The sequence below is a fragment of the Helianthus annuus genome, chromosome 14, assembly GCF_002127325.2.
Source record: "Helianthus annuus cultivar XRQ/B chromosome 14, HanXRQr2.0-SUNRISE, whole genome shotgun sequence".
Classification (NCBI taxonomy): Eukaryota; Viridiplantae; Streptophyta; class Magnoliopsida; order Asterales; family Asteraceae; genus Helianthus; species Helianthus annuus.
Window position 1 is genome coordinate 162,428,935 of NC_035446.2, and position 72,089 is coordinate 162,501,023.

Sequence of the window (72,089 nt, forward strand, 5' to 3'; positions counted from 1 at the left end):
GGTAGCATTGCCTCCAAAAGAGGGACATGCCACTATAACCAGCGGTGGATCTTTCCCGTTGAACGTGCCGGGACCGAAAGACACGGGCACTAAAAAAACCCGGGCAAGCCTGGGCCAAACATAGTAATATAAAAAAATTTGATCGAAATGCGGAAAATTAGCACTACAGCCAAAAAACTTGCCCGGGTCGTGGCCCTGCTAGTGGCCTTCTAAGAACCGCCCCTGATTATAACTAAAATAATCTCTTAAAAACCACAAAGTGCGGAATCAAATGATACATAAAAGATGAGTCGGAAACAAGTGATTCTATCTTGTCTATTTGTTTCTTTTATTTCTTTAGTTTCTTTCTTTATTTCACTTATTAAAAATCTTTTCTCAAAATTTGGTTAGATTAGACGTTAACGATATTTCAGTATTAAAAGCTCTTGTGTCTTTGGATGACCTCAGTATCTTACCATCACTATACTACACCAACGATGGGTGCACTTCCCCTAAGCGTATTGTATAGAGTGATAGTGTTATATCGTATTTTATAAATTTAAAGCTTTATAAACGAGTAAAAGTACTTAAAAATATATCAAAAAATATACATACCCTCGCTCACGTCATAGATCCATGGATAGTTGTGGAACCTCTGAAAGATAAGTATGCACTATTGTTTATATTGGAGACAAACAAAAGGTGCAAGGTTAAAGAAAGAATAAAGGGGCCAGGTTTAGGACAGACGACACAATGGCAGTGGAAAAGAAACCCAGCTTTAAACGGAGAGCTGGACGAGTTGGGTCATTTGAACTATTTGGTGGGTCGGGAGTGTGTCAATGATTTTGCGGATAAATGGGAATGGAGGAGGGCAACAGGGGATTTCAGTGGTGGAGTTTTTAAAAAGCTCCTTAATTCAGGAGTCAATTACAGTAGCCGGTACGTTTTAGATTGGTGTAAGTGGCTCCCGCTTAAATGCAATATTTTCGCGTGGAGGGTGGAGAAGGGAATACTTCCCACGACGACCGCATTAAGAAACATAAACATTGCGGTGGAGGATGCTAAGTGCCTTTTTGTGACTTTGGAGATGAAACGGTCGACCACATCTTCATGTCATGTTTGACAACGTCGGTTTTGTGGCAACACGTGGCTGCTTGGGGCCGGGTTCAAAATATTTATGCCTTCACATTTAGGGATCTATGGGAAATCAATAATTATTTGGGGTTATCGAATCGGGCCAAAGAACTTTTCCATGGGATAGTGATTATCAAATGTTGAATGGGTTGAAGTTCCATAACAAGATAGTGTTAGTTATTTAAAAGATGTTATTCTATTTGTATATTGTGATATCACAATGTAATGTAATTCTCTAGTGGCTTAGGCCATTGGGTGTAACAATCAGAAGGAAGGAGAATCCCCTGACGGGGATTCAGTGTAATTGTGGAGTTGCTTCCGACCTCCCCCAACTTCTCTCTATCAAATGTGGGTGGTTTGAAGAGGGGGAAGGGGATGACACAATACCTCTTATTGAGGATGGAGGTAAAGGGTGGAATAATATGATGACGTAGCACTATTGTTAAGGAATTGAGTGATGATGAGATGTTTATGTCATTTAAATTGAAATTCCTTAAATTAGATAAAATTTAAGATGTTCACACTTTTTTTTACTCTACTTGATTCTTTATAATAAAGAATGAATTTCTTGAAGTAGAGAATGAATAGTGGGAGTGTATAGTGATTCACTGTAGAGAGAATTACTATTAACTTCATCATTTTATTCTTTTTATGAGTGAAAGATAAATAAAAAAATAATAAAAAGGAATATAAATATAAAAATATAATTCAACTCAATATAGATAGATATTTTAAGAGGGCGTTTGGTGTTGCGTTTTCAAAATAGATTATGCGTTTTCAAAATAGATTTTGCGTTTTCAAAACTGCATTTTGAAAAAGCATGTAGGTATATGCTTCTCCAAAACTGCGTTTTGGAGACAGATAATCACTTTTTCATCAAAACACTTTTTAGATTATTTATGTTTTACAAACGTAATAATCAAATAATCACTTTAAAACGTAATCCCAAACACTCTCTAAATAGGATGTGTTTGCACTTTGCAGGATTAAAGGATAAACAAACTTTGGCGGATAAAGATGTTTTTTAGCTAAATTACAGGTATAAGGGTGACTCTCTTATGCACACCCAATCAGGGTATGCCACGTCAACTCCCATCTTAAACTCTCCTCACACCCCAATTTGATGACGGCACTCCCCTCTTAGGTGTGTACAAGTATGTAAGCCCAAGGTACATGTTGCCCAACCTTTTAAACATGAAATCTTGTGCGGTGAACACACACCGCTCCCCCTCCCCGAATACCCTCCCCGAAGTGACGGCGGCAGTGTTCCCGCTCGGAAACTAGACTCCCCGCACCCATCCCCGCTGAGTGCCCCGTTCCCCCTAAGAATGATATAGGTAAATAGATTATGTAAATAATAAATGTAATGAATGCTATAATCTCCTTAAATTCATCATAGATAAAATTGAAAATTTTTATAGGTATCAAACTGACTATTGACTTTTACACTTTCTAGATGTTTTATAAAATTTAGCTATAGAGAAAAATCTTAAAAGCAAAAAATTAAAGTTGTATATGTTTGAGAATAAGCTTCATCAACCTTTATATAGAATTTGTTTGTGTTGTCGGCCCAATTTGGGTCGGCCGTTTCGTTAATGAAGTATACGTTTCAAAAAAAACCTTTATATAGAATTGCAAGTATATAAATAACAATGTAATGTTGGTGTAATACATTATTATTGTAAATTGTAGTCATATGCATGAACTCAACATGTTCAGATACTTGCATTCACTCAAGTTATGGTATATTATTAGTAATGCAACACAAAATATAAGAAAAACTTTTTAAAATTGGAATACATGAAATAGTAGGGGGTATTAGCACGTAGTTTGTACTAATGAAAGAATGCCACGCGTGAAAAGATACAGAAAAGAAAGGGGTGGGATTGCGACTAGAAAGGAGGGAATAATATGACTATATGAGTGGTTGGAGGATGTTGCAATTAGGACAGCTCAGCGTGGTGTACGTGGAAATAGTTTGACGGTTAGGTAAGTACCGTTGGCTCGTGTTCAACGAGGATGACTACCATACTACATATATTTTATCTTTGTGAAGAATCTCACTTGTAAATATAGGGCTGTTCAAACTGCTTGACGATCACTTGAAAAATGCTTGAAAAATGTTCGTTCGATTCTTGTTCGGTTTGTAAATGAGTCGCTCGGATCGGTTCGATTCAAAGTCAATCCAAGTATGAGCCAAGGTCCGCTCGCTCGTCGATCGCTCGGTTTCGCCTGAATTATTTTTATTAATAATATATATACATATATATATATATATATATATATATAGGTAGAGGATCCTGTAAAAAGTGCTCAAAGTGTGAGAAGTGTAAGAAGTGTATTATAACACTATATATAATACTATATAACACCATATAAACACCGTATAACAATATGTAACAACATATAATACCATATAACACTATGTTACACTATATATCATTATATAACAAATATAACACTATACATCTATCATAGACATGCTATCAGACAACCTATAGTGTTATATTTGTTATATAATGATATATAGTGTTACATAGTGTTATATGGTATTATATGGTGTTACATATTGTTATACGGTGTTTATATGGTGTTATATAGTATTATATATAGTGTTATAATACACTTCTTACACTTCTCACACTTTAGGCCCTTTTTACACTATCCTTACCCTATATATATATATATATATATATATATATTGTAGCTTTTAAAGATTAAAAACCCAAAAAATATACTAGCCCAAAAAATATTCAGCCCAAATTAATAGTTAATATCAAAATCTAACCCTAAATCCCTATTCCTAAAACAATATTCACATAGTCATAATTTGATTGTGTGAAGATCTGCATATTGCCGCTCCACAAACACACAAAAATCTAACCCTAAATTCCTAATCATGATTTTAGTTATGTATTGCTTTTGTTAGTAAAGTGTTGGACATGTTTTTATTAAGTTAGGATTTGTTTTTCTTGAACGCAGTCTTATAATTCAATCGAGCGAAAACGATTCGCTCAATTTTTTTAGGATTTGATAAAAACCGAGCGAAAACGATCCGATCGATTCAAATTTAATCCGAGCATGAGCATCACTATCCGATCGGATCGGTTGTAATTCAATCCGAACATTAGCAGACCCTCGATCGGATCAGATCGGTTCATGAACACCCCTACCTGTAAACTTATCATGTTTGGCGCTATGTCTAAAGTCGACTTCTTGACCACCATGAGACCATGCCCCCTGATGCGTGAGAACTGAATGGAATTCGTAAACCCTAGTCCCTAGTTAGGTTTAAAGCCCCAATTCATCCTTCCCTCAATTGTCCTCGAAAATAGTTAAACGGGAATCAAACTTAAGTCTCCACTAAGAAGGGCAAACTATTTACTCACAGGACCAACATCTCAAGATACAATAAAATTTTTATCTTAACTAAAAAGGATAAATTGTAAGATAGTTTGGACTATCTGTAGTGATTTTTTTTTTGAAAGGAGAATTTCATTAACCACCGCCACCCACCTCAAGACGAGGGGGCACGAAAACAAAAAAACCACCCTATTACATATTTACAAAAGAACGCCAATCTTCCCATCTAACTACACTACCTTTCGATCTAGAATTAAACCAAAAGAAACCAAGAGTTTTTATATCCCTCATAATCCCCTCCACTTTAATTTCCTTGTTGTTAAATTTATAATCATTCCTTGCCTTCCAAATGCACCAACACCCGATCCTGATTATGCCTTGAATCAACTCCTTTTTCCTTCCAGTAATGCCAATATCTTCATGAATTTCAAGCAGGTCCTTGATCGTAAAAGCGAAAATATTCTGAATTTTGCACCACAAGCTGACTAGAGCCCAAATCGAAGACGAAAAACCACAATATAAGAAAATATGATCCACTGTCTCGTCCATATCTCCGCACAGCACACAAGGGCAATCATCCGTCACAATATTTCTTTTTCTAAGCGCATCCATAGTCGCCAACTTGTTCATCCCGAGTCTCCAAATAAACACGTTACACCTCCAAGGGATCCACTTACACTTCGACGGCCAATACTCCACTGTAGTATCAATTTTTCGGATCAAAGCTGACTTCACCGACCCCACGCTAAACTGAGAATCCGCCGAACCTGCCCATTTCCATTTATCTTTGCCGTTCTTTAATTCCAAACTGAGAAGAATTCTGCACAACTCTATCAACTCGTCGATTTCCTGACCGACCTCCAGCGGCCTCTTCCATTTCCAAGAAAAACGAGAGACACTACTACCTGTAACAATTCTTTCATATATAAAGCAATCTTTCTTTTCCTCCAGATCAAATAAGGCTGGAAATCGCATCCGTAAGGGGCCGAGACTCGGCCAAGGATCTATCCAGAACTGAAATGACCGCCCGTTCCCCACCTCCCCCGAAAAAAGGCTTCTTAAAGGTTTATTATCCACCACCGTATTCTCAACCAGCTTGATAATGTTACACCACACCCCTCCCAAAGCTTTTCTGACCGGGAAGCAATCCCATCTATTCTTCGTTTTATGCACCGCTTCGATAACTTTAACCCATAATTTCTGCTTATCTTCTAAAAATCTCCAGCCCCACTTAGAAAGAAGCGCCGTATTTATCGTCTTGAGCTTGCATAACCCCAAGCCACCTCTATCCAAAGGGAGCGCCACCCGATCCCAAGCCGCCCAATGAACCTTGTTGCTCGAGGGATCACCGCCCCACAAAAAATTCCTAATCTTAGCTTCCAATTCTTTGATCACTTGAACCGGGGCTTTGTACAACGAAAAGTAATAATTTGGTAACGATTCAAGGACCGACTTTATTAACGTAATTCTCCCTCCCATCGAAAGCATTCCGGCCTTCCATTTCGCAAGCCTTGCATCAAATACTTCATACACCGGTTTCCAGTTTACTACCCTATTCATGTTGGCTCTGACGGACAAACCAAGATAACGAAACGGGAACTCCTCCGCTTGGCACCCGATAATGTTCGCCATATCAATCAACTCCCCATTGTTAACTCCAATCCCAAACAAATTTGACTTTGATAAATTAATCTTCAAACCTGAACAGAGATGGAAAACCCGCAAAATGCGAACCACATTGGAAATATTTGATCTAGACCATTCCCCCATGATTATAGCATCGTCCGCGTAAAATAAATGGGTCACCGATGGGCCGTTCAGAGGAGTTTGAATTCCCACCATAAGACCTTCATTTTTCGCCTTATCAAACATATACGAAAGAGCTTCCATTACTAATATGAATAAAAACGGGGAGATCGGATCACCCTGTCTAATCCCTTTAGAGCACTTGAATTCAAAAGTTGGCGATCCATTCACAAGAACGGACGACCTAGCCGATTCCACACACCCTTTTATCCAATTGCACCACCTCGATGGAAAACCCATTTGCTCCATAATAGATATCAAGAACTTCCAATTTACGTTATCATACGCCTTTTCAAAGTCAATCTTTAGGAAGAACACTTTTTTCTTACATTTTTTGCACCAATTATACAATTCATTAGTTAAAACTTAAAAGTGACACCTCAATAAATGCAGGTAAGAAACCTTTAATTAAACCACATTTTCATAATAGTGTGGTGGTTTTAAGTTTTTAACCACACCCCGATAATAAATTTATTGTTTGTATTTAAAAGAAAGGACAATGTGTGATTTTTTTTTTGAACGGCCAACGAATCCTCCAAATGGGCTACTGGCGAAATTCACCACATCGGGATACACTCGCCTTCCGAACCGGGGAAAACCCTCACCTAGGGCCGAAGCCCGTGAACACTCGCCCGAAGGCACGACAGTGCGGTGAGGTAAAACCCGCTCAGTTCAAGGATCGAACTAGCGATCGCCGCCTACTCGCCTAGTCTCCCATCATCACCAGGTGCCGCAGAAACTAAATGCTAGGGGTAGGAATTGAACTTGGTTCACTTGGGACACAAGGTCTCTCCCTAACCACTCCACCACTAGCTCATTGGCAGGACAATGTGTGATTGGTTGAAAAAAAGATGAAACTCACTCATCTCATTAGGTACATGGGGAAATTGGAGTTCTTTTAATTTCTAAGCATTTTCACTTGTCTATGTAGTTCATGTAGTTGTTCTCTTTTTTCTGTTTGTATTGTTTCTTGAGCGCCTTGCTTAAGTTTTATAAAATTTCCGCCCTTTTTCAAAAAAAAGGTACATCTGTTAGCAGGCTAACGAAACTACCTTTAACGCCCCATTTAAATCACGTGTAATGGTATTTGAGGCGTGAAAGGGGTGATGTGGCTTCCACTTCACACCCCACTACAAATGCTCTTTATATCTAGAGGTGCACAAATAAACGGTTACCATAACCGTAACGAATTATTAATCGTATCCGTAATTGGTATATTAGGAACCGGTTTAGATTAAAAAAGCCGTAGCTTAGAAACCGGTTTGGAGATTTTAGAATAAGAATCGGTTCAGTTTGTTTAACTAGCGTTTTTAATCTACAATAACCGGTTATTACCTTTTTCCGAGTTTTTTTTGGAATTATCTTGCCCTGAAATTATAAAAAAATAAGAGTAAAGTTATTTTTTCTTTTATGTGGTTTGATCAAATTTAATTTGTAAAATTAAAAAGTTAAGTGAAATACACTTTTAGCTATGTGAATTTGACATAAATAACCATTTTGATTCAAAAGTTTAAATTGACTTTTTAGTCAAATAGTTCGACTTTCATATCAATTAAAAACTCAGCTCGTTAGCTATATCGAAGCTTTTTGTAAACCTTTTTGGAAAAACAAAAGTGCCCTTAATATAATAAGAATAAAAGGAAATATATAAGGCCCATTTATTGTCCACAACAAAACTCACTCACAAATTCTCTATTTCTCTCTCTACCGAACCGACCACCAATCAAACGGCCGCTCATTATCTTCTCCACACAATCTTCCTGAAAAGTATAAAGCAGACTTACCTAATATATCACACAAATAAAAAAACTATTGGTAGGATTAAGGGATGGTGGAATATAGGCAAACCTAATCTTTATTTGTGAGGATAAAGAGTAAACTAATAGGATAGCTTTTTTTTTAAAGGCGGCGATTCATTAAAAACGAAAAACAAGCTTAAGCAAGATGCTCAAGCAGTAAGGTACATTACAAGGAATGGAGAAAGACCAGAAACATAGTACAATTTATGCACCCAAACTGAATTCACGCCATATTGGCCACTCTAATTTTATTGTAGCCGCCCTTGAAGTAATCCATAGGTACGATAGAACTTTAATATCCCCGTTTACTTTGAAGACCTGGTACACTTTGTTCTTAAAGATCGTTTCGTTGCGAGCCAGCCATAAAGACCAAGATACTGTCGCCACCACCAAGTAAATTGTCTTCCTTTTGATGCCTTTCAACCCAATATTCTTGACGAATTCAAGTAACTCTACTACGCTTAAAAGGTAACGCGGCAGAGGAACTTTTATCCATAGTGAAACTGCCGTCCACACTTGTTGAGCGAATTCGCATGTAATTAGAAGATGGTCTGCAGATTCGATCCCGTTATTACACATCATACAACGATCCGAAGGAATTGGGACCCTGCGCATTATTAATGCCACTCTGGTTGGAATTCGATCCAGCACTACCCTCCACAAGAAGCAGTTAATTTTTTTTTGGAACCCAGTTGATCCACATCAGGTTTTTTGTTTCTGGAATATTACGGATGCTATCAAGTTCGCGTCGTACATCGCACACCTGAAAATCCGACTTCTGGCCACCCGAAACCCATTTCCATGCGTCTGGTCATCAGTAATCTGATGATTTTCCAGCAGCTGTGCGAGTATTACGCGCTCAGCAGTTGCAACATGATTAATCCCCTCGGTGCTTCCACAGTCCCACGAGATTGAGCCCGTATGATTCGAATATTTCTGTTGCACGATACTATATTTATTCTGTTCCAAAGAGAAGAGATTTGGAAATGTCTCTTTTAAGGAGTTATCACCAGTCCATTTATCCAACCAGAAGTATGTTTTATCACCTTTACCAATCTGGACTTTCAGCCTATTATCAACATCGATCGCATTGTTTCTCGGCGTTCTACCCACATTTGCTATAGGATAGAAACAGAGAAGACTATAATCTCATAAAACATATAGACATAAGTACATGAGGAAAAACACCTACAAAGCCCACCTTAAATGTAAAAAGAAAACTAGGCCCTAAAAACACAGCCAAGCTATCTAAGTATCACCCTTAAAATTCATTGACCTTAATCTTATCTCTTCACAAACTCTTATCTTAGACCATGTCTTCACAGAGTTGAAACTCTAGCAAATCATGTCTAATCTGCTCATCCCAAGTTAATTTGGGCCTGCGTTTACTCCTCCCATCCATAATGACAGTTTTAACTTCTTTAACAGCCGCCATCGTCTGTCTACTTTCCAAAAAAGAGAAAAAGTTAGATTTCTATACGACCCATTTAAAAAGGAGAAAGAATACAAAAACCAATCATTCACTAGACTTCTATATGACTCGTATATCTTTATACGAGTCGTATAGAGCTGACGTATCATCACATCCATCACCTTTCTGTCACTGTTGAAATACATCGTACTACCTCGTACCTAATACGAATCGTATAGCTTTATATGACCCGTACAGGTTAACATGTGACAAATGTGGCTGGCTTTGTCTGACTTTAGGAACCTATACGAGTCGTATAGAGTTATACGAGTCATATAAAGTTAAACGACTCATATTCAGGGTGTCAAAATAAGAATTTTGTGTGTCCAAATAACGTGATCCTATGTATATATCCATCTATTTGTACTATATAATAAAAGAAAACAATGAAGGGCACGTGTCATTCATTGGAGCTGTCTACGTTTTGGTTTTCCCGCATTTCTCTCCTACTTAATCATGGATGCTTATTTTTTAATTAAAATAGTTATTATATTATTAACTAAATGAATTTAATATGAAAATAATTATTAATTCTATATATAAGCTTATATTGTTTTACTTAAAAGTTCAAAATTATATTTATTAAAATATTAAAAAATAAAGAATAATGATGATAACATTTTTTATAAGTGATTTCTAAAAAAAATCAAGTATTTAATGAGGTTGGATGGTAAAAATACAATATGTTAAATAATATAAAAATATATGTGAGATTAAAAAGTCAAAGTTAATACCTAGTTGAAAGAAACAATGTACAAAAAATCAACTTACCAAAACGTATAACTGTCACGTCAATGTTTATTTTGTTAAATACATATATTGACGATTGTATATGTTAACTAGTAACATTATGTATCATTCTATTAATATGATGCACGAGTTAATTCAACCGTGCAATGTATATATTTTTTTAAAACATACCTTTTTTATTACTAATTAAATAACATTGCATTTATCAACCCGTGTAATTAACGAGATTGTAACCTATCATACATATATGAGACAGCAGCCTTCCAGGTTGCAGCCAGTCCAGCATTCCTGCATATCATTCTATTCATTTTTCCATACATATTTACATGTGTATTTGTATATAAATAATTAGGCATCAGCATCCATCAAAAGTAGACCACTTGGAGAAATGCATACATTTATACATATGGATTCAACAAAAGAGGATAAGTATGCACAAATCACCATCAAGGAAAGGGTTAACAAAATTCATAATTGGACACATTAATGGAAAAATTTGTGTTTCCTACAATTCAAAGTCCTCTCCATGACCAATAGGAAGCAAGAATAATGCGATTACAAACATTAACATCACATCTACAAATAATAAATTCAATAATTTAACCAAATACACATAATTAGGTTGATTAATAAAATATTCACATCCAAATAAACTGAATATTTGGACACAGTGGCAAAGCTTGACCAAAAGTTCTGCAGGGATAGAAAGTAATGGGATTTTTAGGAAAAAATAATTGGTGGGGACGGACCTATATAATTAAAATTTTCAGAAGATAAATCGGAAATATTACACTTCTAATCGAAACATTGAGGGAGGGGGGATCCCTCGTCCCTTCAAAGATGTGCCCTTGATTGGATAGGGATGCTTTTGGTTGAAAGAAAAACTGTTGCATTTGATATGAGATCATAAAACAAAACCTTTGAATCGTACTGCACACCATCAGGATACGTGTTCTTGGTTGTCTTTCATTACAAAAAGCTTTGCATGTTAAATTTATTTATGCGAGAAAAATCAAACTAATCGACTAAGAGGCCGCGTTTATCTTTGAAAATTCTTGGTGATTTGATCATATAACATGAGAATTCCAAAAATGTGGGTAAATAATAAAAGTCTCTAAGTTATGCACAGAAAGTTATAGTCCCAGTAGACGTTTCAATTTTCTTTGTTTGACAAGAAATAAAGATGATGTGAAAGGTTTATATACTCTAAATATAACATGTAACATATGAGACAGCAGCCTTCCAGGTTGCAGCCTGTACCCAACATTCCTGGCATTCTATCTACTACACGGTTTCTCAAACATATTTTATATTTTTTTAATCAAACAACAACACAAGAAAAGGTTAATTATAAAGACTAAATTATTTCGAGGAAAAAAAAACCTAAATTTGGTTCATATTAACTATTCACATACAAATGTCTATGTATGTATATGTAAAACCATTAAACTAATTAATTCATATGGCTTTAAGGCTTTTTATTCATTCTTAGACGTTTTCCTACACATGTGTAATAATAATAATAAGAATGGTAGTATTAATAGTGTTTTTTATAATAAGATTGGTGGTATTAGTTTTGTTTCTTTTCTCTAAGGCCATACGGAGTAGAGATGTGAAAGTGACATGGAAGCCACAACCACGCCATAACACCACCCCCGAGGCGGCATTATGGCTGGCGTGGGAGGGGCGGGAAGAAACGGGCGTTGTGTTGTTGATGATGAGGATGTAGGCGTTGGCGATTGGGTGTGGCTTATAGATTTGTTTTTTATATAATACATTTGTTTTATTTTTTGAATATAAAATAAATAAATAAAGTGTATGCCAGGTGTCACCTCACGCCACCCTTCAACTCCTCATCTTATCCCACGCTTTTTGGTACCACACCACTTTTCTGACAGATGCTGACGTGACTGACATATGACGCTTCACACCCTCTTTTCATGCCCTCCCACTTCGTATAGCTTAACAAACAACAATTTATCATATATATATAGGTTTTAATAATCTAAAACATATGAAACTGGTCAGAAAGAAGCGAGCCGGCCTTGGGTGGGCCGTGGTCATGACTTGGGCTCAACTAGTCTTGTGGGTCCTTATTCTTCTTAAATGGTCAAGAGCCAACTTGTGAGGGTGACATTCCTATTCTATTGGTACTTACAATATGAACTCTTTAATATTTGGATTGAAACCGTAACAGATAGCTAATTAGTTGCATATAATCTTTAGGTTTTATTTGTTTATACAATTTTCATCCACTCTTTGGTCTTGATCTACTTCTAGGTTTCATACTCATTAGTAACCAAAGAGTATTTTTATCTATTAATCATTATATAAACAGGACCCACAAGATGTGACCCAAAATTTTTATTGAAAGAAGTTTGGAGTTCGAATAGTTGACATTGGATAGAAATACAAAGACATTAGGTATCATTGGTTTTGACTACTTCCACATTCCCTTGGTTAAGATAAGACTACTATACGTTCTCCCAACCAATAGATTTTTTCCTCTATTTTTCTACATACATTGTATTATAAAAAGTCAAGTTAACAAATAGTATAATTGAAAGTACTTCAACTATTAAGACATATTTTTTATGTCAAATAATTAGTATAATTGAAAGTATTTCAACTATTAAGACATATTTTTTATGTCAATTTGTGCATACTTTCATCACTTACCTTTTAAATTAGAATCAAGAGGTTAAACAAAGATGAAAAGGCTATATAGTCGATTAGTCATCACTGACTGAGGGAAAACATATTTTATTTACCGTTAAATTGAACCAGTGGCGGATTTAGCCATATTTTGTAGGTTCCTAGGAACTCAGTCAGTTTGAAAAAAAAAATAGTGAGAATTAATGAAAACCTTCTATGATTTGGAAAAAATCAAGTGAGAATCTATGAAAAGGAAGTCACTAAAAAATTTCTGAATTCACCACTAGATCAAATACACTTGGGTGTCAATGCATCAACCACATCTTTGTTCTTGAGACCAACACGATCCATTGGCAGTTACAATGATGCACATTTGATTATCATCTTGTCGTATTATCTTTGTGTCAGAAAAAAAAAAAATCTAACATGATGCCACTTGTTGGTAATACACCTTTATGTTACCACTTCATCCTGCTATAAATTTGGTGAAAAGTACAATATGCCACTTTGCTGGTTTAGATTCACATGTATTTATCCATATATCAACCGTACGTTGTTTCTCTGACGTCATCCATCATCATCCTTTCTCCATATTTACATATCTATTAGACTATGTGTAATGGGGCTGTATATAGCGCCCTTTTCCTTCATAACTCCCCCATAGCGCCCTGAACACCACTACGGGGGGCGTTATGGGGTAAAAATTTTCTCCTCCCGTTATATATTTCGCGGCGCCATGCTTGTTGTTTGTTTTCCCTCCACTCACACAGACATATATATATACATATATATGTATAGTTTAAGGGTTTATTAATTAATTGGGTAATGACTAGGCGGGGGCTTTATGACTACGGGCTTAAATGCATAAGGCCCCATAACGCCCACACGCTGACGTGGCGCGCCACGTGTCGCATAACGCCCACAAAGGGGCGTTATGACTACGGATGACCTTAGGCGGATGCAAGATTTTATTTTAGTAGGTTCTTTTTGATAAATTTAGTTAAATAAAAAACAAAAATAAACTAAGATGCATTACACTAAAATTTAGTTTTAACTTAACATAGCCAAAACGAGTCAAACTGAACTAAACCAAGATTGAGGTTGAACTTGGACCAAATTAAGCCAGGTTGAGTCGGCTCCTTTACAACAGACTCAATTCTGAGAATTTTTCAAGTGAGCTTTGTGTTTTTTCAACAACCATATACATAACAATTATAAATAGAAAATTACAAGAACAGAATAATACGGTTATACATAGTGTTTTGTTAAACAACCTTTGTCGTGCTACTTAGAGAGGAGGGAGTCGTCCCGTTTTCCCCAGATTCCCCATGTGCCAAATCAGTGTTTTCCCACTTTCCCCATTTTCCCACAGAATGCTTGGTGTCATCATCGATTTCCTCAAAACTGAACATTGGTTCCCCATTCGAGATGGTTTCTCAGAATTTGTCACGCCGAAACGTGACTAAAAATCTAGGTCCCATAGTGTCTTTGGTACTCGCAATGGGCCGCCTCAATTGCCTCCGCCTCCGTTGGGTCGCAACCGCCATTCATGTCCATCTCCTCATTGAAGACTTGGTTAAATCTAAGAGCCCTTTCATTAATTTCCCAAAACTTTGAATTAATCTGATCTAACTTGCAATCGGTATCACCCAAACGTTGACGGAATCGTGGAAATATTGTGTTTCAAAATGACACAATTGCGAGCGGCGGTGTGTCCTTGACGACATTCACCTAAGCCTTAGCCAAAGCTATTTCTTCTTCTTCTTTTTTGTTACCAATTGTAATTTACAATCTTCCACATCTTTGTTTCCATCTTTGAGTTTAAATTCATCTTTTCCGATATCCTGATTTTAAATTAATAGCTTTAGTTAATATGAATTCATTTGGTTTTTTATTGAAATTTCCTAGTTATCACTAACTGTATAATTGTAGCAGTTATTGTTTGCATTGGTGATTTGAAAGTTTAGCATCAAGGATATTACAACAAAATCGTTTAATCCATGTAAAAAGTTATTTTATAAATTGAAAAGGGTGACTCTTTAATTCTTTTTTCTTTCACCCTTACTTTTTATTGGCAGCTGACTATTTATATACTAGGTTAGAATCTCATGTATTACGTAGAAAGTAAAAGAATACTTGAATTAGTGAAACTTGATTAATTTTTTTGTAATATTAAATTTGTGTGATCATAAAAGGTAAAAGAGAAAAATGGGAATCACAACCCTGAAATTTTAAAAAACATAAACAAAATAATGGTTAGTTAAAATTTTATTATAAAAATGTTAAAGTTTAAATAATGAAAACGTGAGAGGTTGATAAAAACGAAATAAGGAATGTATTAAGTGTAATATTGAAAAGGAAATAGGGTAAATTTGAAACGGGTAAGGATCCGTGCATAAGTTAAATGCTAATGTTGCCTAGAATTGTACCATGTGTCTCCTAAGATTTTTATTTATTAGACCCCCTCTAGTGGGGCATGATGTTTGTTTTTTTCTCTCCCATAACGCCCCATAATGCCCCGAACACCACGACGGGCGACGTTATGGGGGCTTTTTTTGGTGGATGGCGCCATGCATATAGCGGCCCTATGTGTGTTTGGTTTTCAAACTTTGACCAATCAAAAATAGTTAAGGGCTTTTATAATTAATTAAAAAAATTGAAAATTAATAATTAGGCAATGATGGGTTGGGGCTTTATGACTACGGCCTTAAGTGACATAACGCCTCATAAAGCCCCTGTGTGACGTGGCACGACCCGTGTCGCATAACGCCCACAAAGGGGCTTTATGACTACGGATGGCCTTAGAGATAGAGAAGAGAAGAGATACGAATAGAGATAGAGATTATATAAAGATCCTATTTGTTGTTGTTTAATGTAAGGATTATATTATTATATCGGCTGGAAATTTGATTGAAAATCTGAAAACAATTTCTCTTGTTTCAACTCCTATGCCAAATTTGAGTGACAATGATGCACTTCAAACAGAAGTTGTAAGCTCAAATTCTTAAACGTTAACAATGATTAATTTTTGTATTCTGTCAGATTCTATCTCATGCAAATTCAAGACCAGGCCCTTAAGTTTTCTGGAATAACTCATCATGCAAGTGTTACCCAATGACTTGGGGCAATTGGTACTGATATTGTTTGGTATATTGGAGTTTCAAAGCCGTCTATTGTGGATCCAAATCTAGAACACAAGGGTGATAATGTTTGAAAGCACGCGGTGGTCACTTTTTCGTGCCTCCTGCTGTTGACAATGTTCAAGTCTTTTGAAGCTGCACAGGGGAACTTGGCATGCTGAGCCATTGTTTAAATCACACATGATGGATTTCTACAATTTTGAACTCAATAATACTAATGTAAGTACTTGTGCTCGCCCCTTGACTAACATATCTTGTGTGATCCTCTGATATATCCCTTTAAAGGTCTTGGTTTCTCTTTTTTCGCTCATTTGATCGCAACAAGATATGATTTTAGACCATGGTTATGATGACTGCTGCCTTTATTATCTGCATACCTGCGTTATATTTTGTTTTATTTCCAAAGTAAACAATATACTTGCAACCCACATTGTATTCATTTGCTACTAGGAATTTTGTTTGATTGTACTTCTTGTTTTTGTTGTTTGTACAGGTGGTAGACTATACAACCTACAATTTCAACAAGGGAAATTGTAAAATTTAATGAAACAACTACAAACAAAATACAACACAAGGTATAGCGACAAAACGGTGACAAAATCTTATTTATCCAACCCAAAGAGATTTGCCCCCCCCCCCCCCAAATACCCAGAAGATCTTACAATAGTAAGATCAAACAATACAAGATACAAACTGTACAAAGATGATCATCCACTGATGATCATCTGCTCAAAAAGTACAAAGAAACAACAACAGAATAATCTCTCAGATACAGATGAGAGATATTTACTACAAATCTCTGAACATGAAACCCTAACTGAGACGGATGACAAGAGAGAGAAAGTAACAACTCAACTACAACTCAATAATGAAGGTAAAGAGCTTATATAATCTGAAACTTAACAAGTTTCAGATTAGTCCAGATCTTCACGCAAAAGGCAATCGCAGTCCCCATAATTACAGAAAGCACCCTTGAGATATTTTGTATTTGTTGGACCTGTTACAACAACTAACCAACAAGTAACAAATGGATAAGCCCAATAAAACTATAAAGAATAGCCCAACAAATATAAACCAAGTGAATGAAAGTAAACCGTATAAGCCCAATATTTTAACATCCCCCCTTCATTCAATTGGTTTAAACAGATCAACTAATCCCAACTTTCTACAAAAAACTTCATGTTGATCAACACTTAGCCCTTTTGTAAAAATGTCAGCAAGTTGACTTTCTGGGTCAACTTTTGTAGGATTAATAACACCATTTGCAACCTTTTCTCTCAAAAAATGCAGGTCTAATTCAAAATGCTTAGTTCTTTCGTGCCATGGAACACTGGATTAGCTGCTATTGACAAAGCAGCTTGACTATCACAACTTAACATCATAGGTAACTTGCAATCAACATTCAACTCAAATAACAAAATTTTTAACCACATAAGCTCACAAGTAGCAGAACACATAGCACGATACTCAGCTTCTGCTGTGGATCTTGAAACAGTGCTTTGCTTCTTGCTTTTCCAAGACACAAGACACTCTCCCAAGAAAATACAAAATCCAGTTATTGATTTTCGAGTGGACAAACACTTTGCCCAATCAGAATCAGCAAAACCATATAAGTTTAACTCAGCAGATTTCTTAAAAGTCAGTCCTTTACCAAGACTCTATTTTAAGTACCTTAAAAGGCTCAAAGCCAAATTTAAATGCACCTCTTTTGGTTTGTGCATAAATTGACTTAAAAACTGAACAGTGTAACTAATATCTGGTCTTGTTAAAGACAGATATATTAATTTCCCTATAAGCTTTTGAAGCCCAGTTATATTTTTGAGTTCTTGTTGATTTTTTTCAAGCTTAGAGGTAACCAAATAATTCTGTTCAATAGGAACACTAACAGGTTTACAACCTAAGTAACCAAATTCATTTAGAAGTTCTAAACAATACTTTCTTTGGTTAAGACAAACAGATTTGTTATCATACAAAACCTCAATTCCAAGAAAATATTTTAACACTCCTAAATCTTTAATTCTAAAGGTTTCATGCAAAACATGTTTAGTTCTTTTAATCTCAACTTCAGAATTCCCAGTTACAACAACATCATCAACATATACCAACAAAAACACAGTAACATCTGTTTTAGACATAATAAATAATGAATGATCACATTTACTTTGCACATAACCATTTGCAATCAAAACATCAGTTAATCTTTCATTTCACTTTCTAGGAGCTTGTTTAAGTCCATACAAAGACTTAACAAGCTTGCATACTTTGGTCTCATTTTTAGAATAGAACCCTTGAGGTAATTTCATATAAACATCCTCAGTAATAGTTCCATGCAAAAAAGCATTATCAACATCCAGTTGATACAAAGACCAACCATAAAACACAGCTAGGGTTATAACAGTTCTAACAGTAACCATCTTAACAACTGGTGAGAAGGTCTCTCCAAAATCAAGACCTTCTCTTTGATTAAAGCCTTTAGCAACTAATCTGGCTTTAAATCTTTCCACTTCCCCATTTGATTTATATTTAACCCTGTACACCCATTTGCACCCAATAGCTTTTCGACCTTGAGGAAGATCAGTTAGAATCCAGGTATTATTTCTGAACAAAGCATCCATCTCTTTGTTCATTGCTTCTATCCACCTGGGATCACTAGCTGCTTCCTCATAAGTAGAGGGTTCAACCGTTTTATTAAGGGAAGCAGTAAAACACATATTTTCAAAAGACAAACATGAATAACTAACAACTTTATCCAAACTATATTTAGTTTTGCTATTTAACACAAAATTTTCAAACCTTTTTGTCAAAACAGATTTCCTACTTGACCTTCTAAACGAAGGACTTGTTCCCTCAGATGGGTTAATCTAATCATTTAAGATACTAGTGTCCTCTGCTCTACCAGATCCTTCACTACTACTACTTTCAGTTCCAAGAGTGGAATGCTGAGGCTCAACATTATCACTCCTTGGAATGGCAGATGTAGAGGGGATTGGTTGCTGATCATCACCAGTAACCTCATGAGATTCATGACTCCCCTCTTCGTCATTGGGAACTATAGGATAAGTTGTCAATGCTTCAACACTATCAAAGAAATTTAAATGGTTCAAATTATTTGGTAAAGTTTTATCAAGATTACTTAGTTGACATGACTTAAAAGGAAAGACAGTTTCATAAAATTTAACATCTCTAGAAAAAAACTCTCTTTTATTGTCTAAACTCCATAACTTGTAACCTTTTTTAACATTAGAATACCCAATCAAAACACATTTTTCAGCATTGAAAGACAATTTATCTGAATCATTTAAAATTGTGCTAAAGCATAAACAACCAAAAATTCTAAGGTGTGCAAGAGAGGGTCTAAAACCAAACATTAACTCATATGGACTCTTTCCTAACAGCACAGATGAAGGTAACCTGTTGATTATATAAACAGCAGTTAACACACAATCATACCAGAAGTTTAAAGGAACACCACTTTGGAACAACAGTGATCTTGCCAAATTTAAAAGATGACGATGCTTTCTTTCAACCACTCCATTTTGTTGTGGTGTGTAAGAACATGAAGTTTGATGCATAATACCTTTTGATTTACAAAAACTGTCCATTTTATTATTAACAAACTCAGTTCCACTATCACTTCTAAAGACTTTGACTCTTTTTTTAAACTGAGTTAGAATTAATTCATAAAAACCTTCAATATTTTCAAATACTTCCATTTTATTTCTCAACAAATAGCACCAAACAGTTCTAGAATAATCATCAACCACAGTTAAAAAGTATTTGAACCCATCTCTACTAGTAACCTTATATAGACCCTAAACATCCAAATGAACAATATCACCTACATTTCTTGTTTTATGTTCACTTAAAGGAAAAGGAACTCTAACTTGTTTAGCTCTATGACAAACTTCACATGTATGTTTTGTAACATCAACAACACCTAGCTCATTTTTTAAAATTGACAAGATCTGATCAGCAGGATGACCTAGCCTGCTATGCCACAAATTACTGTTGTTCAAACTGTTAAAACAAAAATTAACAGAATTACCACCTTTATTTAAAAAATATAGCCCATTATCCTGTTTACCAGTCACCAGGACTCTCCCTGATTTCGAATCCTGAAGTGAACAAGTATTTTCATTAAAAACAACAGTAATTTGATTATCCTTAGACAATTTATAAACAGACAAAAGATTAACACTATAAGTAGGAACAAAGAACACATCATTTAAAACAACATTCTCAGCAAGTGTTATACTTCCAATTTTAGACACTTTAGCCTTAGTTCCATTTGGATGAGACACAGTTAACTCATATTCAGATACATCAATACAATTAAACATATCTTTATCAGTTTTGACCATATGTTGATTTGCACCAGAATCACATATCCAATTACAGTCAAAACCAAAGTTAATCAGACTTGAACAACACATAAATTCTCCTAAAGAATTGAAACTACAACTAGACTCACCTCCCATGTTAGAAGGCTGTGAGTCAGAACTTGTTTTTTCACTAACAAGACTCAAGAGTTTGGCAACCTGTTCTGGAGAAAAAGGAGACAAAGATGGAACAGAAGATACATTTGACCTATTATTAGAGAAGTTTTTTCCACCTTGACCTCCAGGTTTCTTTTTGAAACTTGAAGGATAACCAACTAACTCATAACATCTATCAACAGTATGACCCATTTTATTACAGTGAGTACATTTGAAATTAGGATTAGGGCCTCTAAATTCTTTTCTTTTTTGCTCAAAATTCTGATTAGTTTTAGAAGCAAAAGAAACACTTTGACTTTTAGTTCCTACACTTGAGTTTCTATGTGATTCTTCTCTGGACACTATTGAAAAAGCAACTTTGACTGAAGGTAATGGCTCTCTTGTTAATAAATTTGTTCTAACAGGCTGATAGACATCATCTAAGCCCATTAGAAACTGCATAAGTTTGATTAAAGTAGAGAAATCATTATAATCTTTAGCTGCTTGACATGAACAAGAAGGCAGTTGAAGTACAACATCAAACTGCTTCCACATTGTATTCAGTTTATGATAATATTCAGAAACTGAACTTCCATTTTGAGTAATACAATTAATCTTTTTATACAAATCATATACTATAGAGCCAACAACTTTATCATAAGTTTCTTTCAAATCTGTCCAGACATCAGAGGCTAATTTTGAAAAAACTTGTCCTAGATACAACTCCTCTAAAACAGAATTTAACAACCAACTTAAAACAACTGAATTACATCTGTCCCACTGACTACTTAATACTTCATCATCGGTATTTTTCTTACATTTACCATCAATAAAGCCAAATTTATTTTTAGCTTCTAAGGCTAATTTCATAGCACTAGACCAAACCCTATAGTTTTCAGTTCCTTTTAGTTTTATACCAACAATAGTTAAAGAACTTGAATCACTAGGATGTAAAAACAATGGATCACTTATATCTAACTTGCTAATCAAAGTCTGAGAAGACCCAACATTATCATCTTTACCAGTCATGATCAACACTCAATGAAAAACAACACAAACAACAAATATACCAACAACAAGACAAGTATACAACAAACCCTAAGGCGAAGCTGTATCAGTGTCCAGATTCCAGGTTCGTCACTTATAGTGCCTGGACAGGTCTTAATACAGGAGCCAAATACTAACAAAAAACAGGATCAAAACAACAATAAACCACATATCAAAGATATCAAACAATCAAGTGCCGGTCCTCACTACCCCGACTTCAACTAAGCCAACCAACAAAAATAAAGAGAGGAGATAGAATGATCTCACAGTGGGTGCAAGCTATCCAAAAAAAAAACACCAGATCTAAACAGATCTGAAGTTTTAACACAATATCAAGAACAATACTACTGGTCAGTTTGCCCTAAATCTTCAAGGATTTAGAGACCAACACAGTTCTTCACCAGAAGAAAGAAACCCTAGCTAGGGTTTGAATATTCCAAACAACCTCCCAAGATCCAGAAGATCTATCAATATCAGGAATAGATCTGCAACTTGAAGCAGACCTACACATAAAACAACAACTAAATCAGATTTAACAACGGAAATAAGATCGGATCAAGAGCTCAGAGGCTCTGATACCATGTAAAATTTAATGAAACAACTACAAACAAAATACAACACAAGGTATAGCGACAAAACGGTGACAAAATCTTATTTATCCAACCCAAAGAGATTTGCCCCCAAATACCCAGAAGATCTTACAATAGTAAGATCAAACAATACAAGATACAAACTGTACAAAGATGATCATCCACTGATGATCATCTGCTCAAAAAGTACAAAGAAACAACAACAGAATAATCTCTCATATATAGATGAGAGATATTCACTACAAATCTCTGAACATGAAACCCTAACTGAGACGGATGACAAGAGAGAGAAAGTAACAACTCAACTACAACTCAATAATGAAGGTAAAGAGCTTATATAATCTGAAACTTAACAAGTTTCAGATTAGTCCAGATCTTCACGCAAAAGGCAATCGCAGTCCCCATAATTACAGAAAGCACCCTTGAGATATTTTGTGTTTGTTGGACCTGTTACAACAACTAACCAACAAGTAACAGATGGATAAGCCCAATAAAACTATAAAGAATAGCCCAACAAATATAAACCAAGTGAATGAAAGTAAACCGTATAAGCCCAATATTTTAACAGAAATGCAACCATGTTTGTGATAGATGATTGATGAGTAGTTGAGCAAATGGGATTGTCATGTTGATATGAATAGGGCTGTAAAGGAACCGAACGAACACAAACAAGGCCATATTCGTGTTCGTTCGTTAAGGAAATTAACATGTTCGTGAACTGTTCATGAACGCATACCGAACATAAGTTTATGTTCGTGTTCGTTCGTTAAGGAAATTCAATTGTTTAAGAACAGTTCGTGAACACTGGTCTCGAACACAAACGAACGCAAACAAATAAAAACGAACGCAAATGAACTTTTAACTAGAAAATTAAAAAAAAAAAATCACATAGTTATCCTTAAACATTGATATAAGTAGTTAAATACAACCATCAAATGATAAATCAAGACACAAGAAGTTTACTACACCACCAAACGGTGAATCACGTTTAACTAACTTAAACATAATTATCCCCAAAAATGTCTTAGAATATCCAAATTTTAGCTAAATTAGAAAAAAATAGGGTTTTAAGTTTTCAATATGTTTATATAAATGGTTTATTATATTTTAATATAATCAAATGAACGTAAACGTTCACGAACGCAGTTGAACAAACGAGACTTGTGTTCGTGTTCGTTCGCTAAGCTAACCGAACAAAATTTTTTGTTCGTGTTCGTTCGTTAAGCTAATCGAACGAACATAAACGAACTTCCCGCCGAACGGTTCACGAACTGTTCGCTGAACGTTCGGTTCGTTTACAGCCCTAGATATGAACAACCATGATAATATAATGATATGAACACAAGTGTATTTGTATTCGTCACTGCTTAAGCTGTGTTACTTTTCTTCAACTTCCTTAAGAGTAGGATTATATTAGACAGAAAGTTGATTGAAAAAATGGGAACATGTTTGGCTTACTACATATACAGTCTGTGTCAGTCTTGAGTGGTAACAATTGAAGGTCGTGTTCAATGCAAAACCAATTTTAAGTAGAGAACCGTGATTGATATCTATTCTTCTGTAGGATATATATTAAGTTTAATACAATAAGCTTCAAGAGCAGGCCCTCAAATTTTCCAAAATAACACGTCATGCATGCATGTGTGACCTAGTGCCTTGGTAGCGATTCTTGGTACCTTGAGGTGCAAAGTCGTCTATAGGTGATCCAAATATGGAAGACGGGTGGAAATTTTTGCAATCACTTAGTGGTCGTTTGTTTGTACCTTCTGCTCGACAGCATTCGAGTCTTCAAATCACCAGTCCACGATCTTGAACTAATACAAACGTGTTGAAGACACTGGCTATAATTATTGTGCATTTCATTGTTGGCACACTCAATTTGCAAAGTAAACTGTCTGCATGTGTTATTATGTTTTGTCTTAAGAAGTGTGAGACACAGATGGTCGGTTCTTCGTAGCGAGGGAAGAGGCGAAGTCGCACACATAATGTATGTGAGCTGACTTGATGGAAAATTGTATAAATAACTTCACAAAACTGATGATATCTGTGTAGTTAAATGACCAAAACAACACAACATGTGTTACACATAACCCATGAGGAAAAGAAATTCTTGTTTATTTTACACATGGGATTGTCATCTTGAATTTGATTGTTTATTTTAGATCATTCTGCCGAACTGGGGGCCTCACTGGAAGCATCCTCTCTATTCCTACGGGGTAGAGGTAAAGTTGTCTATATCTTACCCTCCTCAGACCCTACCTTAGCTTTGCTGTTGGTGGGATATACTGAGTATGATGATTTTAGATCATTCTGTAAGCAAAACAACAAATGGTAGATACATGTAACAGGTAATCTTGCATAACTTTGCAAACAATACAACAAATGAGCCTGAATCTCCCAATTTTAACGTACGAGTAATCAACTAATTATAACCAAAATCTTTTATCGAAACAAGAGCAAAAAAATACCCAATCACACCCACAAAGAAACAACCTTGGCTTTGTTCCAACAAAGTTAAAAACAATATCGATTATTGAACTTTGTCCTCGGCTCGTTCTTCGCCTAATTTTGATTCTGTATTCTCACTAAAAACCCCTGTACTTCCCTCATCTTCTGCTGCATCTGTAGTTACACTTTTGTTTTGGGTTTCACTTGATGAAGCTGGAACACCCAACCCTTTTGCAAGACTAACATACTTTAGCACAAGCTGCTTATAACTATTCAGCAGATCTTCCACATCACCCACAGTCAAATCACCCGCTCTCGAGTAAAAATACGGGAAATTCCTAAATTCTTTTATCGATGTTTCATCTTTCAAGATCATACTCGCTCCTTTATTCTCCAAATCTGAAACTGATGGGGTTTTACTCACAGGTTGTTCTTTCACATTTGGCTCTTCGGTTGTCGATTCAACTGCAACAGTACTACTGTTTGTTGATTCAACTGCAACCGTACTACTGTTTTCTTTCTTGACTTCTTTAGGTTCTGATATGCTTTGACTTTGACTTTGACCACCATCGTAATCACCCGATAATCCATAAATAAGAGCTTGAGCGGACTCCATATTCTTCTGAAACTCCGTTTCATCCATTGAAAGTGATTCCCCATTTATGTTCATAACAAATGATTCAGCGGATAACATGTTGGTGAAGAAATAAGCTGCTTCTCCAACTAGTCTAGATTCCCGTCTGTACCTTTGAATGTACAGCAAATTCGAGTGCAACTGAGGCGGGTTTGCTTTTATCGTAACGTATATAAGAACCGGAAGAAACTCGTCAGCACCGGGCAGACTTTCATTCGCATCAGTTGAAGCATTAAACAGCAAGTTACTGATGACTTTACAGCAACTTAGGATACACACGAGTTTGTCTCGTGGTGCTTTGTAGAGATTAATTTTTTGTAGCTCCTTTTGAGCAAGTAACCATGATGTTTCGTTTTGATACGTTGGTTGAATATCTAAGTGTTCGGGTCGGATGAATTGCTGGACTAAAGCTAATTTTTCGTACAGTTCATCGTCTACTTTTACGTCGTCCGGATGCGAGGCAAAGACACGCGTGTATAATTTTGTCATGATGTATTTCTCAAGCCCTTCACCTGCACTATCTAACTCTTCTTCGGACCGGCCGGCCCAAAGAGGATGGGCCCGGAATGCGGTTTCCATATTGGTAAGGAATTCTTGTACAGCCGCACTGTCCCTTTCAGGATCTGGAGGGTTATTTGAGAAGGATACAATGAAAGTTTTAATGGATTTGACAAATTCTGAGGCGGATGGATGTCGCATACGTTCCAAGAAGTCGTGCCATGTCAGCGGTGCTGTTGAGGCACTGAACGGTTCAGCATTGTCCATTGTGCTGATCAGATCAGGTTCGATCTGTGCAACCTAAATCTTTGAAAGAATTATTTTCTCTCGAAACGGGGCAACAGTTATGCCCTTTCAACCCTTGATCCACAGGCTTGAGGATTATCAGCTTGTGAAATATTAAAATTTTCCCTGCACCAAAATGTGATTAACCGATCATAAACAGATTTTTAGCGGTGATGGAGTTCTCTATTGGATACGCTAATTATTGATTATTTGTCCCTAGCTCAAGAACGCGGACCTGGTAGGTAATAGTAAGTGAGTCACAGAACTCTTTTCAATATATTTTCCACTAACCACTTAAAAAAGATTGACAGTATTAATTAGCTAATTACAGTAACGAAGAATGTATAACAAAAGAAAAAGAGGATAATAGTATATAAGAGGATATACAGCAGCAGCCAGTAGGGACTGTTCGACTGAGCATGTGTCCAGTGTCCTTAATATGGAAGTTTAGGTGGCAATATCAACTTAACACTCTAGTGCATCTAATTCAAAACCTGACATGAAATTGGTTTCATTTGGCTCCATCACGGTGAATTGATAAATGTCTAGATAACCTGGATTCAGATATGAACCACTTTGCATAAGAAAGAATCTGTATCCTCTTTGTCTCCACAAGAACTAGTACAACAGAACAAATAGACTTAAGCTAATATAGTATTACTATCGTTTGTATGATCACAAGTTATCTCACTCGTAAATAAGCATACACGTGCATAAAAATAGATGAGAATGACGCTAAAGGAAGCCTAGAAGATGCATTAAAAATATGCTTCTGTGCACTATGCCATTATACTGCATTTTTTTCCTAAGGGTAGAGGGTATAACCCTCGGGGACTTGTGCGGTGAGTAGAGTCACCGAATCGGTGACTATACCCTCTGTTTGAACATGTGCGGTGACCAAGAGAGAGGCAACAAAAATCGGTGATTGTTCACCGAATTGGATTGAGTGTGATTGAGAGGAGAGGAGAGAGGAGAGACCAATCAAGTTTTTTCTTTTCTTTTTTTTTTTAAATTGAGGGGTGTTTGACTATACCTAGTGATTGAGTGTAAAATGGGTAGTAGAATGGGGAGTTAACATGGCATAATATTATTGGGTAGGATTTCACTCAAACACCCTAAGGTGATTGACTATACCCTCCACCCTAAGGTGTATTAATATCAAGAAAGGGCAAAACAGGGATATGAGAAGCTAATACTTGTACATACCAGACTATCTTGAGATCCTGGACCAAAATCAAGCAAGATAAGAGCATACCAATAGTTCATGCTTACATGGATTAAACATGATAGCACCAGTAATTTCCCTAAATTGAAAAAGTCAATTTGACCTCTAAATCCATACTAGTTAACAGATCAAATACTGGAATTATTCTGATTCTTCTTGCGCATGTAACCACATCACATTCAAATAACAGATAACACCTATGTTACAATACAGCTACACATATAACTAAGTGTGTCATCGATTTATGAAGTTAGAACAACAGTGAAGTATGTATTATACGGTGTATGTACATTAATTGTACATGAAAAGTAGATCAGATCAATGATGAAGATGACGATAGTCCATACCTGATGATTCGCGAGTGAAGAGGCAATTAAGATTTGAAATTAAAAACCCTAAGAATCGATTAGAACCAAGAAGGCAGGCGTAGACCACACCCAACTACAATCCAAACACTCGCAGATGTTAACGAATTGTAAATATTTTCAGCCCAGACCCTCTTCCATTCCCAATTTTGTTTTGTTTTGTTTTTTATGTTCTCGAGTTAAATTTCATTTTAGTCCCAGTTGTTTGAGTTATTTTGCCATTTTAGTCTAAATGTTTCATTTTTCGTATGCGGATCCAAAAAGGTTTCATCGTTGCCATTTTAGTCCACTGGGTTAACTTCATCCATTTTTTCTGTTAACGATAAGGGTAATTCGGTCGTTTATATGGTCGAATTGCCCTTCTAGTTAACAGAATTACATATAAAATTACCGAATTACCCTTCTCGTTAACAGCAAAAATGGATAAAGTTAACCCAGTGGATTAAAATGACAACGCCTTAACATTTTTGGACCTAGAGAGGAAAAAAATAAAACTTTTGGACTACACTGGCAAAATGATCTAAACCACAGAGACTAAAATGACATTTAACTCTATGTTCTTTTTAAGGCACTAACAAAATTCCGATCACATAAACCTAATGTTTTGTTTTTTGTTTTTTAACACACTAACAAAAATCCGATAACCCTAATAAACCTAATGGCAAAAGACCATCCATGTCAATAACGCTTGTCGGCCTGTCACCATTTCATAGGAAACCCACGCTCGAAGCCTACTATGAAAAAAACCTTCACTCAACCATTACAGTGACCCAATTTTGTACGGTTATATAAAATGTACAAATACATGAATAATTGTACAACGTTTTAGTTTTTAATTAATTATTATTATATTATATGTTGAACGTACCTGAAAATATAATTTGAAGATATAATGTTAATGTGATTTTTAGGCTGGCGTATAAAAAAAATTAAAGGTTGGGGGTTCGGTTTTAAGGATTTAACTTCTTTTAATTTTTTGGTTTTTCTTTTAGTTTTTAGGTATTGATAATAAATAAACTAAAGCTTGGGGGTTCAATTTTAAAGATTTAACTTCTGTTAACTTTTAGGTTTACCTTCTTTTAGTTTTTTAGGTTTTGACAATAAAAGCAAAAGCCAGTATATTTAGAGGGTTAGGATTAAATAGAAAGTTTATTTTGGCTAGAAAGTATAGGAATCAATAAGATTAGAACATGTGACAAAATTTAAAATAAAAAGGAAGGGTATTTTAGTCAATATTATCCTTTTCTTCTTCCTTCTTCTTCTCTCAGAAACATCAAAACCCACCATCTTCAACCATTTCTTCACTTTATATCTCAATAATCACTACATTATAGTGTGATTTTCGTCACCCATCAATGATTCAAACACCCGATCAACGTGTTGTTCAGCTTTTTTTTAAAAAAAAAAACCCAGTTTAATTTCATACAAAATCTCGTTATTTCCGGTGATTTTGAAGATAATCACTTGATCCATTCGATTCGATCTCTGATAAGTGTTTCAATCATTCAAATTTCGTCAATCGTTGAAGAAACCGACTTCGATCCATGTAAGAAATTCTTTAATTTCATTTTTATTATCTGGGTTTTTGACTTAGTCATTGCGTTTTACGATCTTGGCGGGGGTCCGACGGCAGCCCCTGGCTGGGGTTGAGCTGCTTTAAAAAAATGCATCAGAAAATTTAATTTTTCAAAAATTGCCTCATTTCGAAGACAGTTTTTGATTTGCTACTCTCTGGTTCAGACAAATTCACAGACAGGTCAGCTTGTGTCCATTGCGTTTTAGAAATAAGAGAGTTTTATGTGTTTTCTTGTCATTGCGTTTTAGAAAAAACACATTTTTGAAGTGTTTTCAGTTCATTGCGTTTTAGGTAAACACATTTTTATTTGTTTTCAGTCCATTGCGTTTTAGAAATACACTTTCTTTTGTGTTTTTAGGTCGTTGCGTTTTAGAAATAAGACATTTTTATGTGTTTTTTGGCTATTGCGTTTTAGATAAACACATTTTTGAAGTGTTTTTAGTTATTGAGTTTTAGGTAAAACACATTTTTATGTTTTTTCAGCCTATTGCGTTTTAGAAAACAGACATTTTAAGTGTTTACTGGCCATTGCGTTTTAGAAATAAGAAATTTATTTGTGTTTTTGGTGCATTGCGTTTTAGGTAAAACACATTTTTATGTGTTTTCAGTCCATTGCGTTTTAGAAAGTACACTTTCTTTTGTGTTTTTAGGCTATTGCGTTTTACAAATAAGACATTTATTTGTGTTTTCTGACCATTGCGTTTTACAAATAAGACATTTCTTTGTGTTTTTAGTGCATTGCGTTTTAGAAAAATGTCATTTTTAGGTTTTTTTTTCATTGCGTTTTCCGCAACTGGGTTTTTTCAACTGCGTTTTACGCAACTGGATTTAAAAAAAATAAAAAATATAGTAATAGCATACTCGTTTTTTTGGTGCAATTTTTATGAAAAAAATAGTGTTGTATAAAAGAGTTATTAACGTTTAAAAAATGGAGGGAATTGGAGGAGAGAGAAACTATTGTCTTAGATTGACTAGAATGCCTCTAAACAAACTCACGCGCCTCTTTTTCTTCCCTTCAATTTCCTCATTTAATATTAGCCCTTGATTAACTAAATGGATGGTCAAGATGACTTCCTAGACTTCTTAGCCAAATAAACTTCCTATTATATCTGATGAAACAATGGTTAACCGGGTAGGGTTAACACACTGGTCTCGTCAAGAAGGGTTAATCCCTTCCTCTCGAGGATCGCTGGCTGGATCACCGGTGGGTTGATCTCCTGCACAAGGAAACAAACCGTGACTCGTAACAAGGAGGATGGGGTGGGGGGTGCTCCTTGTTACCACTCTCCGGCGTGAGAATCGGTAATTTGCTTGGGAAGCAAAGTGTGATAGTAGTAGTAGTGAGAGAGTTGTGAAGAGATACCTCAAACCTGGTTTGGGGTTGGTATTTATAGCCGAGGAGTGAAGGAGGAGGATGATGGACGGACTGATGACGTGCTGCACCTTTGCAGGTGTGTCAGGCTTGTCGGTTGTGGATGTTACGCCACGTCAGTCCATTGCTTACGTAGCTCTGACAGGTAACTGCCATTGGTGCCACTTGCACTGTGGTGTCAGTCCCACTTGTTGAGTGCATAGGATGCGGTGCAAGCCGCATCGCTGCATGCGGTAACACCTGATGTTACCGCGTCTCCTGCTTGTGATCAAGAAATACGCGAGATGCGGTGCTAGCCGCATCGTCGTCCGTGGAGACCGTTTGCCTGCATCCCTTGTCGTGACGAAAATGCCCATATGATGCGGTGCCAGCCGCATCGTTATGTTCATCTACTTCTACGCCTAAGGTAAGGCTTCTCATCCTCAGACCGATTGGATTCGAAGGATGTGACCGCATGGGTGCGGTTCATTACTGGCGGGGGTTTGTTTGATACGGGTGATGGTCGATTTGGGACCATACCCCTTCAAGTCCCCCCAGTCTAGTGTTGCTGCCTCGTGCAAGTTGCATGTGGGAGGAGCACTGGACTATAGTATAGAAAGGTAGTTGGCAGCCTGAAGAAAATTCTAGGCCACATAGGTGGCGTTCACTTTTCGTCGATCAGGCTGGGGATCTGGTAGAGTCGTGTGACGTCTCTTCCGTACCGGTGAAGGAATTTCGTCTGATGCGAAATTCTCAGCCGTTTTATGTCACCAGGTGGGTTGCCACCTGTTGTTGTGTCGAAGATCTCTTGGAGACCTTGTTAGTTGTGCTGCACAAACTTCGAACCAACCTCTGAGATGGTGGTTGAGGGTATGCACAAACTTTCAACCTCTGAAATGGCGTTCCTGTCTTCAAACCAATTTTTTAAAGTGGTGAATGAAGAAGAGAGGACGCTTCGAACCAATCTCTGAGATCGGGTTTAAGGGTAGTTGATGCTGCAAGTGCTTTGCTCAAGCTCTATGTTCAGCATCTGGACATGAGATGACGATCCCTTTTTTGTTGGGTGTTCGTGTTCATCGTGATAACTCTCTAGTAACCGCACGTCCTTTGCGGTTACCTCGTTGCGTCATTGTTGGCCATGTTTGGTCGAACAATGTGAATCTGTACTATGGGTAAATAAACATGGTCATAGGAAAGGGTATGCCCACCATTGTTTATTCTATGCGGCCCATAGGCGGGCAAACAAAGTCATAAGCAGACTTGTTACCGCTGTTCGGACGCTTGTTGTTCGACAAGGGCTGTTTAGAGCGCTTATCTGCACTCTTTCTGGAGCCTCTCGCCTTCACGCTCCAATACCGAGTTTTCCTTGAAGTAGTTTCGCTCGGTGGCGTGGAGTTAGTTTGGCTCTTCCGTAGCAACCACTCTGCGGAAGCTATGATTATGTCCGCAGAGACTCATGAGTGTCTGCGGTTGCACATTCTCATATTCGCTCGAAGCGGGTGTGTTGCTCGGATGTGGCTCTTGAAGGTTCAGGAGTCAAGGTTGCTGATGTGCGTGCACGTATATTCCCTTCCTTCTTCGTGTTGAAGAAGTTGTTTATGCACCCTTTGTGGTTGTGAACCGGACAGGAGGGATTTGAAGCTTGAAGAGAATGAAGGCAATGCGGTTTACCTGTTTCTGAGATGCGGTTCAGTCCAAAGAACAACGCTGGTTCTGAGCATCTGACACACCTGAACGGGCTCGTATGTGTCATTTCCGCATACTCCACGTGTGCTCGTGGATAGTGCGGTGTAACGCCCCAAAAATCAGAATGTAAATATTTGTCGTGTGTTCATATATGACACGTTATGAAATTAATAACTAGGCTATTTAACCTAGTTAAGGGTATGGTCAAAAGTATTAAATGATGAAGGTAGTGTCGGTTATGTTTTAAAGGCAAACCCGAGGGGTTAAAGTGGAACAAGATGGAAGTTGTGTTATTAAAAGAAAATAACAACACACACAAACACACCTTCGTGTGTGTTCTAGATCGATCAGGAGACTCCCATGGAGTCTCAAACCCTAAACATGAAAGATCATCAAATTGGAAGGCTAAATGATGCTTAAACTCATAACCGAGCATGGATTAATGATCACCAACACGAGGGGATCATAAGGTATGTCTTAGATTCTAGATTTGGTGATTACCCACGAAGTGGGTTATGTTGTAGATCACGAATTGGTATAAAATTGAGCATGAGTATGTGTTAGATTCATCATTTGGAACATGGATTATGCATGGTTTAGGTTAATTTGATGTTTAAGGGTGAAACCCGTTTGTTATGGTGAAGATGATGACATGGATAAATCATCTATGTCTAAATTCTTGCTTAAAATTGATGTATTTTGATTTGTAAGATGGATTCTTATGAGGGGAATTGAAAGAAATGTGATACTAGTATGTTTGATGTTTATGCATGTATGATTCATGTTGCTTAGAAGGAAGAAATTGATGAATTATGTATGAGATTAGAAGGATATGCATGAACTAGTTGTACACTATGCTTACAAGGTAGTACACATATCAAAAGCATGATGAAATTATGAAGAACTTAAGATTAGATCACTTGTAAGTGATTAATAAGTAGTTATGAAGTGGGTTTTAGATGATGTAATGTAAATTGATGATTTACTGATGTTAACAATGTTTGGAATCATACATGTGTGTGAGTGTTTAAAGAAATTGGATAAGAAATGGTGAATTGTTGTTAGATGAAGTGGACAAAATGTGATGATAATATGTATGATGTTTAATTTTAAATATCACATGTTGATTAGTAGAAGGATTTGATGAACTATGTATGAATTTAGAAGATTGTGCATGAATTAGTTGTACGTTATGCTTAAAAGATGGTACGCACCCCAATCGTATGATGAAATGTATGTATTGTCGTCCGTATAGTCGATTATGATGTTGCGGGTATATAATGATAAGTCGAAAGTTAAACTAAATGAACCGTTGACTTCTAAAAGTCAACCGTGTATAAGAAGGATGGTTAGGCGGGTTGTCATAATTGTAAGATTAAGGTAAGTTATATGGAGCGCGTTTGACGAATGTGTGTTTAATGCGATGACATGATGGTTTACATGAGTTTGAAATGATATGAATTTGGTCACATGTATTTTGCTTGCTAGAAGTAACTAATGAAAGTCAAATAGGAATTATGCGATCGACATGATCGTTAACATGTACAATTATGTATGCTAATAAGAATGTGATTTCGATGACATGGAAGTATAGGAATCATGTCGAGACGGAATCAAGCACGGAAGGCTAACGGGTCAAAAGTGGCGAGGAAACGAGTATGAACATGGACGCACGAGGTAAGTGATTTCTTTGTAATCACTTCTTAGTTGTTTATGGAAAGTTATGTGCAATTTAATTAAGTATGATGATCGAGGTCAAGTAGGAAAGAATTGTATGAGACCGATGAAGTATTAAACGGATCTCCGAGCGAGGTATATGTGATTAAGAACTATAGCTAAGTAGTAGGATTGGTTACTTATGCAAGGGAGTCCTTTGTTGTTAAGGATAGAGCAAAGTTGACAAAAACGCCCTTGATGGGTAAAACGAGCAAATGGTCTTAAAAGTTGATTACAAACAAGCTATTTGATTAAATGAATGTTTTAAAAAAACAAGAAAGCAAGAAGTATGGTTGTCGTAAGCTAAAGACCTTAAAATGCGCAAATACCCTTAACGGGTCAAAATAAGCTCTTGAGCGAAAATGGGTCAAGAGGATGCAAGGCATCCGATAACTTAATCTTGTATGATATACAATGTGGACATTATTAGGTTCATAAGAAGTCTTGGTCAAACAAACTAGTTTTGTGGATGAAGGCATGAACGGGTCGAATAAATCATAAATTAATAATAAGGCGATAGCGTGTAAGTTAAGAATTTCCTTAATCCGGATATGGGATTTTAAGTTCATATGATAGAATGTGAATTTACAAGCATGTAGGAAGAAACGGGAGGTCAAACGGGTAAACGGTTCAAAAGTTACGTGCGTTTTAGTGCGTACGGACGACGAAACGAACCTGCAGAAAACTGCAAAAACTAGAGGGCGTCGCCGACGGGTAGGGTACCTAAAGGTGGCATCCTAAAGAATATGTAGTAATATGGTACCTAAAGGTGGGATCCTAAAGGATATGTAGTAATATGGTACCTAAAGGTGGGATCCTAAAGGATATGTAGTAATATGGTACCTAAATGTGGGATCCTAAAGAATATGTAGTAATAAGGTACCTGAATGTGGGATCCTAAAGAATATGTAGTAATATGGTACCTAAAGGTGGGATCCTAAAGAATATGTAGTAATATGGTACCTAAAGGTGGGATCCTAAAGAATATGTAGTAATAAGGTACCTGAATGTGGGATCCTAAAGAATATGTAGTAATATGGTACCTAAAGGTGGGATCCTAAAGGATATGTAGTAATATGGTACCTAAAGGTGGGATCCTAAAGAATATGTAGTAATATGGTACCTAAAGGTGGGATCCTAAAGAATATGTAGTAATATGGTACCTAAATGTGGGATCCTAAAGAATATGTAGTAATATGGTACCTAAATGTGGGATTCTAAGTTAAGAATTTCCTTTATGTATGTAGAAGCGTATTTATGTATATATGAAGATACGTATGATAGTATGTATATATGTGAAGGCGTAGATATGTATGTATGTATGCAAATGTGTATTTGTGTATGGATGCGAGTACGTGTGATCGTAGGCATGAAGGTAGAGACGTATAAATGTAGGTACATATATAGAAGTGTATTTATGAATATATGAAGATACGTATGGGTGTAGGCATGTATGTATTGAGATATGGATGTATGCACGAGTATATGAAGTATGATTTTGGATACATTAAGTGTTAATGATATTAATTATGTACCTGGAAAACGAAGATTTATGCAGGCACATTATTGAAGACTCACAAGGGAATGGATACGCTAATGATATGCTTAAAGCTAGAGAGAAAGCTGAATGGAAAGTGTACATGTATTGAGTCTTGTTTATGTATTGTATACTAATGTGATGAATGTATGTGGTGAGTGCAGGTTGTACGAATCACGAGTCATGAGGATCATCAAGGGATAGAGATCGAGGATCGAGTCACTAGTGAGATTGTACGGGAACGTTGATGTATATAATGTAGTAAACATAAGCTATATTTTTACTTAGTAAATAAGTCGATTGATGGATTTATGTGGAAGAGTTATGTTAAAGTTAATTTTTAAATAAGTTAAGGTGTTTATAATGAAAGAAAGTTTATGGCTTGAACTTCCGCTGCGACTTTTAGTCAAATACGTATTAGGGTCTTACAAGTTGGTATCAGAGCCCTGGTTTGAGGGAATCAAGTACGAGAAAGTAAGTACTTGAACTCAAACTTGTGTGCTCTTGAGATAAGAAACCCGTACAATCTAAGACTCGATCAAGATCCAAAGATAGAAGCTAATGTAAGTATGTACTTATGTATACGTATGAAGAAACTGACGGTTTGTATGTGCAAGGTAAGCATAAGTGTTTCAAGAGGATGATCCGTGAAAGCAGTTTAAGATGAATAACTAGAACCGTCAAGTGACAAATAGGCAAATGAGCCCCAGGTACGTGAATTTAATATGTGGGTATATGTAAGGGTAAAACTCAGTAAAGGAAGGAAAATTTTGAATGAAAGACAAGGATTGTATGTAATGAAGTATTGAAAGTGATACACGCGCCGAAACCTAGGTCTACGGACATAAGGTGGCAATTGCATGAAGGCACGAAAATACTATGTGTATTGTGTACCTGGCCAGTACACGAGAAACGTACGACGTTCGTGAGATCATGATAATTGTTACAGGTATGTCCGGTAGAGTTGGGTAGCAGGCGGGCGTGTGGGTGAAATGGGAAGTAAGACTCTCGGGAAAATGAGAGTACTATGTAAGAATGAAAAACATGCCTGTTAAGAATGAAAAATGTTGAATCCGTAAGAAAGTGCGGATCAACAAGGTATGAATGAAATGTTTGAATCCGCGAGACGGATTCAAGAAATGAAATGTATGAATGAAATGATTGAATCCGCGAGACGGATTCAAGGTATGAAAGGCATGAATGGGATGTTTGAATCCGTGAGACGAATTCAAGGTATGAAAGGCATGAATGGGATGTTTGAATCCGTGAGACGAATTCAAGGTATGAAAGGCATGAATGGGATGTTTGAATCCGCGAGACGGATTCAAAGTATGAAATACATGAAGGGAATGTTTGAAACCGCTAGTCGGATTCAAAACATAAAAATAATGAAAGGTATGGATGCTACGATTGTGTACGCAGGACGAGTTTAAAATATAGAAATGATGAAAATAGCCCACATCGCGATGTGTCAATGGTTTGACCATGGTTGTGTCAAACGAATCATGTGAGTAAATGTAAAGTAACTGGATGAAAGAATGATCAGGATTGGCACGCAAACCTAAATTTTAAATTTTAAAATGAAAGAAAGAAGTTTTGAATAAGTTATGTGTTAAAAGTGCTGGTAATCGACTACTAGGAGTCAAAATGAATGACGGGCTAATACCCGGACAATGATATAAGTACGCACAAGAAGGAACCTAGAGGTGATGAAACCCATCGATTTGGTGGGAGGTTGTGCACGAGTGAAGGCACATTGCACGGATGAATGAAATCTAGTCTAGTACGGCTAGTACACGTGAAGAATGTGGACAGGTCTGATTTACGGATCGCTGAAGTATGGAAGGAAATCGAGGTAAGTAAAATGCTTAATTTATGTCAGATAAGTATGAATTTGTAAGTTGAAAACGCCCTACAAAAAATGTATGGTGGAATGAGTATGGTATAGTACAGAATGTTCGATTCCTAACAGTGGACCTAAGAAGAAGATTATGTCGTTAAGGAATGAATCTCAAAGGTTTGAAGTGAAAATTTCGAGAATTCGCTAAACTCTCGTATAATGATTTTGCGTGACATGTGGGCTTATGTAAACGAAATAATGCATGAAATAAGAGGAATAGTAATGTAGAATGAACAAGGTGAATGGAAGATAACGTAAGAGTATGTATGGTACAAGTAGTTATAGAAAAGATAGAATGATGTTAACTTTGAAGTGAAGCGCGTATATGTGATCATGAAATAGTAGTTTTGTGTGGTAACAAAACAAGAACTAAATGCTAAATAATATATGTGTAGAATGTAATCTTAAGAGATAGGATGATTATAGTAGATCCGTTGGGAACGGATCATACGAATGTATGTATGATTACAGATTGAGGAAGTATGTATATAGACCCGTTATTGACAGATCAAGGAAATGAAAATGATATGCGAAAGTATGATAAGGAAGGTATGGAATTGTTAGGAAGAAGTCAATGATATGAATAATGAAATAAACATGAAAGAAACATTAATAAGAATTCTGGGATGGATTCTTGAAATTGGATGATAGTCATAGTGATGAGCTCGTGGTTATGTCGAGTGGACGTAGAGAAGTAATAATTAGTATTAAATAAAGGTAAGAAAGGTTTCGGGGACGAAACCTCATTTAAGGGTGGTAGACTTGTAACGCCCCAAAAATCAGAATGTAAATATTTGTCGTGTGTTCATATATGACACGTTATGAAATTAATAACTAGGCTATTTAACCTAGTTAAGGGTATGGTCAAAAGTATTAAATGATGAAGGTAGTGTCGGTTATGTTTTAAAGGCAAACCCGAGGGGTTAAAGTGGAACAAGATGGAAGTTGTGTTATTAAAAGAAAATAACAACACACACAAACACACCTTCGTGTGTGTTCTAGATCGATCAGGAGACTCCCATGGAGTCTCAAACCCTAAACATGAAAGATCATCAAATTGGAAGGCTAAATGATGCTTAAACTCATAACCGAGCATGGATTAATGATCACCAACACGAGGGGATCATAAGGTATGTCTTAGATTCTAGATTTGGTGATTACCCACGAAGTGGGTTATGTTGTAGATCACGAATTGGTATAAAATTGAGCATGAGTATGTGTTAGATTCATCATTTGGAACATGGATTATGCATGGTTTAGGTTAATTTGATGTTTAAGGGTGAAACCCGTTTGTTATGGTGAAGATGATGACATGGATAAATCATCTATGTCTAAATTCTTGCTTAAAATTGATGTATTTTGATTTGTAAGATGGATTCTTATGAGGGGAATTGAAAGAAATGTGATACTAGTATGTTTGATGTTTATGCATGTATGATTCATGTTGCTTAGAAGGAAGAAATTGATGAATTATGTATGAGATTAGAAGGATATGCATGAACTAGTTGTACACTATGCTTACAAGGTAGTACACATATCAAAAGCATGATGAAATTATGAAGAACTTAAGATTAGATCACTTGTAAGTGATTAATAAGTAGTTATGAAGTGGGTTTTAGATGATGTAATGTAAATTGATGATTTACTTATGTTAACAATGTTTGGAATCATACATGTGTGTGAGTGTTTAAAGAAATTGGATAAGAAATGGTGAATTGTTGTTAGATGAAGTGGACAAAATGTGATGATAATATGTATGATGTTTAATTTTAAATATCACATGTTGATTAGTAGAAGGATTTGATGAACTATGTATGAATTTAGAAGATTGTGCATGAATTAGTTGTACGTTATGCTTAAAAGATGGTACGCACCCCAATCGTATGATAAAATGTATGTATTGTCGTCCGTATAGTCGATTATGATGTTGCGGGTATATAATGATAAGTCGAAAGTTAAACTAAATGAACCGTTGACTTCTAAAAGTCAACAGTGTATAAGAAGGATGGTTAGGCGGGTTGTCATAATTGTAAGATTAAGGTAAGTTATATGGAGCGCGTTTGACGAATGTGTGTTTAATGCGATGACCTGATGGTTTACATGAGTTTGAAATGATATGAATTTGGTCACATGTATTTTGCTTGCTAGAAGTAACTAATGAAAGTCAAATAGGAATTATGCGATCGACATGATCGTTAACATGTACAATTATGTATGCTAATAAGAATGTGATTTCGATGACATGGAAGTATAGGAATCATGTCGAGACGGAATCAAGCACAGAAGGCTAACGGGTCAAAAGTGGCGAGGAAACGAGTATGAACATGGACGCACGAGGTAAGTGATTTCTTTGTAATCACTTCTTAGTTGTTTATGGAAAGTTATGTGCAATTTAATTAAGTATGATGATCGAGGTCAAGTAGGAAAGAATTGTATGAGGCCGATGAAGTATTAAACGGATCTCCGAGCGAGGTATATGTGATTAAGAACTATAGCTAAGTAGTAGGATTGGTTACTTATGCAAGGGAGTCCTTTGTTGTTAAGGATAGAGCAAAGTTGACAAAAACGCCCTTGATGGGTAAAACGAGCAAATGGTCTTAAAAGTTGATTACAAACAAGCTATTTGATTAAATGAATGTTTTAAAAAAACAAGAAAGCGAGAAGTATGGTTGTCGTAAGCTAAAGACCTTAAAATGCGCAAATACCCTTAACGGGTCAAAATAAGCTCTTGAGCGAAAATGGGTCAAGAGGATGCAAGGCATCCGATAACTTAATCTTGTATGATATACAATGTGGACATTATTAGGTTCATAAGAAGTCTTGGTCAAACAAACTAGTTTTGTGGATGAAGGCATGAACGGGTCGAATAAATCATAAATTAATAATAAGGCGATAGCGTGTAAGTTAAGAATTTCCTTAATCCGGATATGGGATTTTAAGTTCATATGATAGAATGTGAATTTACAAGCATGTAGGAAGAAACGGGAGGTCAAACGGGTAAACGGTTCAAAAGTTACGTGCGTTTTAGTGCGTACGGACGACGAAACGAACCTGCAGAAAACTGCAAAAACTAGAGGGCGTCGCCGACGGGTAGGGTACCTAAAGGTGGGATCCTAAAGAATATGTAGTAATATGGTACCTAAAGGTGGGATCCTAAAGGATATGTAGTAATATGGTACCTAAAGGTGGGATCCTAAAGGATATGTAGTAATATGATACCTAAAGGTGGGATCCTAAAGAATATGTAGTAATAAGGTACCTGAATGTGGGATCCTAAAGAATATGTAGTAATATGGTACCTAAAGGTGGGATCCTAAAGAATATGTAGTAATATGGTACCTAAAGGTGGGATCCTAAAGAATATGTAGTAATAAGGTACCTGAATGTGGGATCCTAAAGAATATGTAGTAATATGGTACCTAAAGGTGGGATCCTAAAGGATATGTAGTAATATGGTACCTAAAGGTGGGATCCTAAAGAATATGTAGTAATATGGTACCTAAAGGTGGGATCCTAAAGAATATGTAGTAATATGGTACCTAAATGTGGGATCCTAAAGAATATGTAGTAATATGGTACCTAAATGTAGGATTCTAAGTTAAGAATTTCCTTTATGTATGTAGAAGCGTATTTATGTATATATGAAGATACGTATGATAGTATGTATATATGTGAAGGCGTAGATATGTATGTATGTATGCAAATGTGTATTTGTGTATGGATGCGAGTACGTGTGATCGTAGGCATGAAGGTAGAGACGTATAAATGTAGGTACATATATAGAAGTGTATTTATGAATATATGAAGATACGTATGGGTGTAGGCATGTATGTATTGAGATATGGATGTATGCACGAGTATATGAAGTATGATTTTGGATACGTTAAGTGTTAATGATATTAATTATGTACCTGGAAAACGAAGATTTATGCAGGCACATTATTGAAGACTCACAAGGGAATGGATACACTAATGATATGCTTAAAGCTAGAGAGAAAGCTGAATGGAAAGTGTACATGTATTGAGTCTTGTTTATGTATTGTATACTAATGTGATGAATGTATGTGGTGAGTGCAGGTTGTACGAATCACGAGTCATGAGGATCATCAAGGGATAGAGATCGAGGATCGAGTCACTAGTGAGATTGTACGGGAACGTTGATGTATATAATGTAGTAAACATAAGCTATGTTTTTACTTAGTAAATAAGTCGATTGATGGATTTATGTGGAAGAGTTATGTTAAAGTTAATTTTTAAATAAGTTAAGGTGTTTATAATGAAAGAAAGTTTATGGCTTGAACTTCCGCTGCGACTTTTAGTCAAATACGTATTAGGGTCTTACATGCGGATAGGTATTATACCCCCTTATAGTATAGAGATATATATTTTTACCTATTTTTAGGGGTATGTAAAAAAACGACATGCGGTATGGGTTATGGTGCGGTATACCAGAGAAACCGCATGCCGCTTATTGTTGGATAATGTAGTCGCTTTTTGTTGCCTACGTGGCTGATCTCATGTGTGAGTTGGTGGAAGTTGGTGAGGTCATCCGGTCATGAGCTGAAATGAAAGGACATTTGCACTGCCCGAGGCATTAATTGCACTGTAGCAAGGAGTGTAAAAGTCTCTTATGTCAGGCGCGTGGGCGGCTACGCGCGCGTGATAACCGTCAACAGACCTGTTGTATTACACGTGTGACCGCGTAATTGGTTCCTTTTTTGAACGTGATGATCGTTTCTCCCCCCGCATTAATTGCGATGGGTATATAAGGGGAAACCGTTCGTGGTTTCCCCTCACTTGTTCGAAATTTCAAAAATTTGCCGGTGAGAGAACATTTCTTTGTCTTCTCCGACGATACTTCTTGAGCTTCCGGTGAGGTTGAGTTTAGTTTTTCCACTCACTTTCTTTCGTTTCTTCGATATTTCTGATGGCTAAACCATCAAGTCCACATAATGTGGAAGGTGAAAACCCGGAGCCTTCATCGCCGGTGGTGGCAGAGGAAGAAGGGGGGGAACCGCCGGTGGTGGTTTACCGGTGCTAAAATGGACCAGGAAGTCCTTTAATCGTCTGATTCTTGACGTCTAAATGCCCCCAGAATATGGGGCCTTTTACCCATCGGAGGGTGACACCGGTGCCGATGCTCCGGCCGGTAATGTTACCATGTGGGCAGACTTTTTTGGTGACTGTAATCTCTGGTTACCTTTGACTGTTTTTGTTGTTGAGGTTTTGGAGTGGTACAAGATCCACATTTCTCAACTGAGTCCGTTGGGTATGATCCGGATTCGAAATTTTGAATAAACCTTTCGTGCTCTTGGCATAGAGCCTTCTGTTGGAGATTTCCGACGGTTTTATCAAATGACGGTATCCTTGGGGTTCTTTTCTTTCCGTCAACGAGATGGTAGTCCCAAACTGATGACTCCTCCCAAGGGTATGATGAAGTGGAAAATGAAGTTCTTTTACATCAAGGCTGCTGCAATTGTTGCGAATATGACGTTTCGGAACGTGACCGAGACGATCATAACAGAGACCATTGCAGTCCCTAGTGTGAAGACGGTGGAGTGGTTTCTGCGGTTGCAGACCATTGAGTGGGTGAAGCTGAGCAACACACAGTTGTGGGTGTTGCGCATGATGCTGACAAGGAGGAACAAGAAGTCAAAGCCCGTGGTGCGGGAGAAAAGTGGTGGTACGTACTTTTCATTTGTTTAACTTTTCTTATCCCCGTATGCGTTATTGACTTGTGCGTTTGCTATCAGAGGATGCTCCCTTATGGAGGATGTTTGCCCCGGATTTCGGGGGTCAGGTTGAAACAGTTGTTTGTGCGGATGACGAGGATGAGTTTAATGTCATCATTCGAGATAACTTCCGGGTGCCTACTGAGGCCGCATTGGCAGTTGAGTTGCCGCGAGGCAAAGGTATATTTAGGAATCCTTTTTACTTGTGATAACAATAATGGTTTCACCGACTCACCTTTTGGATGGTTTCCATGCAGGTGATCTTGGGGCCTTAGGGGACCCTGACGCGAAGGGTGTGCCTAAGAGACAAGTGGTGAAAGGCGTGCACTTTCGCCAGAAGAAAATACCAGAGGTCACTGTTGTGCCTCATCTTGTGCCGTAGGCGGCAGGTATCTCTCACTCTTCTTTCCGTAGATACATGGATTATGTGATAGTATCTGATACCCTTGAGGGTTTGGGTACAGCTGCGGGTGGAAATGTTGCGGGTTCGCAGTCTGTTGTTGGGAAGAGGCAAGTAGAAGAGACGGCCGCTGGTGCCGGTGGACCGAAACGTCGGAGGTTGCAGTCTAAGAGGACTGGTCCGACACCAAAGAAACCTGCGGTTACTGTTGGTAAGTGTTGTATAGCTTGTCTCAAGTGTTATGTACAACTTGTGTTTTGATAGCTATTGACTTTGTTTTGCAGAGCTTCAAGATAAAGATTTTTCTATATTTGATGCTCCGTCGTCACCCCCGCATACCACGGGTGCGGGTGCGGGTGCGTCTGAGAAACCTTCGACGCCTTTTGTCAAGGTGGTGCCTGATTCAACCGTGCGAACGGAGGGTACTGCGGAGAAGGTTGCGACCCAGATTTTTGATACCGTTGATTCCTCCAACAATCTGATCTTTCCCAATGAGGGTGATAATTTGGATCTACGGTTTTCGGATTCTGGGAGACAAAAGTATGATGCGGAGGCGCAGAAAACTGATGATGAGCCGCAGAAGTCTTCTGTTGGTGTGAAGGTTACCGGTTCGGCTACCGGTGGTGCGGGTTATGATGGGCCTCCAATTCAGCCTGGGGAGTCTGAATTGGAGTATTATTACCGCACGTATACCCAGGGTCGAAGTACTGTTTATCACCGACCCCCCTGGACTGTTATGCAGGGGGATGATATTTCCAATGACCCTTCTGCGTGTAAGGAGATTCTGGGTGGTCTGGGCACCCCATATGAAGTTGAACGTGCCCGTTCTGCATCTCGGGAGCTGCGCATCAACCAACTTTCTACCATGCTAGTAGGAAGTTCCATAGTGGCGAACGCCATTTTGGAAGACTACAAGGTGTTAGGCCGCAGGGAGGAGGAAGCTACTCGCTTGCGGGCCGAAGCGGAAGAGTTGGTCAAGGCTGCTCGGAGTGGGCTGCCACTGCTCAGCTGAAACAGGTTCGTACTCTTGCCAAACTCCTTTCTGATGAACGCAAGAGTTGGAACGAAAAGTTTTCCAATGAGCGTAAGAAGTGGAATGAATCTTGGGCTAAGCAGAATGACAATCTGTTTCGTGCTCGTCAGGAGTTGACGAATGCCAAGGCAGCGAACGTTGCCTTGGGCAAAGAGAAGGCTGCAGCTGAGGTGATTGCGGTTAAAGCGCAGCAGGCGGAGGCCGGGGCCGTAAAGGCGCTTGAAGAGGCCAAGGAAGCGGGGGCTCATGCTGCAAAGGCCATTGAGGAGGCCAAAGAGAGGGAGAGCCGCTCTTCTAAGGCTCTTGAAGAGGCGAATGCTGAGCGCATTCGTTTGGATAAAGTTGTTGCCAGCCTTCAGGTATGATTCGTTACCTCTGTTGTATATTTCTCTGCTTTTTGAGAATGTTTACTGAGTACACTGTTTTCTGCTCTTTGACAGGCTGAAGTTCAGGCCCGGGAGGTTGCGGTTACGGACCTTACAGCCCGCGCGACTGTTGCGGAAGAGCGGGCTAATGCCGCTGTTGAGGCCAAGGATGCCTTGACATCTTCTTTTAACCAGGTTGAGGCTGACCGCCAGTGGATACGGAGTCACGGTATCGCGTGTGTAAGTATCCCTTGCCTTTATATTTGCTTGGATTAGTATCCGAGTCTTATCATCCTTTTATTGCAGATTGTTCAGGCTATCATGGATGCACCTGAGACCGCAACTGGTTTGGACTTGGTCAAGGAACGTGCCCGCGATGCCGGTTTTAAAGCTGGTTATAACCGCTGCATTGCTCATATGAACATCATGTCTATAGGCGGTGTTATCGAAGAGCGATCCGGGTTTCGTGACGTGGACACCGAAGGTCGCCTGAACGCGGCTGTAGCCTCTTTTTATGATACGTCCCTCTCTTGTGTGGAGGAGTTGGACGACTGTTTAGAGGCTGCGGATTACGTTGACCGGCTGCGGATGTTGTATGCTGATGCAGAAGAGGAAAATCCCGCTGGTGGCGGCCAAGATGACGCGGGTACCATTGGTACAAAATAGGGTTTAGGTTGGCTAACGTGCCCCCTTTTTTGCTTTCCTTTTGTAAATGTGGGAAACTCTATGTAAATCCATTAAGCATCGCATGGGTGCTTGAATTTTTTGAATATAAAGTTTATTGTTCAATTTGTACAAGTGTTTTTGATTCTTGCATGTTTGAACGTATGTATGCGGAGCTCTACCCATTTATGAACGGGGTCAAGTATACTCCATATCTTTGTCGTATGAGTACGCGTCAATTCCATTGTTTGCCTTTTTTGGGCTCAGGAATTGTGTTGGGTTAACAAAAACTTGTCTATCCGGCCGGATAAACACTTAAGTCTTTTTGCCTTTTGCTGGCCTATTACAATATTTGTGTGTGGTTACCACTTTGTATGGGTATCGCGAATGAAGATTTTGCCAATCTGTTTTTGGGATACCGCAAAGTGGAACACACATTTGTAATAGTAGTAACAAACAATAATGTATAAAATTGCTTATTTATTTATTTGCAAATGGCCTGCGGCCCGATAGGTTACATAGGAAATGTAAGAACATGGCTTACATATAGCAGCGTCGAAGCTGTTGTGCATTCCATGTTCGTGCGATAGGTTCGCCTTCTAACGTTTGTAATTTGTATGCGCCTTTCCATAAGACCTCTTTGATGAGGTAGGGTCCTTCCCACTTGGGGGCAAGTTTGCCTGGGCGCTCAGCATTAGATGCCTCATTGTCGCGTAGGACGTAGTCTCCTGGATAGAAAGTACAAACGCGGACGCGCGTGTTGTAGTACTTTTCAAGTTTGGATTTATATTTGGCCTCGTTGATGGCAGCGTTTTCGCGCCTTTCTTTCAAGAGGTCCAAATCGATCCTGCGTTCCGTGTTGTTGTCTAGTTTTTCAATAGCCAACATTCTAGGAGAGGGGAGACCTACTTCCGCGGGGATCACCGCTTCTGAACCATAGACTAGGCTGAAGGGTGTTTCTCCGTTGCTCGTTTCTGGGCTTGTACGGTGAGCCCATAAGATACTTGGGAGTTCATCGACCCAGCCACGCCTGGCCGTTCCCAACCGTGCCTTGATGCCTTCGACTAGACTTTTATTGATACTCTCGACTTGGCCATTCCCTTGCGGGTGTGCTACTGATGAGAATATGTGCTCAATATGTAGTTCTTCTAGCCATTTTTGGAATTCGTCGGCAGCGAAGTTGGTGCCGTTATCGGTGACAATGCACATTGGTAAACCGAAACGGCAGATGATGTGTTCCCAAATGAATTTTCTTGTTATCATAGCAGTGGTTGAGGCGAGCGGTTTTGCTTCTACCCATTTTGTGAAGTAATCAACCGCTACTATGATAAATTTGACCGCACCCGGAGCGTCAGGGAAAGGTCCCACAACGTCAATTGCCCATTTCTGAAAGGGCCATGCGGTTGTGACGGGGACTAAGTTGTTCTTTGGCCGCAAAGTTTTTGGAGCATGACGTTGACAGTCGATGCATTTGCGCAACTCTTTGACGGCGTCCAGGTGCATGCCAGGCCAGTAATGCCCGCCATTCATGATTTTGGCCACTACCATGCGTGGTCCGGCATGTATGCCACATATGCCCTCTTGTATCTCTCGGATGAGGTATGTGGCATCCTGCGGGTTGACGCATCGCAGGAGTGGCCCTAGGTATGATTTTCGGTATAAGATACCGTCTCCCATTTGATAGTGGCACGCTTTGTGTTGTAACTTGCGTGCCTCTGACTTGTTTTCGGGAGTCACACCTGATTGCAGATATGCGATAATAGGCGTCATCCATGATGTTGTACCGTATTGAATGACGTTGACTTGGCGCAGGGGTACCGAAGGATTTTGCAGAATTTCGATGCGTATCTCCTTTGCCAAGTGCTGGAAGCTGGTGGATGCGAGTTTTGATAGTGCATCCGCGGACTTGTTTTCACTTCGATTAATATGTCGGATATTGAACGAAGCGAATTTGGATGTTAGTTGCAGGGCTTGCTCGAGGTAGAGGATCATGATGTCCCCTTTTGCGGCATAGTCGCCGCGTATTTGTCCTGCAACCAACAAAGAGGCGACGTGTGCTTCCAGGTGTTGCACGCCGAGTTTGACTGCTAAACGTAGTCCCGCTAACAGGGCCTCATATTCTGCCTCGTTGTTTGTGCTTTTGAAATCGAGGCGGATTGCATATGTAAGCTCTTGGCCGTCAAGGCTGACGAGTCGCAGACCTGCGCCCGCACCTTCCTCGTTGGAGGCACCATCGGTAAATAGTGCCCATGTTTCTGAGGAAGATGGTGTTGGTGCAGGATTTTGTGCTTCTTCGCATTCTTGGATGCGATTCACCAGTACTTCGTCGGCGAAATCAGCTAAGATTTGGCCTTTAATCGCGGGGCGCGGGTTGTAGTGTAGCGTGTGCGCGCCCAGCTCGATTGCCCATTTTGCTAATCTCCCAGAGATGTCAGGTTTGGATAGGATCGGGCCGATCTTGTAATTGGTTAGCACTGTGATGACGTGATTTGCGAAGTAGCGTCGCAACCGTCTTGAAGCGTGCACCAATGCTAGCACCAACTTCTCCATTATTGAGTACCTCGTCTCTGGGTCGTTGAGCATCTTGCTGATGTGATAGATGGGTGTTTGAACCCCTTCCCGCTCCACTATCAATACCGCACCCACCGCGTTGTCCGCGGCGGATAGGTATAATATGAGTGGCTCATCCTTGCGTGGTGCGGTTAAAGTTGGGAGTTGTATCAAACACTCCTTCATTTCCCGGAAAGCGTTTTCAGCCTCTGCGGTCCACTGGAATTGTTCTTTCTTTAAACAGTTCCGCAGGGTCTTGATGAAAGGATAAGATCTAGCTGCATGGTTGGCTAAGAATCTGTTGAGTGCGGCTAACCTGCCGGCCAGCCGTTGCATATCTTTCATTGTTGAAGGCGATGGCATGCGCTCGATCGCCTGAACTTTCTCCGGGTTTACCTTGAATCCATCTTTAGTCACGATGAACCCAAGGAATTTGCCTTCTTCCATTCCAAACGATCATTTTCCTGGATTGAGCTTTATGTTAACGCTTCGCAGAGTCTGTAATGTTCTTTCATGTCTGTGAGCATGGTATCTTCCTCCATGCTCATGATGACTAGGTCGTCCATGTAGATTTCGACACTTTTGCTTATTTGGCCGCGGAAAGTGTCGTTCATCAGTTTTTGATAAGTTGCGCCCGCATTGCGCAACCCAAACGGCATCTTTGTATAACAGTAATTCCCGGTGGGAGTGCGGAATGCCGTTTTATCTTCATCCTTGACTGCCATTTGTACCTGATGGTACCCTTTGTAGCAATCGAGGAAGCACTTCCATCTGAATGGTGCGAGATTGTCGACTTTTTCGTCGATTTCTGGAAGCGCGTAACAATCCTTGGGGCAGGCTTTGTTAAGGTCTTTGTAATCGACGCACATGCGCCAGCCTCCGGACGGTTTTTCTACCATGACTGGGTTGGACAACCAAGTCTGGTATTTAACTTCCCGCAGGATGCCTGCGGAGAGCAGTTCTTCGACCTGCTCTTGCATCGCCTGATTTTTAGCGGACCCAAGGTGGCGTTGGCCTTGGATCACCGGCTTGATACCTGGTAAGGTATTCAAGTGATGTTGCGCGATATCACGTGGGACCCCTGTCATGTCTGCGGGTGTCCACGCGAAAATGTCTTGGTTCCTGAATAGGAGCTGCTTCCGGTGCGCTTTGATGGTCGGGGACAAGGCGTGACCCAATTTAACCTTTTGTTCTGCGTATCTCGCGTTGAGAACCCATTTTTCTGGTTGGTCGTTGGGAGTGGGCCTTGCGACCTTGGTCGGACGTACTTCGTCCGACATCATGACGTCCCTGCGGGCATAAATTATCGCGACCCCTGATTCGGTTGGGAAACCGACCGCAGAGTGGGGGACGGATGTAATCATATTGAAATCTCCTTGGGATTCTCTCCCGAGGAGTACGTCGTATCTGGAGGTGTGAGGTAAAACCATGAAGTTTACCTCTTCTGTCCTTGTGTGTCTTCCACTGGTAAGATGCACAGGAAAAGTAATCTGGCCCAGCGGAAAGACAGTTTCCCCTGCGAACCCGGCCAATGGGTAATCTACTGCTTGCAACCGATCTTTGTCCTCCTGGTCGAACTGGTTGAAGCATTGTTCGTAGATTATATCAGAAGTACTGCCCGGGTCGATGAATAGACGCTCGGTGCAGTAGTGTGGCAGTTGGCCTGAAATAACGACGGCGCGCCTATCGCGCGGTCCGCCTCGGACTTTTGGAAAGACGACTTGCTCGTCTTTCTAGTCATTGTCCGACCTTCTCGCCGCTTTGCGCGGCCTACCTTTGCCTCCGTTGATCATGTGGGTGGAAGCCACGTACATGGTTCTCTTCCCGGAGGAGGTACCTTCGCCGTGAGGGGTGATGCGCTTTGTGGGTTTTTGTCCACCTGGCAAAAGATGTTGCAGTTTCCCCTCTTTTAAGGCCCGCTCAATCTCCAGCCGGAGACTGATGCAGTTGTTGGTGGTGTGGCCCGAGTCCTTGTGATACTCACAATAGAGTGTGAGGTCCTTATTTTTCTTGGACTTCATTGGTTGGGCCGGTCGCAAGAACTGCGGGTCCGTAAGAAGGACCTCGCTTGGCGACATGGTGATCTCGGTCCAGTTGCGGTCCCGAGAATCTTTCTTTGACGCCCGAGTGTCTCGGGCGGGGTTGTAGTTCCTTGGGTCGAACGGGTTGGTTCGCGGGAAATATGGTTTGGAAATATTGTCGCGATTTCCCGCGTCCCTGTTGCGTTTGTTGTTACGCTTGGACCCTTGGTGGGAGGTTTCGGCTTGGGGCTGTGCCTTTGCTAGATGCGGTTCAAGAGACCGCTGTGTTTGGGCATATGTCTTGACCGCGGTCATGACATCTTCCCATTTTTTAGGCAAGCTCTCCTTGCCAGAGATGGTCATGACCATCTGTTTGTCCCTGACGGCCTTGATGAAGTGTTTCCGTTCCATTTGGTCTGCCACGTCACCTATCTCCAGGCACTCTTTGTTGTAACGGACGACGAATGCTTCGATAGATTCGTCGTCCCTACGCCAGATATTCATGACGTCCATTGAATCACGTTCGTGGCGTCGTTGCTGGCTGAAATGTGCGAGGAACTTGGTATGCAAGTCCTCGAATGATTCCAGTGATCCCACTGGCAAAGAATCGAACCATGCCCTGGCCAGGCCCGTGAAGGTCTGGGGGAAAAAATTACACCAAGTGGGTTCATCCCACTGGCCATTGCACCCCGCACCCATGAAAATGTTCATGTGGTCGTCAGGGTCAGTCGAACCACTGTATTTCCCAACGTTGACTGGGAACTTTGTTGTGGTGACATGGGCGTGGGCAATCCGCGGGGCGAATTTAGAATTTTGTGCCGCCGCCTTTGGCCTGTAAGGTTGAGTCGCAGGGCTCTTAGCCGCCCTGAGGTATGTGTTGCGGGGGTGATTGGGAGGAACATAGTTGCGTCCTCCCGGTCTGCTGCTGGTGTCATGCGAATCCCCGCGGTAGGTATGGTCGTCTGGGTCGGTATGACCGTACCCTTCGGTGTATGGTAGTGGACCCAACCGGCTCTGAATACCTTGGCCATGTCGGGAGGTAGACCGCCGCCTGTCCTCGCCATAAGGACCTAGGCGGGTATGCACTGGTCCCCTGGTGTGGGACCCATACGAGGAATCGTCCTCGTTAAGTGTGCGGATCGAACAGTAAGACGATCCGCGGTATTCACGTCTGCTTCTTGAAGCCGGACGTGAATGTGCCCTGCCGTCGTATTGTAAAATACGGTTGGTAGGGGTGTGCGGTGCTGGGGTAGGTCCAGCTTGTACTTGCGCTTCCGCACAAGCGCGGTTGTATGTTGCTGTCAGCAGGGCTGCCTGCTGATCATACCAGGCATGAACGTCCGTGCCCGATAGGATCACAGATGCGCACTGTGATAAGTCGTGTCCAAACGTAAGGGAGGGACCCCTTTGTGTGGACGTGCCGATGTGTCCGGGTTGGGAGGTTGAGGGATTGACCCCTCCCGGACCTTGGTTAGGGGGATTTTGGTTATCCCCAGTGTTGTTTTAGTGATCAGTCATGATCTTGAGAGAGGGAAAAGGATAGATGAAAAAAGTGCTAAGAGTAGCGGTGGGCGCCAATGATGAAACAATGGTTAACCGGGTAGGGTTAACACACTGGTCTCGTCAAGAAGGGTTAATCCCTTCCTCTCGAGGATCGCTGGCTGGATCACCGGTGGGTTGATCTCCTGCACAAGGAAACAAACCGTGACTCGTAACAAGGAGGATGGGGTGGGGGGTGTTCCTTGTTACCACTCTCCGGCGTGAGAATCAGTAATTTGCTTGGGAAGCAATGTGTGATAGTAGTAGTAGTGAGAGAGTTGTGAAGAGATACCTCAAACCTGGTTTGGGGTTGGTATTTACAGCCGAGGAGTGAAGGAGGAGGATGATGGACGGACTGACGACGTGCTGCACCTTTGCAGGTGTGTCAGGCTTGTCGGTTGTGGATGTTACGCCACGTCAGTCCGTTGCTTACGTAGCTCTGACAGGTAACTGCCATTGGTGCCACTTGCACTGTGGTGTCAGTCCCACTTGTTGAGTGCATAGGATGCGGTGCAAGCCGCATCGCTGCATGCGGTAACACCTGATGTTACCGCGTCTCCTGCTTGTGATCAAGAAATACGCGAGATGCGGTGCTAGCCGCATCGTCGTCCGTGGAGACCGTTTGCCTGCATCCCTTGTCGTGACGAAAATGCCCATATGATGCGGTGCCAGCCGCATCGTTATGTTCATCTACTTCTACGCCTAAGGTAAGGCTTCTCATCCTCAGACCGATTGGATTCGAAGGATGTGACCGCATGGGTGCGGTTCATTACTGGCGGGGGTTTGTTTGATACGGGTGATGGTCGATTTGGGACCATACCCCTTCAATATCCTAACCCATATTTAGAAAGGTTTTCTTTTTATTTAAAATTCACTCAGTATATTTAGAAATGTTTTCTTTTTATTAAAATACACTTCAACAATATGTTTGTGATTGCATGATACAAATAATGTGTGTAATGCACACCATGTGTAGTGGAAGGGGAAAATAATGCCCTCACCCTAGGACATTTTACGTCATGTGGCGGTCCAGTCAGCAAAGGAGCGTTATTAGGCGTTTTCTAAAATGGGTGTAGTAGGGATGAGACATTATTGGGCATTATTGGGCATTATTGGGGCATTAAATAAAATAAAGAAAAAAACCTAAAAAATCTTATTGGACAAGGAGGTGAAAGATGAAAGATGCTTGGAAGATGAAAGTGGGGGAAGGCGTTTTTAAAACAACGCCAAATGGGTTTTTTATTTTTTTTTTTAAAATAACGCCCTATGAAATGGGGCATGGGCGTTTTCGGGCGTTTTTAAAAAAAAAAATTTAAAAAACACCCCACTACACATGGTCTTATAGTCTAGTAGCATATTAAGTAGGATAAAGCTTTGGACCAATAGGTCTTGAGTTCGATTGCTACAAGTGGATTTTTTCTATATTTATTAGGTTTTCTCCTGAGATGTATATGATTGAATGGTTCTGTTGGTGACACGATAATACTCCAGTGATCCAAATTTATCATTCAAAAAATGTGTGTAATATTCCTATAATGATAACTATGAAATAATAACTTATGACTAGAAGTTGGAAACTTATAGAAAAAGTATTCTATTTGTGGCTTGCTTCAAATTTGCAGCTAGAGAGAGTAAAAATGTTGCTTGAATTTTGTTTTCACGTGAGGGTTGTGTGAGAGTCGTCAAATGGATCATGGTTATATTTACGCTATGAATTCAAAACTTCTAAAAAAAACCGAACACTAACTTCGAAAATCATGTTAGACACATAAAAACGAACTGAAAAATCATGTTAGATCCATAAATACGAACGCAACGTCTATTCAAACACAACCAACCTACAAAAGGTAGGTATTTTTCCTACATGGTAATAATCTAAAATTACAAACAAAAAATTGCAAATGGTATAAAATAAAACATTGAAAACTATAAAACCAGTTGATGCAACCTCTTTATAATATTTTAATTTATAACATAACATAATAATACTTAAAAAATACAAAAATAAACAGGTTAAAGAGCCGATTAACCCATAAACCGGAGTACCGGACCCTTGCCTAAACTTATTCACGAGTTTTGTAATTGCCCTTTTTCGTGGGGAATGATATAGTGCTTTTCATTATTTAAAAAAAAAACAAAAAAAAAATTCACGAGTTGCAACCTGAAACCGACCATATCCATCATAGGTTTCATATTTTGGAAGCATGGTTGTAAAAGTCCCGCCTAGGCTCCGAGTACTCCCCGAGTACTCGCTACAAGGTAGGCTGCCGAGGCACGAGTACTGGTCTCCCAGGCCAATTACTCCCCGAGTAATCTCCGCCTAAGCCGAGTACTTCCCGAGTACTCCCGAATCCCGAATCCGACTAGGGAGCGCCTAGCGACTTTTGCAACCATGTTTGGAAGTGGTACTTGAGTGAATATAAACCATCTTAGGTAAATATATGGCTTGATTTTGATTTATTTAAACGTGCAAGGAAGCCAAAAACATATGGCTTGTAAACGTAACGTAATTTTAATTTTACTCGAACCACATGATTTTTTTTAAACACAACTAATGCAGCAGTTGGACAAACAATCAGTTATCACATTTTTGTAGAGATTCTGTATATGACATTAGTGTGGACCAGGGTAGTCTCTTAAGGATAACCCGTGATGTAGGCAGCCACGTCATCGGTTGTGAAGGATGAGCCACTTTATATATACAACATATATGTATGTATACATGGGTTTGATAAGAAAGAGGTGGGCCCTTCGCAAGCGGAGGGACGGGATGGACCAAATGGGGCGGTGTGGACGCCCCTCGACGACCCCAGGACGTCCCCACACCCTTCAACATATATACAATGCGGTGACCCTTGATATTTCACGTATCCATCAAATCTATTTGATTTTTCTTGCTTCATCATGATATGATATGATGTCATGTGTTTCTCATAATAATATATGATTGGTTGAAAAGGATGATTAAGATCAAGCATGCACATTAAAACATTAATTAATATATGCAAACACAAAACTCAAATTCTTTGATCACAATTCACAAACAACCAGAAAAGTAAGAAATTAAAAACCAATTAACACTAGAGAAGTAAAACATAAATTGCGTATATGATTCCCGGAAGATACCCCAGTATCGTCAGCAATAAGCAAATCCAGAACTCCATCTACACATTTCAATCAGACAGCCTCCATTTCATTTCATTTCAAATGAAATTCACAAATTAAAAACAAAAGAATATTATATATATATATGACTTACGCCAATAGCGTATCGAAGAAAAACGCCAAGAGGAGGCAAGAAGATTGCAAGTATAATCTGCACAATTGTTGCAGCATCCACTTTCGGTTTTGGTGTTTCTTTTTGTGACATGATGGATCTAATTAACTGATTTCAAACATCAAAGTGTAATGTATGTGTGTGGAAGGAAACGGAAGGTTTGGATACATGTCGCGAATTTATCTCATTATGCCACGTGGCTATATCACTGGCTTTATATGTGGATCACCAGGAACAGGAGGATGGGTATTTCCTTTTGACCCTTCATTCGGCTTAACCGTAAAAAGGTTATTTTTAGATACAAGGAAGTTTGTACGATAATTAATTTTTTGAATACATATGGGGGTGAGCATTATTAGGTTCTATCCGATATTAACTGAAAACCGACCCTATATTTAACCAAACCTGACCTGAATTGTAGGTGTTTGGGTATTTGATCGGTTCTTGTTTATCACAAAAAGTCGGGTCGGGTCAGTTTCGGTCCAAAAACTCAAGTAAACCAGACAGATAAAAACCCGGACCGATTTAACAGTGCTTTATCAGTTTATCAACTGGGCTTTAGCCATTAGTGACTAAGGTTAACTTGTTACTCTAATTGTAGAAATTTATGGTATCAATCAAACAAACCAAGAACAAAATAATAGCGACAAAACGGTGACCGAAATCATATTATTAACCCAAACCAAAAACACCCACCAATACCCAAAGATCTTACCAACAGTAAGATCTAATGAACAAATGTTCAGATCAACTGATTCAATCAGTTGATTAACAGAAATACAAAACAAAGACAAGAACAATACAGAAATATACAACCTGATCTACACGGCTTGATCTCACAGATGAGATTTCACCAACAGCTCTAACCAAACACCAATAGATCAGTACAATACAAGAGAGAACAAAAGATGAGTGAAACTTGTGAATGTGAAGAAGGATCTGGAACAGGAGAGAGAAACTCTCCTTATATACGAAAAATATCTCAATTTACATCCAGCCCCTCACACTTTCTCCAAATGCACCATAACCTACCGAAAGTTACATCCAGGTCCCTCAACGTTAGTAACCTGTTAGAACAGAACAACAACTTACCCAAAACGGTTAGAACAATATAAACGTAACATAACTGGAAATATTTGAATGATATACATATTTATTCTTTCAACATTCCCCCTTCATTCAAATATGAAAACTAGTTAACCAGCCCCAATTTCTCACAAAACCTTTTATGCTGCACAACACTTAACCCTTTGGTAAAACCATCTGCCGGTTGACTCTCAGAGTCAACCTTAACAGTTTCAATAACTCCTGACCCAACCTTTTCCCTCAGAAAATGAAGGTCAACCTCGAAATGTTTGGTTTTTTCATGAAAAACAGGATTGGCTGCTATGGATATAGCAGCCTTGCTGTCACAATATAACTTAACTGGCAAACCACAGTTAACACCAACTTCCCTTAACAAATTCAGTAACCACATAATCTCACAGGTTGTCGAGCACATGGCTCGATATTCAGCTTCACCTGTAGATCTAGAAACAGTGCTCTGTTTCTTGCTTTTCCAAGAAACTAAAGAGCCACCAAGATAGATACAATAACCAGTCACAGACTTTCTTGTGGACAAACACTTTGCCCAGTCCGAGTCCACATAACCAACTAAATCTAGCCTATCACCTTTTTTGAACAATAATCCACACCCTGAACATGACTTAAGATACCTTAACAAACTTAAGGCAATCTGCAAATGCATTTCAGTTGGGCTGTGCATAAACTGACTTAAGAATTGCACAGCATAACTGATATCCGGCCGAGTCAAAGATAGGTAGATTAACTTACCTATTAGTTTTTGAAAACCAGTGATATTTTTCAAAAAAAATTTGGTTTTTAGACACCTTAGTAGTTACCAAGTAGCTTTGTTCAATAGGTGTGTTAACCGGTTTGCAAACCAAATACCCAAATTCACTTAACAGTTCCAAACAATACTTCCTTTGGTTTAAACACATACCAGACTTGTTATACAAAACCTCAATGCCTAAAAAGTATTTTAGTTTACCTAAATCTTTAATTTGGAAATTTGAATTCAAAATGACCTTAATTTTATCAATTTCATCAACACTATTCCCAATAACAACAATGTCATCAACATATACCAAAAGAACAATAAACACATTGTTTTTAGACAACACATACATAGAGTGATCACACTTGCTTTGCACAAACCCATAATCAACAAGCACACTTTTTAACCTTTCATACCATTTCCTAGGGGCCTGTTTCAGCCCATATAAAGACTTAACCAATTTGCAAACCCTAGACTCATCAGGTGAATAATAACCCTGAGGTAGACACATATAAACATCTTCAATAATAGTGCCATACAAGAAGGCATTATTAATGTCAAGCTGAAACAAAGGCCAATCATTCTGAACAGCAAGAGCAATAATACATCTTACAGTTACCATTTTCACAACAGGTGAAAAAGTTTCCCCAAAATCCAGGCCTTCTCTTTGATTAAACCCCTTGGCCACAAGTCTAGCTTTAAACCTTTCTATCTCTCCACTAGACTTGTATTTAACCTTATAAACCCATTTGCAGCCAATGGGTTTTCTACCAGGGGGTAAATCAACAAGAGTCCAGGTATTATTTCGGAATAAGGCCTCCATTTCCTTATTCATAGCTTCAACCCACCTAGGGTCCTTAGCTGCTTCATTATAACTAGAAGGTTCAAGAGTTTTATTCAACAAGCTAACAAAACTAAAATTTTCACTTGACAAACATGCATAATTCACAGTTTTATCAATACCATACTTAACTTTTCCACCTAACACATAATCCTCAAATCTTTTCGGAGCAACTGAAGTTCTAGTGGATCTCCTAAAACTTAAAACAGCACCCTCAGATAGGTTGGTCTCATCACTTGGTATTCCACTGTCCTCTGCCTCGCCATATAACCCAGGCTCACTACTATCTTCATAACCAGTTGAAAGCTGTTGATTCTGATCAGCAACACTGGTTATGGTAGATGTGGAGGGTCCTAATGGCTGCTGATCATCACTGGAAATACCATGAGAGCCATTATTACCCTCTTCATCATTGGGCATTTGTGAAACTTCAGGTGTTTCAGTATCATAGCAATCAAAAAAGGTTATATGATTTAATTTTTTATCAACAAATTCTTGATTAACAACATGTTTATTCTTGAAAGGGTAAACATTTTCATAAAATTTTACATCTCTAGAAAATAAGACTTTCTTATTATCTAGACTCCACAACTTATACCCCTTTTTAACATTGGAATAGCCAATCAAAACACACTTATCAGCATGATAAGTAAACTTATCTGATTCATTTAACACAGTGCTAAAACACAAACACCCGAAGTTTCTGAGATGTGTTAAAGAGGGTTTAAAACCAAAAACTATCTCATAAGGACTTTTACCCAATAACACTGAAGAGGGTAACCTGTTAATCAGGTAAACAGCAGTCAGAATGCAGTCAGACCAAAAACTCAGAGGTAGGCCACCTTGGAACATCAAGGCTCTAGCTATATTTAACAGGTGCCTATGTTTACGCTCAACCACACCATTTTGCTGTGGTGTGTAAGCACAAGTTGTTTGATGTAAAACACCTTTTCCTTTTAAAAAATTACTCATTTGATTATTTACAAACTCGGTTCCATTATCACTTCTAAAAATCTTGACTTTCTTTTTAAACTGAGTTAAGATTAATTCATAAAAACTAGTTAAATTCTCAAAAACTTCCATTTTACTCTTTAGCAAATAACACCATACAGATCTTGAATAATCATCAACAACTGTTAGGAAATATTTAAACCCTTCATTACTAGACACTCTGTATGGACCCCAAACATCTAAATGAACTAAATCACCTAACTCTTTTGTTTTATGATCACTTAAAGGAAATGGAACCCTTACTTGTTTAGCCTTATGGCATATCTCACAAGGACCATAGTCTATAGTTTTAATATCTAGGCCACCTTTTAAAACTGCTAGAACCTGATCCGAAGGGTGGCCTAACCTATTATGCCACATATTTGACTTTAACACACTATTAAAACACATATTAACAGGTTTCCCAACAAAGTATAAACCATTGTCCTGATTACCAGTCACCAGGACTTTCTTTGATCTCAAATCCTGAAGCAAACAATTATTTTCATTAAACCAAACACCTATCTTATTGTCTTTGCTAACCTAAAGACAGACAACAGATTCACACTATACTCAGGAACATAGAAAACATCTTCAAGAATAACATTATTAACAAGTTTTATTTTACCAATTTTAAACACTTTAACATTAGTGTCATTTGGATGACTAACTTTCAGATTATAATCAGACACATCAACCCAATCAAACATGCCCTTATCAGACTTAACCATGTGCTGATTAGCACCGGAATCAACAATCCAATTATACTCAAATTCAAACATATTAGAACTAGAACAGCTAACAAAATCAGTGGCAAAGACTGAGGACTCACCTCCCATATTAGACTTAGCCTGCTCACCACCAGAATTCTCGCCAACGAGACTCAACAACTTATAAATATGTTCAGAAGTGAAAGGCATAGAAGTACCAACAAAATTTGAAGATCCAACAGTAGTATTACTTTTATTATTATTATTATTAGACACATTAGACCTAGCCACCTGTCCTCCCGATCTTCTTCTAACACCAGGAGGATATCCAATAATCTCAAAACATCGGTCAACTGTATGACCAAGCATATTACAATGAGAACACTTTAGATTAGGGTTAGGACCTCTAGCATTTTTCCTCCTAGAGTCAAACGACTGACCAGACTTAGTCACAAAAGATACATTTTGACCTTTAGACCCATTTGACGACAACCTATGAGACTCCTCTCTGGACACAATAGAAAATGCAACCTTAACTGAAGGGAATGGTTCTCTTGTTAGTAAATTTGTCCTTACAGGCTGATAAACATCATCAAGCCCCATAAGGAACTGCATTAGTCTAATGAGAGTAGAAAAATCATTGTAGTCTTTAGCAGCCTGACAAGAACAGGAAGGAAGATGCACCATTGCATCAAACTGTTTCCACATAGTTGTCAGTCTGTTATAGTATTCAGCAACAGTGCTTCCATTTTGAGAAATACCATTTATTCTTTTATACAAATCATACACAATAGAACCATCCACCTTATCAAAAGACTCTTTTAAATCAGTCCAGACTTCTAAGGCAAGTTTAGAAAACACTTGCCCCAGAAATAATTCCTCAGAAATAGAGTTCAACAACCAAGTAATCACAACTGAGTTACACCTATCCCATTGATTGGCTAAGACCTGATCATCTTTTGGTTTTACACATTTACCATCAATAAACCCAAATTTATTTTTTGCCTCTAATGCAAGACTCATAGCATTAGACCAGACAGGATAATTTTCAGTCCCTTTTAGTTTTATACTAACAATAGTTAAGGTGCTAGAGTCACTAGGATGAAGGTACAATGGATCTCCTATATCAAGTTTACTAATCAAGGTAGCAGAAGTACTAGTATCTCCCATGATCACAACCAATGAACAACAAACAAACAACAGTCAATCAACAAGCAATAGAACAAACACAAACAACAACTAACTGTGACAGAGGCCAGATTCCAGGTTCGTCACTCAATAGGTGCCTGGACAAGCGTATCACATAAGCAACTACTAACAAGACAATCAAGATAAACACAACTGATAAGCAAATAAGACAAACAAGATGAATGCAACAGATATAAGAAGAAGAGAAAGTTAGAACACCCTTACAGAAGCGTTTAACTCCCTCCTATAGCAGATCTAATCCGTAACCTTCTAGGGTTACAAGATTAAGATCAGAAGACAAACACAAGAAATCTGGTTAATTTGCTTTGTGGTAAAAAACCACAAAGACCAACACAGACCTTCACACACAGATCCTGAATACAGAAACGAAGAAAGCCTCCGATTAGGGTTCCTCAAACCCTAATTTGATACTACGCCCAAAATCGTCCAACTAGGGTTTCTTGAGTCCAGAAACCCTAAGATAATCTACAAGAAAAAAACAACAGAGATAAACCAGCGGAAGAACAATCAATCGAGATCTATACAAGCTCTGATACCATGTAGAAATTTATGGTATCAATCACACAAACCAAGAACAAAACAATAGCGACAAAACGGTGACCGAAATCATATTATTAACCCAAACCAAAAACACCCACCAATACCCAAAGATCTTACCAACAGTAAGATCTAATGAACAAATGTTCAGATCAACTGATTCAATCAGTTGATCAACAGAAGTACAAAACAAAGACAAGAACAATACATAAATATACAACCTAATCTACACGGCTTGATCTCACAGATGAGATTTCACCAACAGCTCTAACCAAACACCAATAGATCAGTACAATACAAGAGAGAACAAAAGATGAGTGAAACTTGTGAATGTGAAGAAGGATCTGGAACAGGAGAGAGAAACTCTCCTTATATACGAAAAATATCTCAATTTACATCCAGCCCCTCACACTTTCTCCAAATGCACCATAACCTACCGAAAGTTACATCCAGGTCCCTCAACGCTAGTAACCTGTTATAACAGAACAACAACTTACCCAAAACGGTTAGAACAATATAAACGTAACATAACTGGAAATATTTGAATGATATACATATTTATTCTTTCAACACTAATAAACAAAAATCTCCTTGTAACTCTGCAACAATCATTCGGATATTAACTACCTGCTGCTTCTTTTCATCACCTCTGCAATTTCAATAAAGTGTAACTAAAGATTGCAATTTGCATGCCATACGTAGTATATATCTTTTACATATATATGTTGACCTAATTTAGAGTTTATAGATAATAGTTATATACGGCTATACCCTATAAGTTTTTCATTCAGCCATTCAGAAACAAAAAAACAAATTCTTGTAGCTACTTGACCATAATACGACAGTTCAAACTTCAGAAGCTGCTTCGGAGACCAGGACCAGGTATTGATATATTGTATGATCATACTGTCGTACTGATTTTAAAAGCCACTGGCTACCAAACTGTTTTATGCAAACTGTAAGATCTTATTGTCGTACTGATTTTAAAAGCGACTGGCTACCAAACTGTATGATCATATTGTCGATTGGCTATCAACGAGCACCTATCACAGTCAGGTTAAATCATTTTTGATCCTATCCTCATTGTTAAATCGTTTTTTATACAGTCACTAAAAATGCGTAAAAGATATATATTTACATCAGTTAAGCGGGTCTTTTGTGTATGAGTCATGAGTGTATCTGGGTTAACGTTAAAGAGTTGTTAATTTTTTTACTAACTATCATGTTTGGCGAATCTTCAATAAAGCCCGTGAAGAGGCCTGTTCGCAGTCGGTAAAGAGGCATGTTCACAGCCGGTATGCGGATTGTTTGCATCCCGTTTGCAGACCTCTTCGCTGTTGTAAATTGATAATCAGAGATGAGAAAGAATAATCAAAAGGAACTGAATTTTATTGATATATTTCTCTCATACACAACAGGAAAAAACGAGCCTTTATTTACAGGCTTTACAAGAACAATTAAAAGGAAAGACTTAAATATGGATATGATGTTGAGGATCCATTATTTTTCTAAATTATTTTTTTTCTATTTCTAACACTCCCCCTCAAGTTGAATTGTGGGATATCCATGATTCAACTTGGATTGGTTTTGATTTTGGGTTTTGGTTATGTTTGGTTTTTGGTTTGACTATTGTCTCCTTGACATGGTAGTTTGAGCTATTGAGTTACCGCCTTTAGACATTGTAACCTTTGATTTGACTTAAGTTACCGCCTTTCGACATGACAACTTTTGGTTTGATTGAGGCTACCGCCTTTCGACATGGCATCCTATTTTGGGTTTTGGTTTCCCCTCAAGTTGAAAAAATTCAACTTGGCCATTTGGGTCTTGGCATTCGTTTTGATTTTTTTTAGCTATGATTTTTTGAGATTTGATTTTTTTGAGCTTTGATTTTTTTTTGTAATGGCTTAAATTACACTAAATCCGCTTTCATTTTAACTGGACTCGAACCTTTGACCTCGAGAGAAACACGAATCCAATAACTTTGCCAATTGGACCAGCACCCACCATCCATAGATGGAGTCTTCTTTAAGTTTTGCCAAGGAGTATAAACAAACACCAATGTTATTTACTTTATTTCCTTGGATAGAATTTACTTTGACAAGTTGAACACATTCTTTAAGAAGCCCTTGGGATATGTCATCAATTGTCTAACCCTTCCGAAGCCTCACATAAACATGGGCAAAATACATTTTATCCACATGCAAGAAGTTTTAGGGTTTCTTGAGCACTCCCTTTACAGATCCGGTCACCACCTGCATAAATCACCAAGCAACAGCAGCGGATATGAAGCCCAGATGAGCAGCAAGCAGCGGATTTGAGTTGCAGTAGCGGATTTGGCAGAGATGAATACGGCGGCGGCAACTAGGGTTTTCAGCGACAATGATTGATTCGCAGGAACAGTGGCTTTCTTCTCGGTGCAGTTAGTATGATTTTCCTGGTTCTTTTTCCCCTTTGAGTTTGATTTTGTTCTCTGGTTTCTGAGGATTTGAGATTGGAATGGCTGGAGAGTGTGCGGCTGGGGCTGACGCTTGTCCAGTTGTTTTTTTTTTTTCCGGACAAGAAATTGGAAGGAATTGAAGAATGGTTTGACGAAGATTGAATTTGTTTGAGATTTGTTGAACGATTTTGGTTTTGGTTTTGGTTTGAGATTGACGAACAGAGTTTTCAAGGATCATAAACTCTGCTCTGATACCATGTTGTAAATTGATAATCAGAGATGAGAAAGAATAATCAAAGGAACTGAATTTTATTGATATATTTCTCTCATACAAAACAGGAAAAAACGAGCCTTTATTTATAGGCTTTACAAGAACAAATAAAAGGAAAGACTTAAATATGGATATGATGTTGAGGATCCATTATTTTGCTAAATTATTTTTTTTTCTATTTCTAACATTCGCAGCCGGTAAGCAGACTGTTCATAGTTGGTCTGCAAGTTGTTCGCAGTCGGTCGGCAGGACTGAACTCGATCTTCAAAAACACTGCTGGAATACATTGCTGAAGGATTGAACAGTGCTTCACTGAATGGATTTTGATTAATTATTAGGTTCGGGTAATGACTTGATGTTTACCTGGAACCGAGATTAAAGGGAACCGAAATCGACCTTAAATGTAGGGTATTATTTCAGGTATCGATTTTTATGGTGTTCGGTTCTCGGGTCGGGTCGGGTACTCATCGGGTCGGGTATTAACAAATGCTCACCCCTAACATATAGGATGATACCGACCGGTTGGGAACCGTACACACGAACGATTTGGTTTGGTGTTTCTTTGGTAAGTAATTACTAATTAGTAGGGTTAGACAATGTTTTAAAATCCGGTTTTTATACCGTACCAGATTGGGTTCAGAAACGGTTTAACAAGGTGTACCAAGTGGTTTAACCGAATCTATCGGACGATTCAACCGGTACTACCGACCGATTTTTAAAACATTGGGGTTAGGTGTCGTCATGCATGGGCGGATGTAGCTTGAGAGTAGGGGTAGCCGCCGCTACCTCTTGACGCTGAGCAAGTAGTGTAAATTTTGGAAAGATTTGACGTTTTTTTATATTCCGTTGCCCCTATAGAAAAGAAAATTTTGAAACGTTACCCCTTGACGTATTTTCTAAACCCGCCACTGTTGTCATGGGTCGGCTGGTTTGGTGAAGCCGGGTATTGTGGTTCATTGGTTGGACCGGTTTTTTTTTTCTCTTGCAGTTCAAGAAATTAAAAGTTTTTCTGTAACGATTATAATTAGTGTTATATTCAAAACCTCTCATGTATAGAGAGAGCTTTTGAAAATTATTATAGAAATACACCAGCTTACAATCACGTGTATTATATGAGTTGATGAATGTAATGTTGTATAATTAGTAATAAAAAGTTATGTTTTGCATTGTACATTTGAATAAACCCGTGTATTATAATGATAGAATAAAATACAATGTAATATGTTAACATATACATTAGGTATTATATAAAAATTTAGAAATTTTGTTATGTTATTATTATTATTATTAGAGTTAATTGCTCGGATGGTCCCTGTGGTTTCACATTTTTTCACGTTTAGTCCTCACCTTTTGAAAATAGCAGGTATGCTCCCTATGGTTTGTCATTTTGTTACTCGGATAGTCCCTCAACATTTACTCTAGGACTATCCGCGTAACAAAATGACAAACCATAGGGAGCATACATGCAATTTCCAAACTTTGTAAATGGCTTCCGCATATTATTAAAAGTGATTGTGAGTGGATGATAAATAAAGCGTAGTTGTTCATTCATATATTGAGGGGGGGCACTGTTCATCTCATTAATTTTTTAATATTTTTTTAAAATAGTTATAGTGGATAAGAGAGAAAAAGTAATGATAACAATATAAAAAGATATTATTTAATTGAAAATAAGAAAAAAATTTAGTGTGTCTAAAAACTATATTTTTCATTCCACATCAGAACTACCATATCTATACCCTATTTTTCATTCCACATCAAAACTACCATATGTCCATATCTATACCCTATTTTTATAGTTTGAAAAATCGTTACAATAACTTTTCATATATGAAAAGCTACTGTTAATCCTCTATGTATCAAATTATTCTAAGTGTAAAAAAAATATAATATAATTAGTGTTAATTAATAAGATAAAGATGAAAGCAGTGGTTTTAATCTAGAAGATTTTTAAAATAAAGATAAGTTTTGAAAAGTATGGATTTTAGTTAAATTAAAGAATAGAAAATGATAGAGCTGCTTTGAAAGGTCTGAATGATCGTTTATGAATATTCTAAAAAAAAGTTATATTTTATGAAAGCTGGAACGAAATCAAAATTTTCAATACCTAAATAGTTTATAATACAGGTTCATTGTTACCATATATTATGTTTGGAAAATATAATTACTTAATATTTGCTGTATATGCACTTTGCTTAAAGTCATAAATCCATAAAACCACAAATTCGAACATTGTTGTAAGTATCGCATCGCAACTCCTCTCCAAATGTATGCATTTACTCATATTGCTTTCTAAACGATGAATAGATGACAGTTGGCCGGATTTAATTTTGCAAAAATTAGTGGAAATTTTGCATGATCTGAAAAAAATTAGTGAAAGTCTACCAAAAGTAATTCCCTGTAAAAAAAATACATGAATCCAACCCTGATTTAATTTGTTTTATATCCTCTATAATTTTCTGACATACTAATAAAAAATCATTTTCATTTCTAGGCTAATATGTTACTTCTTATATTTTATTTTCTATATTTTCTAATAAATTAATAATTTATTTTCTAATAAATTAACAAGAAATAATGTACTTTTAACTATTAAATTTCTAAAAAGTCTTTTCAGTTCTCTATGGCGTCTGTTTTTTCATAATAACTCTATTAACGTATAAATAAACTGCCAATTAGTCCTAAATCAATTGGTTTGTGAAGAGACAATCTCATGGTCTTCCGATGTAAAGGTCATGTGTTGGAGTCTCACTTTATGCAATTTGTTTCAGGTGGGTCAGGGTTTTGCCACATCGGCCTGCGGGTGGTGAATTTCCCCTGAAATGGTGGGGCAGCGGGAATTGTATAGTATTCTTTTGCCTTTTAATAAACATATACATTAAAACATTTTACAATTTAATTTCTATATTCCAAGAAAACAATAATAAGATCCACCCAAATCCTCAAATTAGTTAAAGATTTCTGCTCAAAATGTCAATGTATCGATATCTTATAGAGTATAAGATCAAATTTTAATTGGTATTCATTACAATAATTCCTATTTTAAAATGTTTTGCGAGATACAAGTTAAATGTAGAATAAGAATGATGACAAATGAATGAATCTATTTAGATATGAGCATAAAATAAACAATATAATAAGTTAAAATCTAAATATAAAAAAATCATGTAAATTAGAGGAAATTGAGAAAAATAAAATAAAAGGAAAGAAAGTAGAGTTGGTCATTGCAGATCAAATAAAAATAACGTTGGTCCAAAAAGCCATTCTACCCCCTCCTCTTTTATTATTTGCCACTTTTGACCACTTTTGGCTAAAGCTTCCTCCTCTTCATCCAACTGTACCTATTCAACAGCCAAACAAACTGTACTTGTATCATTAGTAGCTCTTAACTACAATAACTGTCATAGTACAACTATCAAAGCATGTTATACCAACAAAACTACTTCACTTTAAGGTGTACCAATCACCTCAAGTGCATTTTGTAATGGAGGGACTAAGATTTAACATAACACATATTATAGGGACCATTGATGCAATATATAATAGATGAAGAATTATAACACTTAGATGCCCCATGTGTCACATGTGTGTGCAAGTGATGGGTGAAAAAAGTATGAGCATGCATGAGCCAACTTGTAATATATTTGACAGGTTGGAACAAATAAGTATTATCACCTTTGGAACCATGTGAATCTGCCACACCCTTACTGGCAAAATCATCAAAAACATTATGTCCAAAAGGAGCATATTTGCATGTGAGGATTATTAATTTAATACAAATTTAAAAGATTCTATAAAATATATAATTAATTTGCATAAGATTTAAAAAGTATTCTTTGATCATTTAAAAAATCTTCTACTAAAATTAAAAAATCATATCTATACAAAGATGATTGGGCTTTACAAAAAAAAAAAATTATAACCATGTTATCCAATGGGATCATGTAAAATACAGCTTAAGCTTAGCAGTTATTCTTTAACCAGTGGAAGCTAGATTCAAACCTGAATCGGAATCTTTAACTTGTAATAAAATATTAGATTGAAAATTTGCCTATAGTTGATATTTGCATGTGCTTCTCAGACAATAAGTATTATTGTAGTTTTTTCAAGTTGGTATAATTTATTATGACAGTTAAAAAACCCAACATAAATTAATAATAGCAGCTGTGAGATTTGAGATAAAAGCAAATCAAGTAGAATCAGTAAAGAATTAAATATATACTTGGAGTTGGAGCAATTTGTGTGGGCTTTGAGTAAATAGCAGGAGCAGCAGTCATTGGGCCTGCAGATGTTGGAGCACAAAAGAACTGGGCTGGTAAGCCCATTGCCTGAGACTGATGGTATGGATACATAGGGTACATTGGCATCAATGTATGCGCACCCACTGTAGCTTGATTAGGGTACATAACAGAATAGTGTCCTCCACTCATGTAGGCCCCACCTGTATACCCTAATTTCTGTACAAATGCAAATAATTATTTAAAAAACAGATCATATAAAACTGATTATTTCCTAATATTATGCTTAAATAATGTTTTCTCGTGTTAAAAACTGATGTATGTATTACATGGGTTAAATAAATAAAATAAATTATTTTCTAATATTATACTGTTATATGTCATGTATTTAGACGGCATATATAATGTTTATCTAGTTAGAAATAAAGATTAGTAAATTATAAAACAATTTTTTAAAATTAAAATATGATTGAAATTACGTTTTAACATTTTATAATTATAGTTTTATAAATTAACTTTTAAATTAAAAATAAAATACGAAAAATTGTGAAATAAGAGAAGGCGAAAAAAAAATATTTGGCTCGAAGAATTAGAATTGTAGCATGTGAGAAGGAATTACTTATTTAATTATCAGGCAATACATTTTATTAAAAAAAACTCAAGGACAAGTAATTACTTATTTAATTTATCAGTAAATGCATTTTATTAAAAACTTAAGAATTTTGTGTTGCATTTTCTTAAGAAGTGATTATATAAATAAATTTGATTTATGACTAAACTGTAACTGATCTGTATCCACTCACATGATTGTAACTGACATCAGTTGCAGCGACGTATGTCGCCGGAGCGTAGCCGTAGTACGGCACGGCATGCTGGTGGTGGTGATACGGTGACGCCGGTGTAGGCGGCGTTGGTGGATAGTACCACTGCACATGACTCCGAGGTGGTGTGATCGCACCAGCAGATCTTGGACCCACAATCACATTAGGCCCTACAATAATCAAATCCAAAATGATCATCTATTTTATTCACCCCAAACATACACATAACATTTAGCTTCGATTGTAATAACTAATAACCCCTCATTTTTTTAAATAAATATTTTATATGAGAACTTAAATCATTCAAACAAATTTAGTGGAAGGTAACTGGAAGGGGCGGACTCAAGACAAGCCCTTGGTGTACGTGCCCCCTTTATTTTATTTTATTTTGTTTGTATTTTATAGGTAAAAGTCCCGATAGCACCATTTGAAAGTTTAGTTGAACTCTTCATTCATACCCGAAAAATAATTCCTGGGTCCGTGAAAATGAGGACTAACATACCGGTTTGCTGGTACGGCGGCGGTGGTGGTGGAGACGGCGGCACAACGGTTAACGTTCTCTGGCGGCGTGCGCCAAGTGAAGCCAGATTACAATTGGCTCGGCGGCCATTGATGATGGGCGTCGGATCCTCGCACGCCTTTTTAGCAGATTCCGGTTCCTTGAACGTGACCTAATGCACACCATTACAAAGAAAATAGTTATAGTCAGTGCTGTAGTAATCGCTAATCGCTGGGTGGGGACTAGCAATTAATTAGAAATTAATTGAAATTAATCGAGATTAATTGTGATTAATCGGGGATTAGCTGACGTCTAGTCAGGATTTTTACGACCATGGTTATAGATGAATGAATAGATTACAAGAGTGTAAGATAATGAAATGCTTACGAATCCATAGCCTTTGGATCGACCGGTAGTTTTGTCAGAGATAATAACGGCTTCGAGAATATCGCCGTAATTCTGGAAGTGATCTCTCATGGCCTCTTTCGGAGTTTCCCATGCTAATCCTCCAACGAAGACTTTGGTCAACGTAGTGTCGCCAAAGGGTCCTACTCCGGCATTGGTATTGTTGTTGCTCATCATTGTCATTTAGTTTTTTAAGAAAGAATACCAAAAACAGACGGACAGACGGTGGTTGTTGATGATGTGAAACGGATGATGATCAATTGGAATATGGAAAGTGTGAAGGAATCAAGGAAGAGATCAGAAGAGTAAATTGAATGTTATATATATATATAAAGGATGGGAATTGGGTGTGTGTTTAATGTGTGTGAGAGAGAGAGAGAAGACAGCTAGATGAAGATGGCGTTAACCTTGATACATAGATGAGAGAAAAAACATCATGGCATGATTACCAATTTGATACAGTTTATGTAGATTTTTTATGAGTAAATTACAAGTTTTGTCTTTTATGTATGTTTCAAATTGCAGGTGCTGTCCTTTGTCTTTAAAATTGATGAGTTTTGTCCTTAATGTTTGCAAATCTTGCACGCTATGTCCTTTAGGCCAAACCCAGTTAGATTTTTTGGTTAAAACTGATCATGTGCAAGGCACATGAGGGTATAATAGTCTTTTTATCTCTATTATTTAAAAAAAAAATCTGAAAATCAAAATATATATTAAAACCTGCACTCTCTCTTCATCCCTCACTCTCTTCTCTCTCTCTCTCCTCTCTCCATCTGCGGAGGAGATGCACCACCGCCGCCATACCCTTCACATCCACCACCGCCGCCATACCCTTCACCTCCATCTTCACTCCCCACCACCGCCGCCATCCCCTTCAACTCCACCTCCACCAACATCACTGCCACAATCATCACCACCATCCCCTTCACACCACCACCATCACCGCCACAACCGCCGCCGTGCTCCTCCGCCGCTGCAGACCAAAATCCACCACAACCTCCTTCGCAGATCTAAACCCTAGGCGGCGGCTAGGGTTCCGCCGTGACGATAAGCGGCGGCCACGATTGTTTGGTGCTTCGAGATTCTAAAGCTTCTTTCTCTCTCTTCTAGTGCTTCTTGATTGTTTCCTTTAAGTGTAACTCTTTCTTTCTACACATTTGAATACATACGCTTTGTCATGGTGGTGACCGGTGGGGTAGGCTAGATGTTGACATTTGTTTTGTCAAAAAATGTTAATACATCTCCCTGATCCACTTTCGTTATAAATGTTTGATATTTATAAATGTTTGATACTGATTGGTGATGGTATCACAGTGGCCGGAATCATATTTTTGTTGAGTTGGTTTTTTTGGGGATTTTTTATTTTGGGGGTGTTTGAGTTGATTTGGAGATTGTGGTAAAGGGTGGTGGTTGTAGATGATTATGGGTGGCGGTGGTGGCGGCGGTTGTTGATTTAGAGATGATGGTTTTGGTGGCTGTGGTTGTTGATTTGGTGATTTCAGTCCACGTGGCAGAAACTTTCGATGGAGGTGTCTTGGGGTGGTGGTGGAGGTGGTTGTGGGGGTTGAAAGGATTATTAAATTTGAGCGGCGATGGGGGTTTGGGTGGTGTCTAACAGGTGGTGGTGGGTGTTTCTGGTGGCGGATAGTGGTGGTTAGGTGTTTCCGAGTTGGGGGTTCAGTTTTGTGAGGTAGTGGTGATGGTGATGGCGGAAGATGATGGTGGTGGAACTAGGACAGGTAAAGAGATGGTAGAGATGGAGTAGAGAGGGAAAATGGAGCTTTTTAGAGAGAGAGAAAGGCATGGACTGAGTTATATATATATAAATAAATAAATATATATATATATATATATATATATATATATTGATTTTCAGATTTTTTTTAAATAATAGAGATAAAAAGACTATTAGTTTTAACCAAAAAATCTAACTGGGTTTGGCCTAAAGGACATAACGTGCAAGATTTGCAAACATTAAGGACAAAACTCATCAATTTTAAAGACAAAGGACAGCGCCTGCAATTTGGGACATACATAAAGAACAAAACTTGTAATTTACTCTAAAAATTATATGGGTTTAACCAAACAAAAATTAAAATATTGCCCGGATAGGGTTTGTAGTAGGGGTGAGCAAAAGGAAAAACTCGACCATTACCTGACCCGACTCGAGAACCAATCAAACATAAAATACAGAACCGATTCACTACCCTAAATATAGGGTTGGTTCCGCTCCATAGGTCCAAGTCGGGTTTCATCATGAAAAGAATCGAGAACCGACCCGAAA

The 72,089-nt window shown here is 38.1% G+C and overlaps 3 protein-coding genes across 5 annotated transcripts; all 3 read right to left on the minus strand.

Annotated features, from left to right (window-relative positions):
* Positions 1-24,543: 24,543 nt before the first annotated feature.
* Positions 24,544-27,805, minus strand: LOC110908954 (vacuolar protein sorting-associated protein 9A). Of its 2 annotated transcripts, none has more exons than XM_022153954.2 (2): positions 27,647-27,805; positions 24,544-26,200 (listed from the first exon to the last, which is right to left on the minus strand). In XM_022153954.2, the coding sequence occupies exon 2, from the start codon at positions 26,054-26,056 to the stop codon at positions 24,740-24,742; it is 1,317 nt and encodes a 438-aa protein (XP_022009646.1). In that variant the 5' UTR covers positions 26,057-26,200; positions 27,647-27,805; the 3' UTR covers positions 24,544-24,739. The 2 variants fall into 2 exon arrangements, with proteins under 2 accessions (XP_022009646.1, XP_035839361.1); XM_035983468.1 differs by lacking the exon at positions 27,647-27,805 and adding an exon at positions 26,462-27,636.
* Positions 27,806-54,736: 26,931 nt separating this feature from the next.
* LOC110908955 (salt stress-induced hydrophobic peptide ESI3) lies at positions 54,737-55,134 on the minus strand. The gene is made up of 2 exons (XM_022153955.2): positions 54,993-55,134; positions 54,737-54,897 (listed from the first exon to the last, which is right to left on the minus strand). The coding sequence occupies exons 1-2, from the start codon at positions 55,101-55,103 to the stop codon at positions 54,814-54,816; spliced, it is 195 nt and encodes a 64-aa protein (XP_022009647.1). The 5' UTR covers positions 55,104-55,134; the 3' UTR covers positions 54,737-54,813.
* An 11,792-nt stretch (positions 55,135-66,926) lies between these two features.
* Positions 66,927-70,185, minus strand: LOC110908956 (probable RNA-binding protein ARP1). Of its 2 annotated transcripts, none has more exons than XM_022153957.2 (5): positions 69,788-70,185; positions 69,404-69,572; positions 68,884-69,071; positions 68,065-68,299; positions 66,927-67,183 (listed from the first exon to the last, which is right to left on the minus strand). In XM_022153957.2, the coding sequence occupies exons 1-5, from the start codon at positions 69,986-69,988 to the stop codon at positions 67,170-67,172; spliced, it is 807 nt and encodes a 268-aa protein (XP_022009649.1). In that variant the 5' UTR covers positions 69,989-70,185; the 3' UTR covers positions 66,927-67,169. The 2 variants fall into 2 exon arrangements, with proteins under 2 accessions (XP_022009649.1, XP_022009648.1); XM_022153956.2 differs by having other exon boundaries at positions 66,927-67,203; positions 69,788-70,184.
* Positions 70,186-72,089: the final 1,904 nt, after the last annotated feature.

What these genes read in the sequence shown, in the direction of transcription:
- LOC110908954 (XM_022153954.2), bottom strand. Translation starts at nt 26,056, where the DNA reads ATGGACAATGCTGAACCGTTCAGTGCCTCAACAGCACCGCTGACATGG.
- LOC110908955 (XM_022153955.2), bottom strand. Translation starts at nt 55,103, where the DNA reads ATGTCACAAAAAGAAACACCAAAACCGAAAGTGGATGCTGCAACAATT. An exon ending in TTCTTCGATACGCTATTGGC is followed by an intron (nt 54,898 to 54,992) that starts GTAAGTCATATA and finishes TGAAATGTGTAG; the next exon opens with ATGGAGTTCTGGATTTGCTT.
- LOC110908956 (XM_022153956.2), bottom strand. Translation starts at nt 69,988, where the DNA reads ATGACAATGATGAGCAACAACAATACCAATGCCGGAGTAGGACCCTTT. An exon ending in CTGATGTCAGTTACAATCAT is followed by an intron (nt 68,300 to 68,883) that starts GTGAGTGGATAC and finishes GCATTTGTACAG; the next exon opens with AAATTAGGGTATACAGGTGG. An exon ending in ACAAATTGCTCCAACTCCAA is followed by an intron (nt 67,204 to 68,064) that starts GTATATATTTAA and finishes ATACAAGTACAG; the next exon opens with TTTGTTTGGCTGTTGAATAG.